At 32.7% G+C, this 72,089-nt stretch overlaps 3 protein-coding genes across 4 annotated transcripts in view; 1 reads left to right on the top strand and 2 right to left on the bottom strand.

Annotated features, from left to right (window-relative positions):
• LOC132299848 (cysteine synthase-like) overlaps nt 1-4,796 on the top strand; it is an 18,287-nt gene extending 13,491 nt beyond the window's left edge. Inside the window, exons 7-10 of one of the 2 annotated variants that reach the window (XM_059796712.1) lie at nt 2,239-2,318; nt 3,425-3,484; nt 3,651-3,731; nt 4,542-4,796. In XM_059796712.1, the coding sequence (XP_059652695.1) occupies nt 2,239-2,318; nt 3,425-3,484; nt 3,651-3,731; nt 4,542-4,631 (311 nt within the window). In that variant the 3' untranslated portion in view covers nt 4,632-4,796. Of the gene's footprint in view, nt 1-2,238; nt 2,319-3,424; nt 3,485-3,650; nt 3,732-4,541 lie in introns of those variants that run through there. The other variant, XR_009480205.1, reaches the window with a different exon arrangement.
• Nucleotides 4,797-48,090: 43,294 nt separating this feature from the next.
• Nucleotides 48,091-48,801, bottom strand: LOC132301233 (uncharacterized). The gene is made up of 2 exons (XM_059798505.1): nt 48,696-48,801; nt 48,091-48,632 (listed from the first exon to the last, which is right to left on the bottom strand). Exons 1-2 carry the CDS (start codon nt 48,799-48,801, stop codon nt 48,091-48,093), a joined length of 648 nt encoding a protein of 215 aa, XP_059654488.1.
• A 6-nt stretch (nt 48,802-48,807) lies between these two features.
• LOC132301232 (uncharacterized) lies at nt 48,808-50,484 on the bottom strand. The gene has a single exon (XM_059798504.1). It carries the CDS (start codon nt 50,482-50,484, stop codon nt 48,808-48,810), a length of 1,677 nt encoding a protein of 558 aa, XP_059654487.1.
• Between the last annotated feature and the right edge of the window lie 21,605 nt (nt 50,485-72,089).

Raw genomic sequence — 72,089 nt, 5'->3', positions numbered from 1 at the left:
ATGAGTCTTATATGTGAATTAAGTCATTTGTAATGACTTTGGTACAGGTGGGTCCCACTGTCATATAAAAATATCTCATTTGCTCCCCACTATGTTGGCTGCCATCTCCTCATGATCAGATAAGAGATATATATATATATATATCATATGTATTTATAAAATTTAACTAAACCAAATCCCATTAATATTTTTTTTGTGGGTCCCGCGGCAACACATTACCAATCTCTCTTATTCATCTTCACTCAATTCCCACGGCTGGCACTTGGTAGCAAGCTTCTCAGCTCCATTTGATATCATATATATATATATATATATATAACAAAACTAAATTATCCCATTAAACATCACAAGTGGGTAAAATCTGCAACCACAATTAGATAATTAATTATGGTAACCAAAAATATAATGAAATGAATTAAAATCTTAGAAAATTGGGTTGTCACAGAGTCAGCTGGGAATTCATAGTGAACTAAAATTATGTTTTCATCCTTGTATAACATAGCTGCTGGCCATTTTATTTAGTGTTCGGCATGTTAAACATTTTCTTTTCTGACATTGGTATTTTAAGCATTTTATAATGTCCATTGATTGTAGACATTCATTATTAAGTTTATGAATAGGTCATGCTCAGGTTCATGAACAGGCTAGAGCTTTGGTTGACCAAGCTTAGACAAGTTTAAATGGCTCTAGTTGAGCTTTGGTTGACCAAGCTTAGACAAGTTTAAATGGTGTTAGTTGAGCTTGGGACAAGTCTGAGCAGTTCAACCAAGCCAAATTTGAACACATCCTCTACCACCCTTGCTAGTGAACTAGAAATACAATATTCAACTTACTTTGTATTATTTTAGGCAGTTTTCCATTATTATTCTATATGTTTCATGATGAATTGTATGTTCTCTCTTTTCAATCAATATAAATCACCGTCAGTCTCTTTTCTGTCATTGGATAGGCCATGGACTGGAATCTATATGAGACAGAAATGCCATAATTCTAGAACTCATACATGCTGCCTGGCACAGCAGCCTGAAACCATGAACTTATAATAACAAAGGCAGAGGGAAATGTTGGAGATTGACACTGGTACAAGGTTTTTGCAATTTGCAGTGATGTTATTTGTTCTAATGAGCAAAGAAGTTTTATACAAGGGTTCCCATGTTTTGCGGGTTTAGTTTGGCTCCAAACTTTCCTGTATTAATGATGATTCTTTTTTCTTGTTGTTAATGTCACTTGATCTCCAACCCACACAAGATTTTTGCAGATTCGTTTCCTTTGGTTGGTCGCTATATGTTGAAGGGTTGAATGTGTTAATGTTGTGGTGACCAGATGGACTCAAACCCATCGAACTTGAGAACTTTCAGAAGTCAAAATTTTTGTTGCAGTGAAACAATAAAATTCTGAGGGCAGATATGCAGTAAATTTCATGAAAGATATCTGAGCTCTTCAAGCTTGTGAAAAACACCCTTTATTAAAAATCCTAAAATGGACATATTCAATAGGATTCATAAAGAATAAGTTTGGTGGAGGTACGGTTTGTAATTTAGTCCTGGATTGTGGATAATTATCTATGAATGCATAAGCAGTATTGGAGAGTGGTTTCAGACCATTGTGGGAAGAAAGTTTTAATAGTAATTTTATATTCTTTTCTTATGTACTTTTTGTTTATGTTATTGATTTTGCTTCTTCGTTACGGTTAGAGTGCTCCTGTCATTAGGTAGCTTCGGCTGCTCTGAGATTCATGTTACTTCTGATAAGAAAATGCACTTTGGCTTTTCCTGTATGAAGTTAGTAAACCTAAAGATCATATTTTCACTTGTCGAAGGAAAGCGATTAACTGAATGGGCATCAAACTACCATCAATATGTCCCAGGCTTGCAAAGATCAAACACTTTTTTCCTGCTTAAGAAATCGGTGATAACTCTGTTTGGTTAAAATTTCTGTTATTGTCATGAAATTTCAGGTGGTTGCATGGAAATGCTTCTTCCAAATTGATCTTTCAATATTACCAGTTAGCTTTGTGGTCAACAAAAAAATATATTTGGAAGTTTCTACCAGTTTTTGTTTTGTTCATCTTTTTCTTCGTGTTTCCAATTTTTGTTTTCTTGGTGAGTATGATTCTTCTTCAATGTCAAGAGTCAAGGTTTTAAATGTGTTTTCTTCCATCAAGATCTTTTGAGAAGAGAAACATCTTCACATATTGATTCTTTCCTGATTGGATATTTGCATATGTTCATCTGATAGGCCCACATAAGATACAAGGAATTGGTGCTGGCTTCATCCCTGCTGTATTGGATGTCAACATTCTTGATGAAGTTGTTCAAGTAGGCCTCAAAATTTTATTATCATGAATTTAGTTTGAGGATTTTTTTAGACGATTCACATTGTCGCCTTCTGCTTCTCCTTGACTTTGTTGCATTTTCTAGTAGTACCATTGAACTGCTTCTTTATGAAAAAGTATTCTTATCATGGTTGTTGAGCAAAATTAACCTTTGTAGCATTTTGTTTATAGTTCTCATAAAAGCACACAGATAGTGGATGTTCCTTAAATTCATGCTGTTATATAGGCAATAAATGGATTAAATTTAGACCAGTTATTTGGTGTTTTAAATTGATCTTGTAAGAACTTCTGATTTGGTAATATGACTGGCAAACATAAATATTATTTCAATTAGTATGTTTAAAAAAAGAAATTTCCCACCAAATAATTGTCCACTCTAAGATAATTTACATAAAACAAAAGTTTGGTAATAATTGAATTTTATGAAATTATACTTGTCGTATCCAAATTTGACATCTATCATCAAACTAAAATTGATATAACCAAACAACCAAAAGAAGAACCAATGAATTTCAAAATATTTTCAGCCTTGAATATTGTGAATCTAGTGGCTAATGTTAAGTTAGTAACCATACACAGTATTTGTTTTTTTTTGTGTGTATTATATTAAATTAATTTTAGTCATGGGTTTTGTCCCTTTTTTGCAATATCTTCTTGTGTATCCTTTGCTTATTAAAATAACTAATCATATTAACTGGTATTACACTATTCTAGGATCCCCTTAAATCCGAGGTCACTCTTTTAATTAACATAGTTAAATGGACTTTGGTACTCATCAGATTTAGGGGATTATACCACTCTTACCAAATCCGAAGTATGGGAATTGGATTAAAATTGAATTTAAATCCAAACTGTTGATATGTGCCCGCCCACTTACTTCCTGATATGGCAATATCTATTATGTGAATTCCAGCAACTTTAAACTTGGATTTCCTAACCATCAAAAGGCTGCGGACTAGTGTTATTTCCTCTACCTTTCTAAATTAGAAAGTTGAGGGTTCAAGTGATGTGTGAGTTATTTGCCCAAACAAAAGAAACAAAGAACTGGATTTCCTTTTACTCAATTGCAATGTTTTTGTAAATATTCAGGTATCGAGGGAAGAAGCCTTGGACACTTCTAAGCTTCTCGCTTTGAAAGAAGGTTTACTGGTATGTTTTCAGTTAGTTAAGATCTCTTATAATGGTCTCACATGTATTTCTGACACTCCTTTCTCTTACTTATCAAAGACCCCAAATTCCTAGTTGTACATACTACGTTGTTTCTGTCATCAACATTTCCTATGTTTTGTCATGTTTGTGGTGAGATTATTTGCAGGTAGGGATTTCTTCTGGGGCTGCAGCTGCTGCTGCAATAAAGATTGCCAAGAGACCAGAAAATTCTGGGAAACTCATTGTTGTAAGTTAAATTTCTTTAATCCAACTTATATATATATATATATATATATATATATATATATATATATATATCTTAAATAGTCATTATGGGTTGATTTTGTTAAGTTACTCCCATCAGAAATCTTTTTGTGATGATTCAAATAATTCTTAATTTACATGCCATGTGTACTGCTTTTTCTAGGTTTCTTGTTTTCCTTATTGCATCATCTGTTGCCATTAAGAATTGTAGGCATGGAGGATTTTTTTTTTTATCTTTCAAATATTGACCACTGATGAAAAGAGTTGCTTTAAAGTGTATCCTCAAGTTTCCATACAGTAAAGAGTGTTCTAATTTGGTGAATCCTAACTAAATATGGTTTTAGTTAGTTGATGTTAGTGTTAGGCTTATACTTGTGGTTAGAAATTGGATAGACCGCACGTTAGTCTGATTAAAAGCAGCATGAGGACACTAAAGTTGGGTCCTTTTGTTATCAGTTGATGAATAGGGGAGGGAAGAGGAGATACCGGCTGTTAGAACTGTGAACTAAAATTGTTCAGAGTACTACATTTTCATTAAATGTTGCCAAATATATGTACACACACACACACACACATATACACAAATATTTGTAATCTAAATTAGATCAGGTTTTCATGCTCCAAAAACTTGTCAACCCTTTGTGCGTTATCAACGTGATTTTTTGCTAACCTATGGTGTTTGGTACTACCTTTAGTATAAACTGTATGAACTTGATTTGTTTTTTAGGTTTTTTTTCTTCTAGAACAAGTGAACAACCCAATGGAATATGGAACTCATATTTGTTATGTACAGGTTATTTTCCCAAGCTTTGGAGAGCGTTATTTATCCACTGTGTTGTTTGATTCCTTGAGGCATGAGGCTGAAAACATGAGTTTTGAGTAAGTTGTTAGTGTTACCCAGCCGCCTAAAGAAGCATGACTCATCCTGTCTGCTACTTTTTGTATTGCAGTTTGTGTTGGACCTTTAACCAATTGATTGCTTTGAACAATGTTTGATTTGTAAAGATTCAAAATAATAGTTAATGTGATCTCTTTTTTCTTGAAATAACTCAACTGGAACTGACAACATTTACAGTCTATTATTGACAAAATACATTTTATTGTTCCTAACTTTATTATTTAATGGCATAAGAATTAGGGATATTTTTGTTATTTGCTTACAAAAATTAAAGACAAAAAAGTGAAGTACGTCTTCCTAATAAAAAAACAAAAACATATGTGAAAAGTCAGACTGGTAGCTGCATTGTCGCTTTTGATGGGCAGAGGTGCTTTTGATGGGCAGAGGTGCTGACATGCCCATGTGAATGTGAATGCATCCTCCAATTTTCTCACATTGTCCGTCTCTTTCCCACATTAGATAAATTGAGAGAAAAATTTTGGTACGCTGCGTAACCGGTGTATTCGGATCATTTGTGTAACGCACGTGCTCGTACATATATTACACGCGCAGTAATGAATAGTCAGATGCGCCTATTGCACGGTGCCATAAGCACATGCGGACCATCCGTGTAGTATAATTGCGGTAATAAACAATCGGATATGCCGGTTGCATCTTGCTTTAGTTTGACTCTTATCAATAAGAATTCTAAAAATGTATTGTTATACAATTTTGTTCATTTATTTACCTTCCTCGTCTTATATAAATAGTACATCTTTTTATTTTTGGTTGACCCATAATATTTGTCCCATTTAAAAAAACAATGCATTATTTTTTATAACATTCTCAATTTATGCTAAAAGAAAAAATAAATTAAAGTTTCAATTCTCAAAATGGGTAGACCTCATCAAAGGGTAAATTTGAAAATAAATCTACTGTCAATGTAATAAAATATAATAAAATCTAATGTCTTAAAAAGTGTGAATTTTAAAACTAGACATGTATAATGATACAAAGGTACTATTTTTAACTTTTTTTTCAATATCTCAATAGTGGCATATATATATTTTAGGAGTTGTCTCCACTTTTTCTTCCATCCACTCTTCATTGAGCGCGAATCCCCTGCTGTTTCTAACCCTGCAGTCCCCAGCAATTCAGTGCCTAATGCCGTGAAATGACCCAAATCCATTGGATCCGGATCATTAGATGGGTCCTTACCCGACCTAAAATTATCCAAGGGTAAAATGGTCCTTTCACGTTAAATTTGTATATTAAAGTCCAATAAGGACAAGATGGTCATTTATCACAATCCTAATGGTCTGATACTCAAAGGGCAAAATAGTCATTTATTTGTATCACATAATAAATAAGATAAAGTCTGGGGCAATATAGTCATTCCCATGACTAAAATATAATTATTGTATTTTACTGGATCTTATAATGTGTAACAAAACACTTGAGTGAGTGGTCAAGGGTAAAATAGAAAAATAAGTCACAAATGTTTACTATATAGAAACCGATCGATGTATGGGGAGTCACACGTCAACTGGTTTGGGACGTGTACAGTGGAAAAGCCCACTCCCAGGATACCAGTCGACATATGGAAGGCTACCTGTCAACTTGGTTCAAGACTTGTACAGTGAATATGCTCACTACCACGATACCGGTCGACGTGTGGGAAATTCATGTCGACCGGTTCAGGTCATCTAGTCAACGTATGGGATTTTACGTTGGGTTATCCTCACCCAAAGTGCCACTGTCTACACCAACTTTGATGCCCAACCACCCACACCACTACACTCACGTACATGTTTAAATACATTTCAACACCTAATACAATAACAACAATACATTGTTACCATAATTTACCATACGTTACTTAAAATACACTAAAGGATTTAGTGTGATTAAAACCTAATTACATTTCCCCAATGGCCATACACCAAAATGAATCTAAATACATCTCATGTTGCAAAATAATACATTTTGAGTCAACATTATACAAAATTAAGCCTAGATACAAAAAAAATAGCAATAAGAGACATTTTCCTACTCCAAGCTAAGGCCAGGGTGGATTGTCGTCCGCTATTTCTTTTCCATATCCTGAAAAATGTTAAATAATAAAGGGGTGAGCATAAGCTCAGTAGGATATGTCTAAGACACACTTCTTATGACCCCGTGAGTCCACATATAGAATAGGAAATAAGAGAACGGGATCATATTACACCGGGAATGTATACTATAACCACAACATCCGATATAAACACATATACCACCCAAGTCACAATTATGCCATGCATGCCAATGAAGTGCAATGCCATGCTCATGTCGCTCCTAATTTTTTCGAAACATTTCCATTTCAACTTCCAAACCGTTAGTGTAATCCGACCCAAGGCACCTCCAAGGCGTCGCATCCGGCTTAGTCAGCTCAACCTTACTCCCTTCTAGACTACACTAACAACACGGACCACTAGGCGCCTCCTAGGCGTCCGATTTTCGCAACACTTTTTAAAAACAATTTCCCCAAAATCCTTTCTCTTGCTTTTAAAACATTTCCCCCTTTTTCCTTTCCCAATGGATGCATGAATGCCTCATGCTTCTAATTGTTAATCCCACTATAGAACATCACACATGCTTGCAAGTTAAATTTCTAAAAGAAGTAACTCATACTTTCATTCAACATTAATTTAGCATATTAATCTTATAAAGAGAATTTCCATTTCACAAATGCATGCTATTACACCAATTGATAACTAGCATATAACCCCATATCTCCTATGTACAACACATAAGTAACTTGTAAGAATTCAAGCTAGTTAGGTATACAAGATACAATTTTCATTACACATAGGCATGCTCATACACATTATATCAACTTTCACATACACTCACCTTCCAAACATAATATTTAAACAATTTGCAAGAATCTAAATTAATTAAGCATGCAATTAAAGAATTAACTCACAATAAGCATGCAATTAAAGAATTAACTCACAAGAAGCATAAGAAATCATGTATTAGAACACCCCTACCTCAAATGAGAGAAAAGCCTCAATTTTTGCCCAATTCCTAGCCCTAATTCGAAATCCAAAGGTGCACCAAAACCTCTTTTGCTCCGATCAAATCGAATGTCTCGACGCGCTCTTCAATTTGCCGAAACGGCATCAAAAATCTCTCAAAGATGAGAGGGAAATCAAGCTTCAATTGTGTGGAATAAAAAAAGAAAAAGAAGAAGTTAAGAGAAGAGAGATATTTCGTGAGGGAGGGAGAGAGTGAGAGAAATGGATGCTTGGTATGGCCTTTAGGCCATTAAAATGAAAAAAAGTGGGCCCCGTTTAAAAAAAATCCTTTTAAATCTTTAATTTCCCACCACACATCTATATAACTACACATATACACACAAACCATATAACAACTACATAAAACACAATAAATAAAAATGGGTGAGATGTAAATGGACCCAAATGAAACCCCCATATGCAACAATTCTGACAGCGAGTCCCACACGGGACTATACGGCTCGAAAAATGAAAGAATGTCAAAATAGCAACCCTTGCATTCCCAAGAGTTCTAAACTCAAAGAAATACCCCATCAACTCTCGGACACACCCGACACACTCCAATGTGTCCAGCACGCAAAACGAGGAAAGACGAAAATACCCTAAAAAAAATCAGAAAATACCGAAAAATGGAAAATGACAAAAATTGGAAACATTACATGGCACAAGAAAAAAAAAGTCAACAAACGGCAAAGTAAACTTAACGTGCCAACTGTAAAGCAAAAAAAAAAAATACGAAAAAGGAAAGTTGAAATAAGTTGAAAAATTTGGCGCACCTGCCCCCGCTTCTGTACTTTCACTTTCCTTTTCTTCCCTTTTGGTTTTGTTATTTCCCTCCTTCCCTTTTCGTTTTATTCATTATTTCTTTTTAATTTTTTTAATCCAAACCCTAATTCGTCTCTCCTTGTTCCATAAAAAAACATGTTGCTTTTGAATTCCTTTTTTATTTAAAACCTTAATTCCTCCCTCCTTTATTTTTACTTTTTTCATTTCCTTTTTTGAATCAAAACTAAGTGATTTCATTCCAGAAATTGGTGATTTCTTCAATAAGATTCTCCTCTTCATCTACAGGAAAGAAATCTACAATGAACCTGAGCTGGTATCTACAACTGACCTAATTAACGATGGTTGGTAAGTCTTAATACATGTTATTAATATTGTGCATTTAATAGTATTGTTCATTATTTGTTCGAAATACAGTGAAATTTTTGTTTTGAACTGAACATTGTAAATTTAGAACTTAATTTATGATTATTTCATTTCTCATCTGTCATTGTAGTGAATCTAAAATCTTTCATAATTGATTTTTTGAACTGACTTGGCTTCATTAGGTACCAATGTGTTATCCAAAAATTTTGATATTAAATGTATGCAGCAATTACACATTTCACAGGTTATTATTTGATATTTATGAGAAAATAAACATTGCGAAGTTTCATAAATTAGAACACAGATGACCTTCACCATTAAAACAAGGTATTGACACAGTGCTAACTAACTTATGTCACACATAAATGTAAGAATTTATGATTATTTCATTTGTCATCTATTAGTGTAAATATTTTTTTAGTTGAAACTGACATTGGTTAAACATTTTAGTGAATCTTAAATCTTAGATAATTGTAGGGTTTTCTTCTATAATCTTCAATAAGCATTGTAGTGAATCTAAAATATTCCATAATTGATTTTTTAAATTGAGTTGGCTTCATTAGGTACCAATGTGGTATCCAAAAATTTTGGTATTAAATGTATGCGGCAATTACACATTTCACAGGTTATTATTTGATATTTATGAGAAAATAAACATTGTGAAGTTTAATAAATTGGCACACGGATCACCTCCACCATTAAAACAAGGTATTCACACAGTGCTAACTAACTTATGTCACACATAAATAAAAGAATTTATAATTATTTCATTTGTCATTTGTCAGTGTAAATTATGATAGTTTTTAGTTAAAATTGACATTGGTTAAGCATTCTAATATATCTGAAATCTTAAATAATTGTAGGTTTTCTTCTATAATCTTCAATAAATATTATAGTGAATCTAAAATCTTCGATAATTGATTTTTTGAACTAAGTTGCCTTCATTAGGTACCAATGTGTTATCCAAAAATTTTGGTATTAAATGTATGCGGCAATTACACATTTCATAGGTTATTATTTGATATTTATGAGAAAATAAGCATTGCGAAGTTTAATAAATAGGCACACTTATCACCTTCACTATAAAAAAAAAAAAAAAAAAAAAAAAAAAAGGTATCAATACAGTGCTGAATAACTAATTTCACACATAAATTTAAGAATTTTTAATTCTTTCATTTGTCATCTGTTAATGTAAATTATGATATTTTTTAGTTGAAATTGACATTGGTTAAGCATTCTAGTGTATCTGAAATCTTGGATAATTGAAGGGTTATCTTTTGTAATCTTCAATAAGCATTCTAGTGAATGTAAAATCTTGCATAATTGATTTTTTGAACTAAGTTGGCTTCATTAGGTACCAATGTGTTATCCAAAATTTTAGGTTATAAATGTATGCGCTAATTACACATTTCACAGGTTATTATTTGATATTTATGAGGAAAAAAATGTTGTGAAGTTTAATAAATAGGCACACTGATCACTTTCACCATCAAAATAAAGTATTCACACAGTGCTGAATAACTAATGTCATATATAAATTTAAGAATTTTTAATTCTTTCATTTCTCATTTATTAGTGTAAATTATGATATTTTTTTAGTGAAAATTGACATTGGTTAAGCATTCTAGTGTATCTGAAATCTTGGATAATTGTCGAGTTTTCTTCTATAATCTTCAATAAGCATTCTAGTGAATGTAAAATCTTCCATAATTGATTTTTTGAACTGAGTTGGCTTCATTAGGTACCAATGTGTTCTCCAAAATTTTAGGTTTTAAATGTATGCGCCAATTACACATTTCACAGGTTATTATTTGATATTTATGAGGAAAAAAACATTGTGAAGTTTAATAAATAAGCACATTGATTACCTTCACCATCAAAATAAGGTATTAATACAGTGCTGAATAACTAATGTGACATATAAATTTAAAAATTTTTAATTCTTTCATTTGTCATCGGTTAGTGTAAATTATGATATTTTTTAGTTGAAATTGACATTGGTTAAGCATTCTAGTATATCTGAAATCTTGCATAATTGTGGGGTTTTCTTCTATAATCTTCAATAAGCATTCTAGTGAATGTAAAATCTTCCATAATTGATTTTTTGAACTGAGTTGGCTAAATTAGGTACCAATGTGTTATCCAAAAATTTTGGTTTTAAATGTATGTGCCAATTACACATTTCACAGGTTATTATTTGATATTTATGAGGAAAAAAAAAAAATTGTGAAGTTTAATAAATAGGTACACTGATCACCTTCACCATCCAAATATGGTATTCACACAATATTGAATAACTAATGTCACACATAAATTTAAGAATTTTTAATTCATTCATTTGTTATCTGTTAGTGTAAATTATGATATTTTTTTAGTTGAAATTGACATTGGTTAAGCATTCTAGTGTATCTGAAATCTTGGATAATTGTAGGGTTTTCTTCTATAATCTTCAATAAGCATTCTAGTGAATGTAAAATCTTCCATAATTGATTTTTTAAATTGAGTTGGATTCATTAAGTACCAATGTGTTATTCAAAATTTTAGGTTTTAAATGTATGCGCCAATTACACATTTCACATGTTATTATTTGATATTTATGAGGAAAAAAACATTGTGAAGTTTAATAAATAGGCACACTGATCACCTTCATCATCAAAATAAGGTATTCATACAGTGCAGACTAACTTATTTCACACTTGAATTTAAGAATTTTTAATTCTTTCATTTGTCATCTGTTAGTGTAAATTATGATATTTTTTTAGTTGAAATTGACATTGGTTAAGCATTCTAGTGTATCTAAAATCTTGGATAATTGTAGGGTTTTCTTCTATAATCTTCAATAAGCATTCTAGTGAATGTAAAATCTTCTATAATTGATTTTTTGAACTGAGTTGGCTTCATTAGGTACCAATGTGTTATCCAAAATTTTAGGTTTTAAATGTATGCGTCAATTACACATTTCACAGGTTATTATTTGATATTTATGAGGAAAAAAACATTGTGAAATTTAATAAATAGGCACACTGATTACCTTTACCATCAAAATAAGGTATTAACACAGTGCTAAATAACTAATATCACACATAAATTTAAGAATTTTTAATTCTTTCATTTGTCATTTGTTAATGTAAATTATGATATTTTTTAGTTGAAATTGACATTGGTTAAGCATTCTAGTATATTTGAATCTTTGGATAATTTTAGGATTTTCTTCTATAATCTTCAATAAGCATTCTAGTGAATGTAAAATCTTCCATAATTGATTTTTTGAACTAAATTGGCTTTATTAGGTACCAATGTCCTATCCAAAATTTTAGGCTTTAAATGTATGCACCAATTACACATTTCACAGGCAATAATTTGATATTATGAGGAAAAAAAACACTGTGAAGTTTAATAAATAGGCACACTGATCACCTTCACCATCCAAATAAGGTATTCACACAGTGCTGAATAATTAATGTCACACATAAATTTAAAAATTTTTAATTCTTTCATTTGTCATCTATTAGTGTAAATTATGATATTTTTTAGTTGAAATTGACATTGGTTAAACATTCTAGTGTATCTGAAATCTTGGATAATTGTAGGATTTTTTAGCCCTTTTCATTAGTTCTGTAAATATTTAGTATTTTTTTATTGTCACAAGTTATAGAATCCGACTATAACCTTCTGATGGACCTTTTGTTTTCCTTGTAGCATTCATACTGAAGTTATCCCAATGGACGACGACTTAAGTACTAATGATGTGAGAACAAGCGTTCCAATCATTACCGAAATCAATATTTCCGAAAGTTTAGCAGCAGAAGTTATCAATCCCATTGAGATAGAATTCACACCAAAATTGAACATGTTGTTTGACACTAAGGATGAAGCATACGACTTTTACAATGCTTATGGGGTAAAGTTGGATTCAGTATTCATAAGAATTATGCAAATAAAAGTAGTAAGACGGGAAATATTAGAACAAGCAAGTTTGTGTGTTCCAAACAAGGTTTTAGGGTGAAGGACAAGAGGGATATCCATACAAGAAAGCCTAGGGCTGAAACTCGAACCGGTTGTGGTACACTGATGCAAATTAGATATGACTGTAAGAAGGGAAAGTATGTTGTATATAATTTTGTCGAATCTCATAATCATCCTATGATAATTGAAAAATGCACACATATGATGCCATCACAACGAAGAATAAGTGTTGCCCAAGCAATTGACGTGGAATTGGCTTGCCAATTTGGAGCTCCACACGGTAATGTGTTTGAGTTAATTAGCAGGCAGGCTGTGGGAGGCAATCAATTGGCTACACCAAAGTTGATTAACAAAATTTTCTAAGGACCAGAAAACAGAGTGAGTTAGAATACGGAGAGAAGACGTGGCTAATGAAATATTTAAAAATTCAATCTTGTGAGAATCTTTCATTTTTCCACACCATACAGTTGGATAGCGATGAAATGATAACTAATATCTTCTGGGCAGATTCGAGAATGATAATCGACTATGGGCATTTTGGAGACATCATCACATTCGACACGACATACAAGCTCGTCCAAGCAACCATCCTTTTGCGGCTTTTCCTGGTTTGAATCATCATCGGGAGACTGCTGTCTTTCGACTAGCATTGATGTATGACTTGACTACCAATTCATTTGCATGGCTGTTTGATTCATTCTTGAATGCAATGTCAGGTAAATGTTATACAGGTTATTATTATTTTTTTTCTTCTTGCAATCATTTTGGTCATCCTATATATACATATGTTTTAAGCCATTAATAATTGAACATAGCCATTTTTTTTTCCTTTTTTATGTGAATTACTTTTTGAAATGAAGATATTTTACTGGGGCATAATTTTTAATGAAAGTTTTATATAATATATGTATTATATTATTTTGTTATTGCCTTTAAATTTTCAATACTACTAAAATTTTTAGTAATGATTTATGATAAGATTGCCTATTCATTTATATGCCTTTTTGATATATTCTTGAATGTGATGTTAGGTAAAGCTCCACAAACAATTCTTACTGACCAAGATGGTGCAATGGCAAAGGCATTGACACAAGTTATGCCAAGGACAAGACATCTACTTTGCATGTGGCACATTATGGCAAATGCACAGAAGCATGTTGGCACCATTTTTAGGAATGATGAAGGGATAAAAGGTGTGCTGAGTCAATTCATGTACTGTTATAATGAAAAAGATGATTTGTGTATACAATGGGATATAATGTTAAGGGAGTATGATGTTGTTAGTAACACATGGTTGAACAATTTGTTTGGTTTGAGAGAAAACTAGGGTTATTCATTTGTTAAACATTGGTTTATCGTTGGAATGTGGACAACGCAGCTGAGTGAAAGTTTAAATAGCTGCTTGAAAGAGTACTTAACCAAGAAAATGAGTATTCCGGATTTCTTCATGCACCTTGACAGGCTATTGTTGGACAAACGCTACAAGGAATATCAAGCTGAGTATGGTTTACTTAGTAAGCTACCTAGACTTAAACAAAATTGTTCAATTATAAAGCAAGTGGGCAATATATATACGTCGAAGATTTTAGAGCTTTTCCAGGACCAATTCATAGAAGCTTGTGTGGTTGCTACCGTGGAATGAACAACTTTAGATAAAAATGGCTTACGTGTTTCTATAGTATCTGTTCATAATAGCAGTATCGATCGGACTGTGACAAGGTGGGATGATGGCTTTCTAAGTTGTTCGTGCGGGAATTATGCAATAGAGGGTATTTTGTGCAGCCATATACTTAAAGTACTGAAGGACGACACTCATTATTTCAAAGAATTACCTTCTATGTATATACTAAAAAGGTGGACCAGAAAAGCTAGGGATAATAACGTACAAGATATCCGTGGATGTGAAGTTATTGCTGATCCTAAACTTGAAGTACGCAAAAGGTATAGGATGTTATGTCATTTTTTTTTTATAGAAATCAGCTCATTTGCATCCGAGAAAGAAGAGGTATTCAATAATTTGATGCTAAAGGGAATGAAATGGAAAAAGAAACACATTAATGTTGAAGGACAATGTTCTGATGTTGAACAAGAGGCAACCAATTCAGCTTTTTCAACTGAAAGAAGTAATAATCATGAACATAATGAAAGTATCATTGGGCAAGCCACGACCGGAAGTAATGCCAAGGGTATAAAGAATAAAGAAATAGGTGGTGAGGGATTAAGGCGCAGGAAAAAGAATAAGTTTGAACAGTCCATGCAGAGAAAAAAAAAACTATGCGAAACGAAAGGTTAATTTAATTTATTTATTCTTATTTGATAATTTAATTTTCCAATATATGTCATTAACATTTTGATATTAGCAATGTCCTAATTTTATTTTTACAATGAATAAATCTATTGTTTTATAGAAATCAAATGGCAACAACAGTGTTGGTGCAGGGGTAGGTGGTAGTGGTACCATGCCACCTATTACATATGTACATCTGAATGTGAGTTTTCTCCTTTTGTTAAATCAAAACATTGATTTTTTAATTTTTTTTATATATTATTATAATTTTCAGTACGATAATCTCTTAACAAAGAATGTTTATATTGAAATAAGGGTTGTGACATTCCTAGCGACGCCACTTGGATTTACGAAGATCGCAACCCATATGCACGTTTACATTCGGAAACAAATATCGACCAAATGGCATACTGTCCTACCACTAACTTCAGTCATCCCAGGACTCTATCAACTGAACAGGTATAAACAAACTTTTATTCTAAACTAGGTATATAAAAATTAAGTTCAACATTATATCATACTTTTGGAATCCACCGGCTAACGAACATTGACAATATATTGGCAGGGGACTCCATTTGTTTCGTATCATAAATGCCGATTCTCAGATTATCTTATAAGTTTATCTCCTATAAAATTTATGCTTGCGCGATATATTCTAAACATGTATGTTTTAACTTTGCATTAATTAACGTATATACAAACATTGTGATAGTATGATCCATTCTAAAGATGTTGATCACACCAATGGTCACCGTAATTCGATGCCAATGTCCGAGGAGACAACATCCGTGATCAATCCTCGAGCTCGGCAAAAGTTGTTCTGAGTTAAGAAATTCTTGATAATAATTAATTTTGTATTTATTTTGTTTGTCATATATGTCGAAGTTGATCACACTATTGTTAGTTGTATGTTAATGAGAAATTGATGGCTTCACTTTATTTGTGATGGTGTATAGGTAGGCTAGGGTGGATAGATGAATGAAAAGATGTTGGTATAAAAAATATATCCCCTTTTGTGTAAATGTATGGATAACCTGTTCACTTTTGTTTTTTGGGTTTTGTATATATGGAATATGAAATGGATGATAATGGTCACTCTGTTGATGGCTTGATTGTATTTATGATGATGTATAGGTATGGTATGGTGGATGGATGAACTCTGTTGTTAGTCACTCTATTGTGTATATGTAATTTGGATTCTGTAATGGCGAAACTAGTTAAGAAAAGTTGTGTATTTGCCTAAAAATAATGGACACACTATTTACGAAAGAATTTCTAATCACTATAAATTTGGATTCTGTAAGGATAATATGTAGGTTTTTCCAATCTACCAATGAAAGCATTATACTGGCTTTATGATTTTAATTAAGGGCCGTTTATGTCATTTGAAATATGTATGTGTATATATGTTGTTTAGTCCATTTTGTTATTGATTTGGGATAGGTTGAAACCATCAATTTCAATGTGACCTGGTTCTGTGAATGTCATCTGGCTATTTTCTCCAATGAGGCGATACTTAGTTGCTTTTTGCATATGGCGATTTTATGTTAGATAGTGCTAATTAAACTGTCTATCCCAAAAGTTCTATTATGTTACTTCAAAAGTTAAATATGACATCACACTACATATATCATATTACATACATTGTATTACGTATATCACATTACATACAGAAAACAACGTCAACAGTTACCATTAGTTGACTAAGACTTTTTCTCCAATGATGCCAGACACCATCAATATATGGAGATCGCAGTGGCAAAAATTACATTTTATTTTCTCCTCATTTATTCGCTCGATCATCCACCATTTGACGTGAACCATGTCACCTTCATAGTTCGGTGGTCCATAATCTTCCTCACAACAAGCGGGAATGTTAAGAAATAACCCATTTGACCACCCTCTCTTCACTATTGAAATCATTTGTTCCTTTCGATGTTTTATGATGATTTTATTTGTTATGTCTGTGTTCATGTTCGAAAGTTGTTAATTACCATTTACTTTATCAGCATCATTGCCATATATTAATACAATGGCCAAAGCAAACTTACAACTAGTATGCTGAAGATATGTACCTTTGGTTAGAATACTTACCCAATCTGCCCAATTTTGATGCAAGAAAAATAGCTCCTACATCCAACATAATGTTATTAAAAATAAAACCAAATTAAATTACTTTCACAATTTAGTAAAGTGAGTGCAAGCAACGTACCACTCCAAAGACAAACATAGCCTCCAGATTGCCATCATCAACACATTTTTGCATGAACACGCATCGCAAATAGTAAGTATCACTGGTACCCCCCGTCTGTATTTCGTACAAAGATTTAAAACTGAGATGTCATAACATATATGGCTCCAAACACACCATAGCTAGCTTATGAGAACTGCACATATTGAAACACTTTTAACTTTTTTTTCCTGAATGAAGAAAATATTATGAACATTGGATAATAATGTACAAAGAATGAAAGTGAGGTAACACCCCTCACTGAAACCACCCAAGGCAGCAAAGGAATTGTAGACATACCTGCAACTACACTAAGCTCCTAAGAACATAAAAAATCCTGAAGAGAAATCGCAGCTATATGTAAAACATCCCAAACAATGCATTTCAAAATAATGGAAGGAGATCTAGTTACATCATTATGAATTCTAACATTCCTATCACTTATCATATAACCTGTTGTATTAAAAATAATAAAAATAAAAATAAAATAAAAACTACCACTTATCACAATTACATCGTTACCATTGTTGAACTTGTAGTAGGTCTTGAAAATTATTTGCCGCTACTCTACTAACCACCTCAGTGAGCAACAGTGGTGGGAGTTCTTCCATTTTCATTTTTAGACTATTTGTTCTGTGTATGCTGGTTACCTTTTGGGGGAAGGTTAACCAGTATATCCAGAAAGGGAAGAACTTATGTTGGATATATAGTCAATATGCATAGCCAATTAATGTGGTAGGTTAGGATTAGTTGAACGCGAAATTGTGTAATAAGTTACAAGTGTTGGCTGTAAATGTATAATTAAATGCACTGCTTGTTTGATATGACTAAGTTTACGTACAACTCTATTATATATACATATTTGGTTGAACATGCAAAACTAGTTATGAAAAGTTGTGTATTTGCCTAAAAATAATGGTCACATGACGCCACTTAGATTTTCTAATGATTACAAATCTAGATTCTGTAAGGAGTACAAACCAATCATGTATATATATGACTGTCTTCATATCCAAAATATCATATATGTAGTACTTGGATGAAATGGCGAAACTAGTTAGGAAAAGTTGTGTAATTGCCTAAAAATAATGGCCACACTATTTACGAAGGATTTTCTAATCAATACAAATCTGGATTTTGTAAATAGTACAAATCAATCATGTATATATATATATATATATATATATATATATATATATATGACTGTCTTAGTATCCAAAATATCATGTATATATATATATGGATGGAATGGCAAAACTTGTTATGAAAAGTTGTGTATTTGCCTAAAAATAATGGCCACACTATTTACGAAGGATTTTCTAATCACTACAAATATGGATTTTGTAAGGAGTACAAATCAATCACCCCGGGCCATAGTATATTTAAATTTTTATATATTTTTTCTTTCTTTATATATTTCTTTGACATCTTTAACCTTCTCTCTCAATACCTCTGATAGTGCATCTCTCTTTCTCTGTTTAGGCAAGAGGTGTACAATAATCTCACATGGGATCATCTTCAAACTCAAGAAATCATTCTTACCCCTATAGAGTTGGTTTGAAAGAATATTACTGCCATTGTGGAGTTAGAAGTCCTTTGAAAATTTTAAATACAGCTAAAAATCCAAGTAGAAGGTTTTATGGTTGTGTAAACTATAGAACTGCTTCATGTGGTTTTCTAAGGTGGGAAGATGAGGAGTTGCCTGAGTACTACCGCAAATTAATTTGGGATCTTATGACAGAGGTGAGAGAGTTGCAATGAGCTAAAGCATCAACAACAATTTCAGAAGCACCCATAAATATGAATGGTCAAAGGTTACTGGAGCTAGAAAATATGGTAGCGGACTTAGGAAGAGAAGTGAAAAAAAGTGTTGAAGTTCATCCTTGTGCCAGAATGATATGTTCCATTGCCTTTTTTTCTCTTCGGGTTCTTTATCTGTATTGTAATTTTTAAAATAATGATGTGAATATGTGTAAATTGGGATTTTAGTTAATGAATGAATATAAGATCTTCCTGTTATATATCATTCATCATCCTGCTAAGTATTCTTAATTTCTTCGTCATCTTCCTGTTATAATTTCTTCACTCACAACCTTCACACTTAAACGAAGTACATTCACCCTCTCAACTAAGTATTCACATCCTGCTATTTAAGCAATAGCACATATAAAACTATCTAAATTCACCATACTATTATGTTCTTATTTGAAGTGAAAATAAAGAAAAATAATATCTGTGTATATATATATCAAAGAGATGAGTCATTGATCTCGGCAATTCTAAATAAACAATAACAAATGCTTTTCCAGAATTTCACCCAAATTTTAACATTTTTGCACAAGTTTCATTATGTTTCTTCACAAATCTTAATTGCAAAGTATATGAATACAGATTCACCATATGAATACAGCGCCCAAAGCATATTGGAGTAAAAAAATCTAGGCTCTCATAAGCTTAGATTTCATAAAAGAATCAACCAAATAAACCTGTTGAGATAAGAAAACTAGTTTAAAAGATTCACCAGATTCACCATATGAATACAGCGCCCAAATTTCTACAAAACTAACCTGTACAATCCAAACAAAGCCCAAATTTATACAAAACTAACCTGGACAAAACATTCACATAACAACCCCATACAAGTCTGCATCGTTACAAGGTAGGATAAAAATAAAACAGAGTAACTTTCATGACAAAAGGCATTCCATCAACAGCTCATTAAACCTTAACATACCACCAGCTTCATCACCACCTAAAATTAAAGCTTGCAACCTAGTGCAAATTTAACTTTTCTCCCATGCTTGGCGCTGTTGTTCAAAATCTCTTGCCTACATTCGTTCAAAGGATCGGTCAAAAGTTGCAATGCCATTTCTATACGGATCATATTAGAGTCCGTCTGTACCATTACATAGAAGTAAAATACTGTTAGGAAAAAATATATGTTATGTTTAAACAACTATAAAATAGAAAAATATTTCACAATGACACTATACTAACATTGAAGCTTCCCAACAATCTTCTGCCATCCCATAACTCCATGAACCTCATAAGAAAAAATCCACATGAATGTTTGAACAATAATTAAAAATTATATAAGATAGCTACTTAGGAAGTTCGTGACAAACATATAGGTAATAAGGTAAATAACAAAAAGAATTCAAAAGTATAAAGTCAGACATATGGGTCAGGCTGCACAGGTAAATCTTGATGCTTTATGATACCATAGCAATCCAATTTCTCTCCTAGTGCAATGTCAAGAAAATCTTTTTGTAGTACGAAAACAAATTACTAACACTATGATCATATCAAAGTAACAAAAAGGAAATGAATTATAATAGAAGAGTTATATACCACCAATAAACCATAATTTGTGTGCCTAAAACCAACTCCACTGCTACGTATGTAATGAATAAGCTTATTCGAACGGTGAATGACAAACAAGAACCAATGATTACTGACGCATGCAGGGAAATAGAACTGTTAAACATTAATAACATATTAGCAGTGGAAGATTGTCACAACAGGAAACTATAGGCAGAAGACAAGGATTGTTAAAGAAAATAACATACCAACTTAGATTTATGAAAGTCGTTAGTCTTTGTTTTTAATTTTCTGCAGTGTTTGTCCCAAGCACTCACCAAGCGTTTCCTGCGCTCCTCCTTATTACTTACAAACTCTACATTCTCATCTTTAATGCAACTTACCGCAAAGGTGGAAAAATAGTACTTCATTTTCTTCTCATCCTGTTTTTTGTTTAGAAGCGTCAAAAAACAATCAATTACTTATAAGAAAGTAAAATCATATGTTAAGGAGAAAAAAAAAAAACCAAATTGAACATGGACTAAAAATATGAATGGGGGTTAATATTCATGTAATCCACTCATAACATTTGTCACCGATTCATCACCGAACATCATAAGAACATCAGCCCGATTTAGTTGTGCAACATCTATACTTACCAAAGTTTCAGTAACATAACAGGAAAAAAATAAGTATTTATGATACATTGAACAGAAGATTAAGCATAAAAATGGGCATGCCTAGAAGCTGTCATAGCCCATTTTATCCATTACTTACGTTTTGTCTCGGTCAGGGGCTTTGACATATTTCAACAACGTTTTGTCATCAGTACTGAGTCTAATTTTTTTCTTAAACTCTGTTTAGTCCCAGGGAGAGCGTGCATATTGTGACCTACCTCGTTGACGACCACTAACAGTTTCTTTGGGGACATAATCATCAACTTCTGTTATGTATAATCAATATCAATTATTAATTTAAGGTAATCATAATAGGATAAATGAAAAGATGGTTGAGCATTTAAAGAATTATACCTGTAGGGATGTTTGAGAAATTGATATCCTTTGTGCCTCTTGCACAATAGTTAAGCCATCTTCAACACCCTCCCTTGTTGCATTATTACCCGTCCCAGTATGAGCCATGTATTGGTCATTATTTGAGATTCTGGCTTCGATATTTGATTCTTCTACATTATTAAAGGACCTTTGAACTTGGTCAGAATTGTTTAATCTATCATCAACTCCACATTCATCATTAGATTCAACAATGTTATTTTCATCAATGTTTACTCCTTCACCGCTTATTCCATGAACCATCGTATGGGGATCGGACGAGTTGCTTTGCGGATGCATATTCAAATGCTCACCACTTTCTTCTCCAATACTTGTGTGACCTGAACTGGTGTTACCCTCCGCACTACCTTTCATTCATTTCTCCCATCGTCTTTCCCTAATGGATTGAAGTCTCCTGAAAATTTGGTCAATTTTTTGAAGTTGCATCTTCAATTCTTGAAAGCAGAGCTGCAGACATCAAATAATAGGTTAAGAAGTTGCAATCTTATGACAATAAAAATAAATATACAAAATAAACATAATGTAATGTAAACTTGATAAAAATAATCCATTTATTAATGGAATGTATATTTACCTCGTATTCTGAGTCCGAACTTGTATCGGCAGTTGGATTGGTCATACGAGATGTAGAATGTGAGGGTGACAAATAATAATCAGTGATAGGGACTTCATGACCACTGGTACAATTGGTTGTGGGACGAGCCTATCACAAGTGTTTTACACTCAGTTATATAAATGAATACAACTATGGGGGTGTATGCTTTAATTAATTAAAAATTAAAAACTCAGATGAGATATAGTAAAAACTACAAGTACGGAAAAAATTTAAATTACCTGACCATGTCCAAAGCCTCCCAATTTTTCCTCCCATTGAAGACATTTCTTTACATTCTCATCTGTCCAAAAACTCACAGATTGGACATCCCCTTTGCCTGGCCATTTCACATCAACTCGGATGAGATATAGTAACTGAATTCAATGACATCAAATAATTAACATATATACACATCTCCTGAGATATAGAGGTTTGAGGAAAGGCTTTTCTTTATCCAATATACTATGTATTTTAAAAAATAACATTCAGTAAAAAAAATATTATATCTGTAGAAAAATTAAACAGCCTGTCCAAGTATGTCTTTCTTTACCTGGCTTTTTTATGGGTTCAACCAAATGTTTATAAATATAACCACACCAGTTGTAAGTCTTAATTGAATCGACTTTGTTCACATAGTGCTGAAAAACTAATAGTCGCACATAAATCTATCTTAATTCAACATGGTGATGTTATATATATATATTTATATACTAATATATATTCAGTACCTTAGTCTCAAAGCATTCTTGTATATATGTACACATATACATATATATATATATATATATATATATATATATGCATATATTGAGTTGTTATATTTCTTTCTAATCAATATATATTCAGTACCTTAGTCTCAATATTTTCTTATTCTATTTCTTTCCAATCAATTTTTGTATTAATAAAATTAATAACTTCAATAAAAATATATATATATCAATAACATAATTTATCATTACAAAAAGAAAAAAATTAAAATCATAACAGAATACATGAAATTTATAATAATTTGATCTCATTGTCATTCAAGGTTTTGAAAATATACCTAAATTTGAAAAAAGCAAGGTCCATGATGGCTTGCAGTTCCTCCCTTCCTCTTCAGTTTTGAACTTCCTACATTGTTTTTCAAACTCTCACTCTGTCCCGATCGACAAATAACCTTTCTACGCTTTAATTGAGCTCCCATCTTCAATCTCATCCGTACTACTTGATGATTGAGACAGAGACCTGGCAGATGGAGAGTATGAAGCATCATCAGAATTACTTTCACTATCTAAAGCAATTCTTTTTCCATCGTGTTTGGACACATTAGTCTGCCTTTTTAGACCGCATTTGGCCACATCTTTTTTTTTTTTGTTCATCTCCTTTGGCTTTTGCTGCATTTTTTCCCTTTTTTTCAACGCGCTTGGCCACATGCTTAATCCTTCCCAGTCAATGTTCCAAATTTATTAGTTCATAATGAGATGTTGCACTTATAAAAACAAAGATCATAATAAGACTTTAAATAAATTTAGAAGCTTAAAAGTTAAAAGTTACAAGTTTAAAAGATCATATTATTTATATTTTATTTGAAGATAAAAATTAAATTTTATCATATCAAAAAAACATCCAAAAAAACACAGTCACATGTTAATTTAAAGAGGATTTTGAAAGGGATTATGAGGTATTTGGTTGTCAACAATTTTCACTTTTATGTAATTGCTTTTTTAATATTTCGAAGAAAGACAAAAAAAAAAAAAAAAAAAAAAAAAAAAAAAAAAGAAAAGAAACAGATGTGGTTCTTTTCTTAATTTTTTTAAACATCAAGTATTTTGTTTGGTACGAAAGTGATTGGAATACTATAAAAGAATTCCATGATTCACTTTTAGAGAATAACTAAATTTATTATTTCTTTGATACATGGGAATAATAAAAAATAAAAATAAAAAGGCTATGACTATTTTCATTATGTTTCCAAAAATAATGAAAAGAGCCACATCTTTTATTTTTTCTTCCAAATATTAAAAAAAATACACTTAGGTATAAATTATTTAACATATCTTTGAATTATTTTTAGCAACTTTTAATATTAATTGTCACATTCACCACCTTCACCATCAAAAGAATAAATTTGGCAAAGTTTAATATTAATTGCCACACTCACCACCTTCACCATCAAAAAAAGGTATTCACATAGTGTTGAAAAATTAATAGTCACACATAAATCTAACTCAATTAAACATGGTAATGTTATATATATTTAGTACCTTAGTCTCAAAGTGTTCTTGTATATATACATATATACATATATATACATATATACATATATATATATATATATATATATATATATATATATATTACCTAAGTGGTGATATTATTTTTTTACAAATGGTGATGTTACTTTTAGACTCCTATGATGTTATTTATAAATGGTGGTGAAATGTTACTTATAAATGGTGGTGTAATTGTCAAACACAGTTCTTTACTTTTTCAAAGCAAAACTTTTTTTATTTTTTATTTTTTACTTTTTATAAAGATTTTGCTTCCCAAAAGCTAAGAGAAGTACTTTCAACATCTGTACAAATGAAGACATTGCATAGACTTGGAAGAATCTTTACTGTAATCCCAGTGATTTGGCTTTTGAATAATTGTAAAGTTATATGCTTTCAGATTAGCCTTAACTATATTTATGTATTTTGTGCATTTATGATTTTTCAGAATATTCCTAATTATGTCCATGCTTTTATCTGTGTTTATGTGTGTGTGTGTGTGTGTGTGATGTAAAAGAAAATTAGCATTTTCTTACTTCCTTTTGCTTCCTATGATGAACATTGTGATTTTCTTTTAAATTTTTGAAGAAATATCATGGCAGGGGTTATCTATTTATGGACTAGAAAAAAGAAGATGACTGCGGAAAATGGCGAATCATTGAATCCACTACATGCTATGCTTATTTGTTAGTTATACAATTGAAGAGTTAAACAGTTTGTTGTACATAATATTTGAGATTCAAGAAGTTTTTGAAGATGAAGAAGTGGCCAGAAGGTGTGTTGATTATAGCTCTTGCTATGATCTTGTTTATTCGATACAGCTACATGGGGCGAAACTAGCCACCAAAGCAGTCGGCATATGATTTCTTCAATGGCCATCCAACCAATGATTCTAAGTTAAATACTACTGATAGTGATAATTCCGCTCAAGCCATCCAGCCAATGATTCTAAGTTAAATACTACATTAAGGGTTTTTTTCCCACAAGATTCACAATTCATAATGAGAGAAAATATATTTATTATAATTAATGTTAATGCATCCAAATCCAAATGGAAATAGATGAACACTGATAAATCGCAATTTCAGGAAATGTGGATGAATTTATTTAAGGTATGCCATACGAAGGGAAATATCTTTATAGGAGACGGCTTTTTAGTAGGATATAGGAAAAGATCATAGAGGGTATGACATGGTGCATGGTAGACAGAGATAGTAATGACAATGGGGACACTATCCTAGACTTCAGTGGATTATGATCTTGTGATAGTGATACATATTGTTGGCTAAAAAAGATTTATGTTTTATATCCTTTAAAATTGTATCAAATGGGTCAATTAGAATTTTGTTTTAAATAGAAGAACTGATAAACTAATGTGACAAGATTTTAAGGTTACACCAGATTAGAGTATATATACATACGAACACACCTTTGTATGCTTATGATATCCATAAAAAATCTGATTAAATTTAATTAAATGAAATTAAACATAGCCAATGCTACAAGTGACTCACCTATAATCTTGTTGCAAATTTGGACCTTTTTTTCCCTAAAATCTTGCTTTATGATTTTGTTGCTCTCTGCTCTCTGGATCAAATGGGTCAGTTAGAATTTTATTTTAAATAGAAGAACTGATAAACTAATGTGACAAGATTTTAAGGTTACACCAGATTAGAGTATATATACATACGAACACACCTTTGTATGCTTATGATATCCATAAAAAATCTGATTAAATTTGATTAAATGAAATTAAATATAGACAATGCTACAAAGGAGAATCTAATTTGGTTGGTAATAGTATAACCACAAACTTAAACACAATCTTCATCTTTCATGTCCTCCCCATAGTTGAAAGAGACATAAAAAAAAATGGCACTGTTTCAACTTTAACATGCCTTGATCTTAGTTGAAACAAACCTACAAAGGACATTGTTTTAATTTTGACAAAAGGAGAGGGCTGGGGTGGCAATTTAAAAGGAAAAATAAAATAAAAATTATGTTTTATGCACAACCATACTCTCACCCAAATCCATTTCTATTGAAGCTCCATCATCTGCCATACCTTTGTAAATACAACTATTTGGATTATGCTCACACACACACACACAGAAGACTGTAACTCTATGAATGATTTTAATCATCACAACCACCTTAGTATTCTTGATTAATCTAAGTATTTAAAAATTAACAACAATGTGAGAGTTCTATTATTGCTGATAGAATTCCTCTCAAGAATAAATAATGAATTATGTTTAAAATATTGTCAAGCAGAACTAAATAATCTAACCAAAATAATTATATTCAATATCATTGACATTCTCATCTAGATAACACAACTCACTAGTTTAACAACCCAATTCATAACATTCTCAGGAGATCAAATCTGATTAAATTTGATTAAATGAAATTAAATATAGACAATGCTACTAGAGACTCACCTGTAATCTTGTTGCAAATTTGGACCTTTTTTCCTGAAATCTTGCTTTATGGTTTTGTTGCTCTCTGTTCGAAACCCTTGCTTGAATTTAGGGTTTGTGGGTTGCTGAAGTTGATACAGTAAACAAATATTTGAACAACACTTGTTGCGAAATTGGACATTTTTCTTCCCTAAAGTTTCCAATTTCAAGGTTCTGTCGCCCCTTGAGTTTAGGATTCTTTGGACGGCAGAAAAGGGCTTTTTGTGAGTTTAGGATTCTTTGGACGGCAAAAGAGGGATTTTTGTTTTGTTTGATGAGTTTAGCTTTTTGTTTTGTTTAAGGATTGTGTTGATGACTCATCAATTGTTATTTCTTTTTTCTTTTTTCCTTTTTTTTTTAATAAAAAGTTCTCTCCATTAAGGATAACGGAAAAAGTCATTTCTATTGTTAAAATGGACCCCACCTCTTATATTATAACTACAAAATACGTGACCAAGTAACGCCTCAAGAATGTGGATTGCAGGGGACCACATGGTTATAAACAGCAGAGGATTTGTGCCCCTCTTCATTTCTCCTCCACTTCTTGCTCTTCCTCCTCTACTTCTTCTCACTTTCTCTCTCATTGATTTGGCTTACATTATAATATAATATGAGAGGAAAGTTTTATGCAAAAGATATGAATGAATAACATTATAATGTTGTTGGACTTTTAAGTTCAGTTTTTATTTTTACCTATTAGATTTTAAAATTTGAGTTGAGCCCCATGATTTAATTTTTTTTTTTTTAAATATTCACAAATTGACCCATGTGTTTCAAAATTGCCAAAACATGTTCAGTCATGACTTTGCGTATCCAATCATGTTCTTAACGTATTCAGGCTGTGTCCGTTTAAAATATAATAATCATTTAAAAAAGTGAAATCTTTTAGCTGTGTTGAACATGTCTTCGACCATATCTCTTGCATGTATCCGGTATCATCTTGTGTTCGTGCTTCTTAGGATCTCATAGTTCGTATAAACATGTGAATTAAAACAAAATAAAAATGTTATTTTGATAATATTCCAATCTTGTCACAAGGTTTTAGTAGTAGCTTGATTGACATCTTGACATCTTGCTTTAATGTTATAAAACTGAATTGAACTTTTTTTTCTATTTATATAAATTTCTTCTAATTTATTTATTTTATTTTTTTACGATTTTATTGAGATACTATCAAAAATGAAAATTTCACTAGCTTAGTACCAAATTATGAAAACGAACACTTTTTTTTAGCTTTTGCTCGACGGTATATGTTGATCTCCACGGGGCTTGACTTGCAATTAAACAATTATGATGTGAATGGACCAAACTACTTCATACCTTCTTTAAAGTATATGACTTATTATTATTTTTATGTTACATCAAATTTAGTGAAGAATCTGATTTCATAAACATGTGAGACAACATTTGGCTTGTGTGGTCCATAAATCAGTGTGAATAATTATCTTCGCAAATAAAAAAAGATATGTGAAGAGTCAATGGCCTCCAACGCATTATTGACTTCGTGTGGTCCATAAAATTATTCCAACATAAAAGATGAAAATAATATAGTAGGTGTATTGTCGTTTTTTATGTGCTAATGTGAATGTGAACGTGAATGCCAAATCTCTTTCAGTAGCTAGATTGACATCATGCTTTAATGTTAAACTTGAATAATCGTGTTGCAGATGCCATATTGGACTTTTCTCTTTAAGGTGTGTGTGCATATATATATATATTGAATATTAATTTTATTAAGACGGTATATTAACAGTTTTGAATATGTTTAATCTCTTTTTTGAGTCATTTTTATTAGAGTTCAAGATTGTTCGAATTCGACTTATGCGTACTCAGCTTGGATTTCGATTCAAACTCTTTACAAGTTCAGAAAACATTAGTTGTTAATATTGTTCCTATATTTAATGGTCATATTCTAATTTTTCATTTTTTATTATTTTTATTTGTTCTATTAGAATGAGAATTCAACATTTTATTTTCCCCAAAACCTTATTGAGTGCGACCAATATATCAAAAGTACATTATTTTTCAAAATTTTCTTAATCATTTTTCAAAATTATTACAATATATTTTCAATTTTTTTTTTTTTTTTTGGTAATTCCGATTCATGTTCAGGACAAAGAACAAAACTTACCCAAATATTATTATTATTATTATGTTACATAAAATTTAGTGAAGAATCTGATTTCATAAAAATGTGAGATAGCATTTGGCTTGCGTGGTCCATAAATTAGTGTGACTAATTATCTTCTTAATAAAAAATAAAAATAAAAAATTATGTGAAGGGTCAATGGCCTCCAATGCATAATTGGCGTTTGTGTGGTGCAAAAATTATTTCAACCTAAAAGATGAAATGAATCTAGTAGGTGCACTATTGCTTTTGATGTGCATCTACTCGATTTTTTTGTGATGTGCAAAAGAATATCTCATAAGTCATAATCATGCACAAGGGTTTTTAACTAAAAATGATAATTTGGAATTTTAATGGAGTAGTTTTATTCTTTTTCTGTTTTTTTGGATGGATGGAATGTTACTTTTTTATAAATAAATAAATAAAAACAACTTTCAAATTGAAGAATTCTTTTATTGAGGTTTTTGACTTATAATTAAACCTTTATGATGAGAATGGACCAAACTACTTCAGACCTTATTTAGATTTCGTTTGGATAAATATGAAATAAAAGAAAAGAAATGATAACATTAATTATGAGATAAAAGAAAATAAATAAAAGAATAGCAAATTAGCAAGGACCTTTATTCATGTTTGGATAAATTCGGAAAGAAAAGAAAAGAAATGATAGTATTCTTGTTTGAAAAATGTAGATAAGAGAAAAGAAAAGAAAAGATAACAATCCAATTATTTTATGATACTCTTTTTTTAAGATTGGACTTAGGTGTCGTAATATGTTTATTATTTTAATTGTTGAGGGTAGTTTTGAAATTATAAAAATATTATATATTCATATATGATTATTTCTCTCTAAATCTTCTCATTTTTTGAAGAATGGTATGTTCTTTCTTTTCTCTCCACTTAAAACAACCCAAGCACACATTTACAAACCGGCCTTTAATAAAAGAAAGACAACATTTACACTTTATTATTTGACAAATACACTTTATTTTTAAACACAATGACATAATTTATAATTTGAGAAATAAGAATTAGGGATATTTTTGTCATTTGCTTCCAATGTCAAGGTGAAATGAATATGGAGTGTGGTAGCTGCACAGTCGCTTTTGATGAGCAAGAGGTGCCCATGTGAATGTGAGAATGCATCTTGCTTTAGTGTGACAATAAGGGCCCCTTTTCTCTTGCAATCAAGATCGCACTTGAGAATTCGTCAGAGCCCAAAAAAAATAAAAAAAAATAAAAATTATTGGCGTAGTTTAGGCCATGTCTTTGCAGCCGTGTTATTGGCATATTCAGGCCATGTCCATCTCAAAAAATATAATTATTTAAAAAAAGTGACGTATTTAGGCTATGTCTTTGCAGTCGTGTTATTGACGTATTCAGGCCATGTCCATCTCAAAAAATATAATTATTTTAAAAAAGTGGACTTTTTTAGCCGTGTCAAATACGTGTTCGGCCGCGTGGATCCAATACCACCTTGTGTCCTTACTTCTTAGAATCTCACAATTTGTAAAGCTGTGAATTTAAATAGAAAAAATTAAAACAAAAAAAGTTATTACAACTTCTTTTATCATCTTTGCTCTCTCCACAAGGAGTATATATTGTACACTTTCGAAAATGATAGGAGTATTTCCTGAGGTGTTTCCAGGAATAGTATAACTTGGTTGATGTTAGCCTTGTGGAGTCCTGTAGCACAAGTCATATTGGAATTTTCTTTTTAAAACATATCTTTTAATCATGCAAATGGTAGTTTGGAATTTAAATGTGAGAAATTAAATTATTTTGTTTTTTTACTTTTATTATTGTTATTTTTCCTTCTCTTTCTGGATGGAATGTCTTTAGAGTTTCAGATTGAAGAATTCTCTTGGTCTTTTATGTATTTTCTAATATATATCACATTGCGGACTTGTCTCTTCACAAGTTGATAATTTTATTGAGATGGTATCTTAAGGATCTTAAATCCAACAAATAAAATATGATGGTAGTTTTCAAACGTCCACCTCAATTTTGGATTAGATTCGTAGAGAAGTAAAATATTTATTTAACTTCTGATTGAAAATCTAAAAATGTCATTTTATTTTCTTATTATTCAATGCTGGAAATCCAGAAATGTCATCATATTTTCTAGATATAAGGGTCAAAAGTTCCAAAAATGAAAGAATTATGAACAACTAATTATATGTATCAAATAAATAGACCAAATTTTTTTTTTTTTTTTTTGGGTAAATTTCATCAACCATCGATGAGGTTTCAGTTATAATTAAACAATTATGATGTGAATGGACCAAACTATTTCAGTCCTTCTTTAAAGTATATAACTTATTATTATTATTATTATGATGTTGCATCAAATTTAGACTTTAGTGAAGAATCTGATTTCATAACAGTGCGAGATTGCATTTGGCTTGTGTGGTCCATAAATTAGGGTGAATTACCTTACTAATAAAAAAAATAAAAAAATAAAAAACATATGTGAAGAGTCAAAGGCTCCCAATGCATTATTAGCTTTAGATAAAATGAATATAGTAGGTGCACTGAGACTTTTGATGTGCCAAATGTAAATGTGAATTTCAAATCTTAGCTAAATTGGCATCTTGTTTTAATGTTAGACTTGTGGAGTCATGTTGCAAATACTCTATTGGACTTTTTTCCTTTAAAATTGTGTGTGTGTGTGTATATATATATATATATATTGAATATATACACGGGTTTGTATCTTCATAAGTTGGTCATTTTATTGAGATGTCGTTAAAAAAAATAATAATAATTTATTGAGATGGTATAGTGTGTATTTCATCTCTTTTTTGAATCATTTTCATCTGAGTTCAAAATTGTTTGAATTCTATTAATGCGTATTGTACTGATATTTTGACTCATATACTCTTTACAAATTTAAAAAATTAAACTTGAATTTCAATTTCAGAAAATAGCTTGCCTCTTGAATTTTAAAAACATTTTTTAAAAAAATTTTATCATATTTTATATTTTTATATTTTTATATTTCATATATGTAACAAAGTTTTCAAATTTAATTTTTGAAGAAAAGGAAAAAAGCACTGTACGTACTAAGGATTCAGTGGACTTTATGCAATTCACTGTACTAAGGATCCGATGTAACAAAAGCAGAAAATTGAAGATTGAAGAGACTTTTCACTGCCACTTCTATGTTGGTCACACTATCAAGAAATTTACAAAATTTAATTTAAAGTTACAATCAAATCCCCATTTTATGACCACCAAACAATAAATTCACAGTCTTGCTCGCTAGTTGTCGGCCCTTTCATTCCGCGATACGGTCACCAAGCTCAGACCGTCGCCGTTATTCCTTGCTAGCCGGTAAATTACTCCGGCCTTGCTTCTTCCTTGTTCGTCGCCGGTGTGTTAACTCCTTGCTCTCTGAATTGTCGTGAGTTTGTAATTTATTAGGGACATCACTTCAATTTTATATTTTAATATTTTTTTAGTCCCTATTTTTTTTAAGTTAAAATGGAAATATGAAATAATTGTTCTTAAATAATAATAAGAATGCTGATTCCAACTTTAAAACTTTCAAATTGCACACCAAACCAGCCGCAAGTGATATACCCAATCACATGATGCATAAATTACTTTTAATGAAGTCATGGCCCTTTGCGTAAGCTTCTGTCTTCCCTCTAAGAAAATTCCCTGTGTGAAACCTGCTTTAACACAAACACTATATGTTGGGCCCATGGACTCCATTGTTGGCGTGTGGGCTCCATTAATTGTTCCATTTTTCTGTCCATATGTCGGATTGCACCCCAATTCAGTCAAAAAGCTACCCCCTCCAACATCATAGCATTTCACTGCTACTTCCTGGGTGCTTCTTGTAAGATGCCAGTAATCAATCTAAAGTAGCTTTAGTTGGTCCATTTTAGCTTTACTCTACTAGAAATCAAATTGAAGATTGAGTAGTCTCTTCAAAGTTACTCATTGTTTCCGTCTCTCTCTGTGTTTCTCACTCTCCATAACTTCCTTCTCTTCTACTCCTAAAAATAATTTTCTCTGCTGAAGAAAATAAACATGGCTGAAGCACTGGTGGGTGGAGCATTTCTTTCAGCTTCCCTTCAGGTGCTGTTTGATCGGATATGTTCTCGCGACTTCATAAACTTCTTTTCGCGACGAAAAGATGGTGAAAGACTCCAAAAGAGGCTGAAGATGACCTTGATGTCCCTTAAAGCAGTGCTCAATGACGCGGAGGAGAAGCAGATTAGCAACCAAGCAGTGAATGATTGGCTCGACGAGCTCAAAGACGCTATCTACCATGCTGATGACTTGCCGGATGATATCAATACCAAGGCCCTTGAAAGCAAGTTGGAGGCTGAGTCCCAATGCAACAGAAATTAGGTATGGAGCACCATCTCCACTTTTAGGTATTCATCTAATGAAGGGATAGAGTCGAGGATAGTGGAGATCATTGATACATTAGAATATTTTGTAAAACAAAAAGATATCCTTGGTTTGAAAGAGGATAAGGGAAGAAAACAGTTGCAGAGCCGTGAATCAACTAGTCTGGTAAATGAATCTGGTGTCTATGGTCGGGATAAGGACCAAGAGAAGATAATTGAATTAGTGTTGTGTAGTGATGCTTTCAGTGTGATACCCATTGTTGGAATGGGCGGGGTGCAGGGACGGAACCAATGAAGGCCTAGAGGGGGACGTGCCCCCGAGTTGGTCAGCAACCTATAATATATGTGGTGATTTTTAAAAAAAATTCCATATGTATGAAAAAATTTATATAGTGCCCCCTCAAATTTGTAGTTCCTAAAATTATATTCTTATTTTTTCTTTAGTTTTTTTTTTTACTCTTCACATTCCTTAAATTTCCTTAGTAGAAAAAGTCAAATTTTTCTTCCTCAATTGAAACTTTTTAACTATTTCCTATTAAAGTTCTTTCATTTTTCTTTCCTTTTATATTTTAATAATTTTTTTCTTCTTTGTCTTTTTGAATTTTATAGTTGTTATATGTGTGTGTGTACTCCGTTTTGTTTTTTTTTTTTTTTTTTTGTTTGGCAGTATGCCCCCCTCACTTGAAATCCTGGCTTCGTCACTGGTGGGGTGGGCAAGACAACCCTTGCTCAACTCGTATACAATGATGTCAGAGTGAATCAGAATTTTGATATGAAAGCATGGGTTTGTGTTTCTGATGAATTTGATGTTTCTATGATAACAAAGAAAATTGTTGAGGCTATATCCACAGCAACTACTGGCATGGAAGACCTAAATCAACTTCAAATCAAGTTGAAAAATTGCTTACGAGATAAGAAATTTTTAGTTGTTCTTGATGATGTATGGAATCACAGTTTCCTTAACTGGGACCTCTTAAGTAAGCCTTTTAGAGGTGGGGCGCGGGAAATTAAGATTATTGTGACAGACATGCACTAATGATGTGGCTAAAACTATGGGCATTGTTCCAAGTCATCAATTGAAGCATTTGTCACCTTAAGATTGTTGGTCCTTGTTTGCAAAGCATACATTTGAGAATGGAGATAATAGTAAGCATCCAAACCTAGAGATGACTGGAAAAGAAATTGTGAGAAAATGTAAAGTGATATTTGGGATTTGCAGAGTGACATTCTTCCAAGTTTAAGATTAAGTTATCATTATCTCCCTTCTCATTTAAAGCAATGCTTTGCATATTGTTCGATATTTAATAAAGATCACAAATTTGAAAAGGAAAAAATAGTTCAATTGTGAATAGCTGAAGACTTGGTGCAAGAACCCAAAGGCAATGCATCATTGGAAGATGAAGGTAACAACTACTTTCGTCAACTATTATCAAGATCCTTTTTTCAGCAGTTTAATGACACTAGTTCGAACTATTATCAAAATCATTGGAATTCCAATTTTGTAATGCATGACCGAATTCATGATTTAGCTCAACTTGTATCTAGAGAGTTTTGTTTTAGGTTAGAGGATCACAAGTCACGTGGTATCTCTAAAAAGGCCTGGCATTTCTCATATGTCACTAGCGAATACGATGCCTTTAAGAAATTTGAGGCTGTCAGTGAAGTCAAGTGCTTACGGACTTTCATATCATTTAGAGGTCATAAAAATCGGCTCATCTTAAGCATTAGGGTACTCAATGATACATTACCAAGCTTGAGATGCTTAAGGGTGTTATATTTGTCTCATTACTATATATTTGAATTGCCTGAATCGATTGGCAATTTGATACATTTACGCTATTTGGATCTCTCCTCGATACATATCAAAAGGTTACCTGATTCAATAACAATGTTGTCCAATTTACAGACATTGTACTTGTCACACTGTCGAGTACTCTTTGAGTTGCCTGAAGATATGAAGAAACTAATTAACTTGCGTCATCTTTATATCAAAGGAACTCAGTTATCTAAAATGCCAACACAAATGAGCAGATTGAAAAGTATCTAACATTTAACAACTTTTGTAGTTGGCAAGGATATTGGATCAAAAATTACTGAGTTGAGAGAACTTTGTCATCTTTGTGGGGAACTGTCCATTCTAGGGTTGGAAAATGTAATCAATGGCGAGGATGCATTAGAGGCCAATATAAAAGGTAAGCGGCAACTTGAAAAGTTAGTGTTGAAATGGGATGGCAATGCTAATGATTCACAAAAGGAAAGAGAAATACTTGACAATTTACGACCTCAAGCATGGTTAAAGGATCTCAGCATTATAAACTACATGGGAACAAGATTTCCAGATTGGTTGGGCGATCATTCTTTTTGTGGTATAGTGTCCCTAAGACTTGAAGGGTGTGCATATTGTTTTTCCTTGCCGCCACTTGGGCAGCTACCCTCTCTGAAACACCTCATCATAGGAAGGATGACTGGACTAGTGTAGGTGGGTTGGGAGTTCTATGGGGATGTTTCTTCTTCGACCAAACCATTTTTGTTAACCTAAAATTGGCTTTATGGAGCCGATCTCAAATCGATGTAAGCCGGGCGTGCCAGAACCACTTGTGTGGTTCAATTGTAAATAGTCAATGTTAGTCCCTTTGAGAAAGTTAACTATCAGACGATGCGAGGAAAAAAAGAACAATAAAATTCCTCTTTTGGGTTCAAAAATGCCTTAGTTAAAAGGACTTTCCATAAATAATTTATAGTAACGTAACAAGAAGATAGAAAGGGGAAGAAAATAGATATAGCAAGAAGAGAAAGAAAAGAATGAGAATAGAGGGAGAGAGAGATCGAGAGATTAAGATAGATAGATAGAGATGAAAAGAAATAGCAAGGATGCTATTCTTAGAAAAGGCTTGAGAAAGCAAACAAATAATAATAAAGATTCTGAGGGTGCTGGACCTCTAGTACAGCGTACACTTTTATTTGTTTATAGAAAACGTTGTAAACAAATTCCAACCAATAAGTATTCTAATTACAATAAAACTCTAACTCACTACTAAATTTAAATTCAAATCAACTAATCCTATCGAGAAACATCCTTTTACAACCAACCCAATGCTTCTTATCTCCTTGTTACTTCAATTATCTAAACCAACCATATCTGTTGCATTTTCAAAATACTCGATTAACAGCGCCCTTGTGTGTAGCTTCTATCTGGTACAAAATCTGCCATATCCATTGCACCTTCTCCTACAGCCCATTTGAATCCAAATCGTGATCCAACTGCACATCTTTAGCCCAACATCTCAACAGCCCAAGCATTTACTACATCACTGTCAATCAAGCCCAATTATAATCCATGTGAAGCCCCACCTTCTTCTAATTATAACATTATTCATCGAGCCCAATTGGAGTTCAAACCCAATTACCAAAATGGGTGTCAACAATGCCCTCCAATTTTGGTAACCGTTTTAACTCTTCGGCTTCCAAAATTCAAATACACCCATTGCATCGTAACTTTGTATATATCTTATAATCCTATCAGTTTTATCTTGATTCACTTCCCAAAACATATTGATTATAGCAACCCATCTTATCACTTATTAATTATTGTCGTAATCCCAACCTTTCAACCACACATGACTTTCCATAACCCACCTCCATCTGTAGACTCTCCTTTCCATCACACCTCTTTTGTAATACCCCCACATTTCCACGTGTAGGCTGGCCAGGCCCACACCCGAAAATGCGAGAATATCAAAATAATATAGTACTTAAACGAACACAGAATACAAGAGGAATAAAAAAAAAATGATTAAATCGCTGAATAGAATTCTATTAATAAAATAAAATCTCTTTTACAAAAATATTTCCATGAGTTTCAAATTCTGAAAATATTATACAACTCGGGAATCCCATAAGTTAAGGACCCCTAAACCAAACCAGTTTATACAAAACATTTAACAATAATTAACTATACTAATTAAAGGTAAACAAGATGAGTAGATGAATGACAGTCTCCCAGCTGCGGATCCTCAACCTTGAGACTGGAACTTCTAATAACCTGAAAAATAAATCGTGGGTTAGACCCACGAGCAAGTTCCCTCTACCAAGCCTCTGAAAACCAATAAATAAAGCATCTCTAACCAAAATCATCCTAATTAAAGTTTTAACCTTTAATATAAGTATATAAAAACTTTTATATAAAACGGTAATCCTATCAATTAATAGGTTCACTAATTTGATTAAACCATTCACCAACGATTAATTCTTAATCATCCCTAGACCAAAACCATCATTTATAAGTATTTAAATCACATAACTAGGCTTTGACAAATCAACCATGTCACCATCAGTAATATTTTGTTAACATGTATAAAATAATATACTATCCTGAAAATATTAGACTATTCTAATTTAAGAATATCTAATTAATCATAATCCAACCTATACATGCAGTAACCATAGATGATATATTTTAATCATCTAACACATAGCAATAATTGAATTTTGGCAAATCAACCATGCCATTAAAAATATATTTATTTATATATTGACAATTCAACCATGCCTTCTTTAAGTATATTTATTTATACCTTTGGCAAATCACCCATGCCTCCTTTAAGTATATTTATTTATACCTTTGGCAATTTAACCATGCCTCTTTTAAATATATTTATTTATACATGTGGCAATTCAACCATGCCTCCTCTAAGTATATATATTTATACTAATAACCTAGCAACTCATCCATGCTTCCGATGTATATATTTTTATTCATACAAATTCCTAGGCAATATAATTACGCCTATGGCAACTCATCCATGTACAAATTGTAAGTTTAACAATAACTAATTTATACATAGATATCCCCTACTGATTATAAGCACATACTTAACTTAATAACCAGTCTATCCAAATATATCAAATAAGAAAGAATAATACTAATAATCTTAATTCACATACATATATATACACATATTTAATATAATATATATGTGTATAATCTTTCCCTAATAACCCTTGGTTATTTAATATATATATATATATATATATATATATATATACATCCTTCCTTCCTTACTAATCATAACTTAATAAACCCTTTTATACACACATATAGGTAAATATATATGTACTTATATATACATATATACACATCCTTCCATAACAATATAATAAATTATTATATTTACTCAAAAGAAATGCTACTAATCCTCGTAGTAACACTCTACGGTTTCCAGAATACCAAGAACACCTCCTCTAGTGGTTGTTTTCAACCCCAATAAGCTTAAAACATATTCTGAAAATTCACCGGACCCCACAGGAACTTTACGGAACCTCAAACTCCCTTGCACGCGCCTCCACGCGCCGTCACACACTCCTCCAACTTATGCACGCGCCTCCACGCGCTTCTATTAGTTGGCAGGCGCGTTCAGGAGCTTCCACGCGCCCTCACGCGCCTGATCCACTCTCGGCGCGTGTGTGGCTGCCTCTGATTGGTTGCCCTTTACGCTCTGGTGTACTCGCCCACACTAGATCAATCTTCTATTGGTCAAACCTCATCCACGACCTTAATGCATAAGCGCATCAAATCTCTATGCTCCGCAAAGCACTGGATCATCCTTCACTCATCCACTCCACCCAACGGTCCAGATCAGCGGGTGCACCATATTATCATGCGCCGCACCGCATCCAATTATCTGCCACTTCCTCAAATCATCTCAGCCCTTCATGGTCCGCGCGCACAGTAATACAATGAGCCGCGCCGCACCAGATTAAGACCCTATGTTAATGCGTCGATTTGAAGCCTCCAGTGTATACAATGTATATATATATATATAATACACATAAATAATTATATATATAATTTCCAAAATATCAGAAAAATATAAATAAAATCCAGAAAAATATAGAAAAATTTCCAGAAATCCTAGAAAAATTCCAGAAATTATAATTAACCCTCTTGGTTCACAAATCAAACCTATACTTAATTTTAAACAATATGCACACCTATATACATAATTAAAATCCAACGAATCCACAAATTAAATATAATAATTTATGTTTGTTTTTTTTTTTTCCGATCTAACATGATTTAATTAATGACTTTAAACTAAATTCTAGCACCCAAGGTGATAAATTTATGGGTCCTAAGAGGAGAGTTAGAGAGAACTTGCCTGAAGATTTCGAAACGAAATCAAAGCTTTAACCTTTGATTGTCTCTTCCAATTTCGGTATCCGCTTTCTCAGATCCGGCCTACTCCTTGTCCGTTCTCTCTTCTTCTTCCCTCTTTGTCTCTTTTATTTTTCTAACATGAAAACTTCTTAACCCTAAACCTTATGTGTATATTTATACACATTAAACCCTAAATCCTATTCCTAGTAGGATTACAAAATAAAATAATAAACTAATATTATTTAAATAATATAATATATATATATAAACATATATTATATTACTTATGCATATATATATCTCCCATAATTAACCATCGGTTAATTAAATCCTAAATCCTATATATATATATCCATAAACCTATATCCTTCTGTAACACTTATCAATTAATTATATTTATATATAATTAAATTAATAAAAATGATTATTTAAATAATCAAATACCCATTGGCCTTTATTAATTAACCCATCAAGGCTTGATCCAAGCCCAAGACCATATCATTTGGTCCAACATTCCTTAAGCCCAAACCAATTAATCTAAATAAATAAAATAATTAAATAAATACTTAAATTAAAATACTAATTACATAAAACACATAAACAAATAAGAATTTACAACTAAGTCACACCATATCAATACGCCACAATTCAATCAATAATTAAATACACACACATCAATCATCATATCAATTCAATAAATATATAATCACAAAATAAAATCTAACTAAAATGAGACAATTAATCTAAACACTCAATTAAATAAAATAAATCATTTAAAAATAAAATAAAATTCATTAACCCCAATTAATAAATCTTTTAAATTATCGAGGTATTACATTCTTCCCCCCTAACAAAAGGAATTCCGTCCTCGAAATTCACGAACCCATGACATGAAACTCTAGTTATTTAATCCAAATTTTCATTCTACCTTTTTTTCTTCTTCTTTTTTTTTTTTTTTTTTTTTTTTTTTTTTTTTTTTTTTTTTTTTGCTGCATGTACTTGCTACAACGAATAGACCACCTTGTCATCTAACTAGTGACGACCCCAATGGAAATAAACTTCGCTCACAACATGGATATTCCCACAATATTATTTGCAGAAATATCTCCCCTCTGCCACATTAATATGGAAAGTGACTGCACAACACTAATGATCTCTATTGATCACACCTAATAACGAACATACCAGATACTTTAAAAGTAATGATGGCTATTGCCACTATCATTCTTGTCTTCGATCTGAACATTCTATATTATGATACTCCTTACCGTGTGGTCTACATACCTTAATATTTGTATATCTCTAATTAGTTAATTCCATATATATTTATATAATTGATAAATATAAGTACACACTAGAGACTCTCACTGGACCAAAACAGTCTCATCCGAATAGTGGGTATCTCATTCAAAACGCACCCAAAGGTGGTCACGAGTCCTCCTCCTACCAGGGCCCACACATCCATAAATCCAACTACCTGTCTCAATCGGCAATATATGCCTCCATCCTATCCACTGATCCTGAGACTCAAGCTCATATCGTGGGACATATCTATACATATATAAAATCTATTATATATATAAACGATTGTCTCCCCACATACTAATTTAGCATACAATCCGGGCACCTACGCTCTTGCCTCCTCAAAAACCTTCCAAATCGATGTCCTACCATTTATTGACAAGACTAAACGATTTATCTTTAGGATTCACTAACAGACCGAATATAGAATACCATGAATCCTAAACTTAAGCTCTACGTAAAAGAGTACACAACGCGGAAGTCACACAACGAAAGACACCCTAGGGACACTTGAACCTGGAGTGCTCTGATACCAACTGTAATACCCCCACATTTCCACGTGTAGGCTGGCCAGGCCCACACCCGAAAATGCGAGAATATCAAAATAATATAGTACTTAAACGAACACAGAATACAAGAGGAATAAAAAAAAAATGATTAAATCGCTGAATAGAATTCTATTAATAAAATAAAATCTCTTTTACAAAAATATTTCCATGAGTTTCAAATTCTGAAAATATTATACAACTCGGGAATCCCATAAGTTAAGGACCCCTAAACCAAAATCTTATAAACCACCAGTTTATACAAAACATTTAACAATAATTAACTATACTAATTAAAGGTAAACAAGATGAGTAGATGAATGACAGTCTCCCAGCTGCGGATCCTCAACCTTGAGACTGGAACTTCTAATAACCTGAAAAATAAATCGTGGGTTAGACCCACGAGCAAGTTCCCTCTACCAAGCCTCTGAAAACCAATAAATAAAGCATCTCTAACCAAAATCATCCTAATTAAAGTTTTAACCTTTAATATAAGTATATAAAAACTTTTATATAAAACGGTAATCCTATCAATTAATAGGTTCACTAATTTGATTAAACCATTCACCAACGATTAATTCTTAATCATCCCTAGACCAAAACCATCATTTATAAGTATTTAAATCACATAACTAGGCTTTGACAAATCATCCATGTCACCATCAGTAATATTTTGTTAACATGTATAAAATAATATACTATCCTGAAAATATTAGACTATTCTAATTTAAGAATATCTAATTAATCATAATCCAACCTATACATGCAGTAACCATAGATGATATATTTTAATCATCTAACACATAGCAATAATTGAATTTTGGCAAATCAACCATGCCATTAAAAATATATTTATTTATATATTGACAATTCAACCATGCCTTCTTTAAGTATATTTATTTATACCTTTGGCAAATCACCCATGCCTCCTTTAAGTATATTTATTTATACCTTTGGCAATTTAACCATGCCTCTTTTAAATATATTTATTTATACATGTGGCAATTCAACCATGCCTCCTCTAAGTATATATATTTATACTAATAACCTAGCAACTCATCCATGCTTCCGATGTATATATTTTTATTCATACAAATTCCTAGGCAATATAATTACGCCTATGGCAACTCATCCATGTACAAATTGTAAGTTTAACAATAACTAATTTATACATAGATATCCCTTACTGATTATAAGCACATACTTAACTTAATAACCAGTCTATCCAAATATATCAAATAAGAAAGAATAATACTAATAATCTTAATTCACACACATATATATACACATATTTAATATAATATATATGTGTATAATCTTTCCCTAATAACCCTTGGTTATTTAATATATATATATATATATATATATATATATATATATATATATATATACATCCTTCCTTCCTTACTAATCATAACTTAATAAACCCTTTTATACACACATATAGGTAAATATATATGTACTTATATATACATATATACACATCCTTCCATAACAATATAATAAATTATTATATTTACTTAAAAGAAATGCTACTAATCCTCGTAGTAACACTCTACGGTTTCCAGAATACCAAGAACACCTCCTCTAGTGGTTGTTTTCAACCCCAATAAGCTTAAAACATATTCTGAAAATTCACCGGACCCCACAGGAACTTTACGGAACCTCAAACTCCCTTGCACGCGCCTCCACGCGCCGTCACACGCTCCTCCAACTTATGCACGCGCCTCCACGCGCTTCTATTAGTTGGCAGGCGCGTTCAGGAGCTTCCACGCGCCCTCACGCGCCTGATCCACTCTCGGCGCGTGTGTGGCTGCCTCTGATTGGTTGCCCTTTACGCTCTGGTGTACTCGCCCACACTAGATCAATCTTCTATTGGTCAAACCTCATCCACGACCTTAATGCATAAGCGCATCAAATCTCTATGCTCCGCAAAGCACTGGATCATCCTTCACTCATCCACTCCACCCAACGGTCCAGATCAGCGGGTGCACCATATTATCATGCGCCGCATCGCATCCAATTATCTGCCACTTCCTCAAATCATCTCAGCCCTTCATGGTCCGCGCGCACAGTAATACAATGAGCCGCGCCGCACCAGATTAAGACCCTATGTTAATGCGCCGATTTGAAGCCTCCAGTGTATACAATGTATATATATATATATATAACACACATAAATAATTATATATATAATTTCCAAAATATCAGAAAAATATAAATAAAATCCAGAAAAATATAGAAAAATTTCCAGAAATCCTAGAAAAATTCCAGAAATTATAATTAACCCTCTTGGTTCACAAATCAAACCTATACTTAATTTTAAACAATATGCACACCTATATACATAATTAAAATCCAACGAATCCACAAATTAAATATAATAATTTATGTTTGTTTTTTTTTTTCCGATCTAACATGATTTAATTAATGACTTTAAACTAAATTCTAGCACCCAAGGTGATAAATTTATGGGTCCTAAGAGGAGAGTTAGAGAGAACTTGCCTGAAGATTTCGAAACGAAATCGAAGCTTTAACCTTTGATTGTCTCTTCCAATTTCGGTATCCGCTTTCTCAGATCCGGCCTACTCCTTGTCCGTTCTCTCTTCTTCTTCCCTCTTTGTCTCTTTTATTTTTCTAACATGAAAACTTCTTAACCCTAAACCTTATGTGTATATTTATACACATTAAACCCTAAATCCTATTCCTAGTAGGATTACAAAATAAAATAATAAACTAATATTATTTAAATAATATAATATATATATATAAACATATATTATATTACTTATGCATATATATATCTCCCATAATTAACCATCGGTTAATTAAATCCTAAATCCTATATATATATATCCATAAACCTATATCCTTCTGTAACACTTATCAATTAATTATATTTATATATAATTAAATTAATAAAAATGATTATTTAAATAATCAAATACCCATTGGCCTTTATTAATTAACCCATCAAGGCTTGATCCAAGCCCAAGACCATATCATTTGGTCCAACATTCCTTAAGCCCAAACCAATTAATCTAAATAAATAAAATAATTAAATAAATACTTAAATTAAAATACTAATTACATAAAACACATAAACAAATAAGAATTTACAACTAAGTCACACCATATCAATACGCCACAATTCAATCAACAATTAAATACACACACATCAATCATCATATCAATTCAATAAATATATAATCACAAAATAAAATCTAACTAAAATGAGACAATTAATCTAAACACTCAATTAAATAAAATAAATCATTTAAAAATAAAATAAAATTCATTAACCCCAATTAATAAATCTTTTAAATTATCGAGGTATTACATCTTTCTTCTCCAAATTCTCTCCGTCTAAAATCTCTTCTACAACATGACTTCAAAACAAGTGAAACAAAATGATCTGAACTTGGAAAACCCTTTTCCAGAAGTGACATTGCATACACAACTAACAAAATCAATGATCAAAACCCTAGATCAAAGCGAACTAGATTCCAATACGTTGATCAACATCTCTGAAAACGCTAAGGGACTTGGCCCAGCGTTTCCGAATCGATTTCCCCCTTCCTTATCTCCAATTTATCCACAAGCCGAGCCGTACCTTCTTTATTCCAAAACTCTCTATCTCACAGCGGAAGGGGACCGACCAACTCTCTCCGTCAAAAATTGGCACCCACCAATGTCCCAGTGGAACGATTGGGTAGATCATGTATCAGCAGCAAAAGGAGAGCAGTGGAAAATGATGGGTATCTTTGACCTCATTCAGCTCAGTAAGATTCCCTTTTCCTTTGACCGACCATTATTTTTTGCCTCTTTACACTTTTGGTCCCCCACAACCAATTCATTTCACTTGCACTTTGGCATGATGGCCCCTACATTGAGGGACGTTTGTTTTCTAACGGGTTTAAAGCCTGGAAGAGATGAAATTAACTATCTCCTCCAGGATGAGGAAACCTCTTTTTACTTTCCAGGATAAAAAGGAGCTAAACCCTATGTGCAATCACATGAACCATTCTTGAAAGAAATGTTAGGAGAAGAAGGGACTGACATAGATGAACAAGAACATATGGGATTTTTACTATTATGGTTGTGTAGATATTTGTTGTGTGCTCCTGCTATCCAGATTACCAAGGACCTTACCCAATTGGCTATCACACTATCCAAAGGGAAACCCATGGCCTTAGCTCCATTCCTGTTAGCGTCCTTCTATAGAGGCTTATCTGACCTTATTACTTCCAACTTTGCAAGATCTGGAGGCCCATTCTGGTTATACCAGTTCTGGCTGCATGCATATTTCCCCGAGTTATCCTCCCCCATTCGGCCTACTCTAAACTATCCTTTGCTGTCATTTGGGTATGCTAGAGTCAAACCCAAAGACCACTCCTTTAATGACTGTTTTAAGTTTTTCTATCATCAGTGCAAGATCAGGACTCAATCCCAATTCCTTTCTTTTTTCAAATGTCAACTAGTTCCATCCTGGTTATTTCCACCTACTACCGATTCTTCAACTGAACAGATTGACCTCTACACCAATTCATGGGGCCATTTCTTGATTGCAAGAGATATACCTTGCAACACCGTTGCTCCCCATCTACCCAAGAGCCGAACTGGGGTTGAATTTTACAACCCAGCCTAGTTAGCCCAGCAATTTAGACTAACCCAAATGATTCCAATACCTCCCTATTTTTCTTATAACAAGAACTATCACCGGCGAGTGAAGCTTTCAAACAGTGAACAAGTTCAAGATGTGTTTAATCGATTCACTCAACTCCTTCAAGGATTTCAGTATAAACCTTTCCTTGAAAAACCACGTACTGACCCAAACTTTGAGAATTGGTGGGCATCTTATATCACTTTTACCAAGACGGTGGATTCCAGTCAACTTGTGTGCAATCTTTTCGGCTCCTACAAGTTCATTTCCTTTAATTTTCAAAGTTTGGATTCCATTGAACCCATTGCCCTTTCTACTGCTCCTGAAACCAGAGAATACAACAAATGTGGCACCAACTCGTCCTCCTCCTACAACCCCTGCAGATAGGACCAAATCTCGCTCTCGGCAGAGTAAGTTTCACATCTTCTTCCTTTCCATATAAACTTCTGTTTTGTTTATACACTTACTAATCATAAATTCAGGCACACATTCCAATGTACCAGACAAATCCATACCCACCAAGTCTGAGGAGACCCATGTTGATTTCTATGTCCCTTTCCAAAGTATACCTCCATCTTCAGCTACTAAGGTAATACCCACAACTGAACCACATATTTACTTTAATGCATACTGTTTTTCTTACTAATCATTCATTTTCAGGAAACAACAAGAAAAAAGACTGTAGGAAGGAAACCTACTCAAAAGGCAAAAGCCAAAAGAAACTTTCAATTGATCGATGATGATGAGGTCATATCCAAGAAAAATAAACCTGTTGCTGAATCTCCCAATGTACTTCCCTTCTTTGCCTGATTTTACATATTACCTTTTTTTCTATAATAAATCGGCACTATTTTCAAAAAACTCAACTCTTTTCAGACCAACAACCAATTCAAGAAATTTCTACAGACCATGTTGATGAAGAAGAAAAAATTGAGTTATTAGTAGGGCAAAAGCAAAAGTCCCTATTGTCTTCTCCACATTTGGCTGCGACTTCAATTAATGAACAAATTAGAGTTTCTGATGAAGTAAGTTAAGACCTTTATCACCTGTTCTTGTAGACTTGTAACAACTGTAATTAACCCAACATATCTCAGGTACAAAAAGACTCGGCTATTCCAACCATTCCTGTTAGTATCAACCCGAGTTCTCCTTTTGCAGCCCTTGATTCGCTATTCGATTCTGTGTTCGACTCACCAGATCCTGAGTCTCTTGAAATCCCACCTGAAAAAACTTCTGAAACTCTCTTAGAAGTAATTAAAGCTGAACTGATACTACTCCACATGCTCCAACAAGATTTGTCCTATGTCCCCTCCTTCAAAGAAGACTTTACCGAGACCTTGTCTTTTCTGAGTAGCTACCCTAGCTTCTCCCTAGAGGACCAGACCTTCTTCAAAAACTTCCAACTCCAAGTCCTTTCCATGATTACTGCTTATGTTGAGTCTACTCAAGCTCTCAACCATTGTGCAGCTCAAACCCAAGAGAAAGAACTGCTTTCTCAATCTTTGAAGAATGGAAAAGAATTGCATTTGTCTTAGAAGAAAAAAGCTGCTGAACTGGATACAAGGGAGAAAAAACTTCAGGCATAACTAGCTCAGCTTTAACAAGACAAATCCCAACTCAGCAACAAAGTGGCAAAACTAAAGAAAGAAGCAGAAGTTGTTGCCCCCAAGTTCAAAGCACTCCAGGCTCAAATGCTAAAGTTAGAGGAGTCCAAGAAGCAGGCAGAATCGAAGCTCGATCAAACCAAAGTATTATGGGCAAGTTTCAAAGCCCAATTTGAAGAATTTCATCAGAACTTTAAACAACCTTGAACTTTTATTATCTCATGACAACTATTATGGATCTGTAATGTAGTTTTCGAACAGTTTGCATCTTTTGGGAAGTAATGTGGTTTTCTTTGAACAATCTTGCTTTCACAATACATTGATGCTACTACTTATTTATCGCAGGAGCAAATTTTATCTTTACACAACTTGCATAAAATACAATCCACACTATCTTGACTTACTGGAATTTTCTTTTCTTCCATGAGCTCAAAAATAATTGGCTTATATTTTTTAAGGTATCTTCCATTTATTGGCCTATCATGGATTTCACCATTTAGATCTTTTAACCTATAAGCGCCTCCATGCAATACTTGATTAACCAAATAGGGACCCTTCCAAGTAGGTGACCACTTGCCATAATCTCTATCCACCTTCCCAGGTGGAAGAATTGTTTGCCAAACCATATCACTATCTGCAAATAACTTGAACTCCACTATTTTGTTGTAAGCCCTCATTACTTTTGCTTTATGAACCATAAGGTGATCTAAAGCAAGTTTTTGGACTTCATCTAAATCTTCTAACTCGGCCAGCATAGCTTCGTTGTAATCGGCAGGTATAACATTGTGTTGTAAAGCTACTCTTTCCGATTTTACATTTAACTCAATCGGCAACACAGCGTCGTGGCCAAATGTAAGCCGATAAGGAATTGTTCCTGTACTTGTTCACTTCGAATTTCTATAAGCCCACAAAGCTTCTGAAAGGGCTTTATGCCAACGCCTCGGCTTGTCTTTTATCATCTTCTCAATAATTTCAATCACAACTTTATTTGAAGCTTCTGCTTGGCCATTCCCTTGAGCATAATAGGGTGTTGAGGTAACCATTTTCACTTACATATCAATGCCGAGTTGTAATACTTTATTTGCTCGAAACACAGGTCCATTATCGGCAACGATTGTTTCTGGTAAACCAAATCGATGAAAGATATGTCGCTCTAGAAATTGTATCACAGTGTTATGAGTTACTGAGACATATTCCTCGGCTTCAACCCACATAGTAAAATAATCGATAGCTAAAATAATCCAATGATGACCTTTTGATGAAGGCGGATTAATCTTGTTGATTAGATCCATGGCCCAACCTCTGAAAGGCCATGGTTTAACTAATAATTGTAATTCTATTGCTGGAACCCACTGTATTGGGCCATGCTTTTGACAGTCTATACAACCTTTTGCATAAGTCATACAATCTTTTCTCATTCCAGGCCAATAATATCCATATCGGCGTATCAACCATCTCATCTTTATGCCGGCTTGGTAAGCTCCACATATCCCTTCATGTACCTTGGCCATAATCTTCAAACCCTCAAACTTACTAATGCACTGAAATAACAAACCATCATCAGCCGATCTTTTATAAAGATCTCCATCCATAAGCACATAGTCAACTATACTTCTCTTTATTCTTCGGTCAGTTTCTTGAGTTGGATGTTGCAAGAACAAGATGTAAAGGATTCGCCAATCATCATCATCCAACTCAGCAACATCAGTGGCAAAGACTTCTTCCATAACTTGATTTCTTATTTCAGCCGATGGAAGAGATCGGCGTGTAATCTTCATTATCTTTTCCTTCATACCACTCGAAACCCTAACTCCTGAAGCAATCTGTGCTAAATCATTAGCTATTTTATTCATGGCCTTTGGTCTATATTCCAAAGTCACATTATGAAATTGGTTAACCAATTGGGTTACCAATGAATGGAATGGTCTTAATTGCCAATTCAAGCATCTAAAGTCTTCTGAGATTTGATTAATCACTAAACTCGAATCTCCCACAATGTGGACGTCTTTGACTGCCATTTCTAGCAGAATTTCCAAGCCCATAATCAATGCTTCATACTCGGCTTGATTATTTGAGCACCTGAAATCCAAAAAGAAAGAAAACGAAATTTGATTCCCTGTTGGGGATATTAGCACAATGCCAGCTCCTGACCCTTCACTGGTACTCGACCCATCAAACATTAAAGTCCAAGGGGTCATGAATATAGCTACCGAGTCAAGCTCATCAAACACTTGTGATTCAATTTCAGGTGATGGATGATCGGCAAGAAAGTCTGCCAATGCTCTTCCCTTAATTGCCTTTTGTGGAACATATGCAAACTTGAATTCCATTAGTGCCAAAGCCCATTTGCCAATCCGGCCTGTGATTAATGGCCTTGATAACATATACTTTATAAGATAGGTTTGACAAACAATATAAACCAAAACAGGCAACATATAGACTCTTAATTTCATTGCTACAAAATACAAAGCCAAACATAATTTCTCAATTGGTGTATATCTACACTCGACTAGAGTTAAAACTCGGCTAAGATAATATATTGCTTGCTCACTTCCTACTTCATTTTCTTGTGCTAACATAGCTCTAATGGATTCTTCAGTAGCCGATAAATATAACTTCATCGGCCATTTCTTCCTTGGTGGCATCATGACAGGAGGAGTCGACAAGTATTTCTTAATCTGGTCAAATGCCCTTTGATATGTGTCATCCCATTTGAATTCTTCCATCGGCTTCAACTTGAGTAGCGGGCAAAACACATATAATTCCCCTTGACAATAAATCTCCTAAGATAGTTTACTTGCCCAAATAACTTCTGTAACTGTTTCTTGCTTCTCGGCGCACTTGTATCAATAATTGCCTTATCTTTGTTTCTATCGACCTTTATACCCCTTTGATGAACCAGGAAACCCAAAAAGTTTCCTACCGATACTTCAAAGGCACACTTTATTGGATTCATTTTTAGCTTATGAGCCCTCATCCTCTCAAATGATGTTTTGAGATGAGCCAAGTGTTCCTTTTTTGTTGCTGATTTCACTACTACATCATCAATATACACCTCCATATACTTGCCAAGCATATCATGAAAAATATAATTCATGGCTCGCTAACATGTGGCACCAACATTCTTCAACCCAAAAGGCATTACCACCCATTCAAAAGTTCCAATCGATCCAGGACACCTAAAAGCTGTCTTTGGAATATCCTCTTCAGTTATATAAATCTGATTATAACTTGAGTGTCCATCCATAAAAGACATAATTTGGTGCTTTGCAGCCGCATGAATCAGCTGATCGGCTATCGGCATTGGATACTCATCTTTTGGAGTTGCCAAGTTTATGTTTCGGAAATCAACACATATACGAAATTTTCCATTCTTCTTGATAACAGGAACTACATTTAATGTAATACCCCTAATTTAAAATGATAGGTTTGGAATTTATTTTATTGTTTACATTATATTTTTATTTATTTAACTATGAATTGATTTGTTTTAATTGAAAATTTGTTTATATTTCAATGTGAGTTTATTTTGTTTTATGTGTATGTCTTATTTTAATTTAATTGTTTATTGCTGTGGTTTAATTGCATTTAGTTATTTAATAGATTTAATTGTAGTTTTCCTTTAAGTGGGTTGAATTAGTTATTTTAATTAGGATTAAATGCTTTAATTGTTATAATTTAACTATTTAGGTGATTTAATCTAATTTAATATAATGGTTAATTATTTGAATTTAAGTGTTAATTATTTTCATTTAATTGTTGTTTTAATTAGGGTTGTGTTTTAAAAAAAAAAAAGTCATGTTATAGCCGTCGTAGGAATCTAAGTAAGTTGGATGGGCCGGTTAGGATTATAGTTGGGTCTTGCATTAAGCTAGGGTTTAGTAAAATCCTATAAATATATGTGAGATGTTTGGTTAGGGTTTTAGGAAAAAATAACAAAACCAAGTATACGTCTGTGGAGGCAGAGGAGGAACAGAGGAACTTTTGCAGTAGGAATCGCCGGAAAGCTTAGAAGAAGACGTAGAGATTTTTAAACAAAGGTCTCAAAGGCAAGTTCTGTCTTAACTCTCTCCCTTAGGCTTCGTGTTCTTTGCATACTTAAATAGTTTCAGGTTGAGTTACATGTTTAAAACAAAAAGAAAATATATGTTTTCATGTTTAGAAATTGGAAGCGTATCAGTATGTGTTTATACTTGTTAAACTGAGTACACTTGAAACTTTCTTGTAAATTTCTTTGTTTAAATCCATGCTAGTAGTATACTAAGGACATAAATAAGGGTGGAAATTTACTGGAAGTAAGGCAAAAATTCTGGAAACCAAAATACAGATGTGCCGAAGGTGTAAACGAAGCTAGAATGCGAGAACAGAGAGAAAATGAGGGAGAGAGCCTGCTTTCCCTTGGAGGGAGCCGGCTCTCCTTGTAAAGGAGGCGGCTCCAAGGAATTAGGAGCCGGCTCCAAGGCCAATGGAGGCGGCTCCATGGTTTTTGGAGCCTGCTCCATTTTGGTTTTTCCCAGCTTTTACGTTCTATTGATTTTTCTTTTGATTTTCAGTGAGACAGAGGCTTGGTTATGAAGTTTCTAAGTTTTTCCTAAGAGATTTCAATACTTTAATGAATGGTTTAACAGTGGACTGGTGTGGGGATAAAGATTTAAGGGTGGTGAGTCTGCTCCATGGGTGTTCTCTTTGGTGTTTTATTTTCTGTTTTGCTTTTTCTTCAATTGCAGTGATAAGGCTTCATGAGGGGTTGATTTCCTATGTTTTAAATGGAAATTAAATACTGTGAGAAATGGTTTAGAGTAAATTTAAATTGCCAAGAACAGAATATTATAAAGCTGCACTCAGAGCATCTAATGGTAAAATTGTATGGAATCAGTTTAGGTGTTCTGCAGAGAGGTATGGTTTTGGTTAATTAAATTTCTTAATGTTATTAGAAGTTTCTGTGAGAGCTTATTTCACTGTTAATGGAATGTGTCTGTGCAAGTATAAAGACATATACATGTTTTAAGTCTATGTTGTGCTAAGATTTTATTGTAAAATTGAGTGCATAAACTTGTTGGACAGAAAACTACAAGTATGATAAATTACTTATAGTTATTTTTGCATGTCATGGAATTGAGTTAAACAATATCTATTTATGCTCTGTTGGTTATATGGAAACTGGAAATGGAGTTATAATACAGTTACAGTCCGGTGTGATCAGGTTATGGTTTCTGTGTTGATTTAATTAAAGCATGTCCGTTAAACTACTTTATCCTGCTTAGTTTAGAATTCTTGGGATTGACATTCATATGGTTAGTATGTTTATCAACTGGTTTAATTAAAGCATGTTTGATAATTACTTTACTATACCTAGTAGGGACTTGTTGATATTGTTATTTAATTGTCAATACCTTATCAACTGTTGGATGGATGGAATTGTATGCACCGGTATGGGACGGTGTCATACTAGGTTTGGATTAGCTCAAATTGCTAAGTCCTACCTATTTTGGAATAAGGGCACGAGTTATTAAATACAATCATTCTTATATATATAAGTCGGTACGGTTGAATCTGCCGAATGACTTATTGGATTCCTTGTGGATGGTTAGGAACGGAGTTTAGATATATTTTTATGATACCGTGTCATGAGCTTGAGTTTCAGTGTCTACGGTTAGGGTGCGTATATGCAATTGGATGTGTAGCTGACTGTGAGGTTGAGGTATACCCTGTTTAGGCCTAGGTACTCATACCCACTCAGGTGCGATTTGTGTGATGCCTTCTATTCAGGTTGAAACCCTCTTCATAGTCTAGCGAAGGTCCAGTAGTGTGGATATATATTTATGTACGGACTATTAGCTATTGTTGAACTATTTAGTATGTACATGCGTATCGGGTCTCTGCTTGGATTGCAGTAGGATAGAACTTGTTCGTGGGCCTGACCCACTCCTATTTTACAGGTGTACGTCAGTTCCAGGCTTGAGCTTGTTCATGTGGAGCAGAGACGGTCACTCACTCTTCTGACGATGTAGGATGTCCTTCCATATTTTAGTATTTGGTTTTATGTCAGTTGTTTACGTTTCAGTTGAGATTTTTATTTAGGGGCCCACTAGATGGATTCCCGAGTTGTAATTCATGGAAGTTTTGGAAGTTGGATTTTATTAAGTTTTATCAGGCTATTGAGGATTTTATATTAGTATTCTGTTCAGCTTTTAATAGTTATTCTTATTTCATTTTTTCATCTGTGTTCGTTTTAAAATACTTTAATTGTTTGATTTCTCTTGGGTTTGGGTATGGGCTTAATCAACCCATGTCTCGGATCCGAGGGGTATCACATTTAATAACCATTCAACATACCTTGTAGTTCGAATGAAGCCAGCATCCAACAATCATTCGATTTCTACTTTGACTTTGTCTACCACCTCTTGAGACATTCGACGAGGTGGCTGTTTATATGACTTATAACCATCTTTAATAGGCAGCCGATGTTCTACCAGATCTCTGGATAAACCTAGCATTTCCTCATAATTCCAAGCAAAACAGTCACTGTATTGTTTCAACATGCCGATAACCTCGGCTTGTAATTCTGGTTCTAACAATGCACTGATATAAGTTGGTCTAGGCTCTGCGTCAGTGCCTAAATTCACCTCCTTTAAAGGATCCTGAGTTTCTGCTTTAAGATTATCAAGCTTAGTTGGTGCCAATTCCAAGTCTTCCAACTGAATTGCATCCAATTTTTCATTATTGAACCGATCGATCTCAGTAAGATTAACCGATGGTCCTGGCTCTATTATTGCTTCTTTTTCTAGCCGTTTCTCGGCTATGTATACTTGTAGCCTAATGCAAGCGGCCCTAAAGGCCTGCTGCCGAGCAACTTCCCTTTCAAGTTTCGCTTCCATCAACAACTTCTTCAATTATAGCAAGCGGATGGAGTTCTACCTTCGACCTATAATTCTCCTGCTGCAACTCGCCGATTTCACGATCGGCAAGACTTCTTCTCATGGTTTCCGAGGTTGGTCTTCCATCGGCTCCTGTTCCCACAAATCGAATAGGAACACACTCTTCATCATACAAAACTGCATCTGCAGAGTATACTTTTGCCACAAATGGCTTGTCATAGGCATTTATTATCTTTACCTTATCTCCATCCCAAAAAATCAGCATCTGGTGTAATGATGATGGGATGCACATATTTGGATAAATCTAGTCACGGCCTAATAACAAATTATACGAAACCGTGGATTCAATAATAAAGAATGCCGCAAAAGATGTTCTACTTCCAACTTCTACTTCTAAAGGAAGGATTCCTTTAGTGCTAGTAGAACCTCCATTGAAACCGCAAATTGCTACATTGGTAGGACTAACATCTTCTATACTCTTGCCGAGTTTCTTCAATGTGTTTGCTGGAATAACATTCAAAACCAAGCCATTGTCTACCAAGACTTGATTAATAGATTGACCTTCTACCCATACCTTAACATACAAAGGCCTGAGTTGTTGAGTCATTGCTAACAAAGGTTTTTCAAAAACCACTTTCTCTGCCGTTTCTGAAGAAAGAATTGATAAATTCTGAATCGGCTGAGTTTCCTTCTCATTCTTCTCAGTATATGCATTTGATGCCGATGGAGCCTGGAACATTGCTGGTAATACAAATGTCATGTTACATGACATCTCATCTGGGAAACTGCCAAACTGAATTCTGAAATCATTGCTGCGTCTGGGCCACGTCGGCTGATGCTCCTCATCCGGTTCATCTTTTTCTGGAATACCGATTTCTTCGGCTTGAACTACTTTGCTTCCTCCCTCAGCCTTCCTTTTTTCTTCAGCCCTCTTTTGTTCCCTACGTTTCTGAGAGTCTGATATTGTTGAGCTTTAGGGAATTTTGGATGATTAACTTGAGTCCATCTATCTTCAATTGAGTCTGTCCTTGGTTTCACAATTCGTACTCTATATGAATCGGCTCCTTTCTGTACCCAAATTTTTTACTGAACTGACGACTGTCTCTTAAAACTGGGATGTTGGGGATTAAATCGGCTAGATTTATCTACTTGTCGAGTTGGTCTTCCCGCTTTCAAATGGCTGTTGCTAGTACCACCTTGCCGAGGCTCTTCCCCAGGCTTAATTGGGAATGTAAGCCTCTCAAGAATTCCTTTCTTCTTTGGTTGAACTTCCATAGACTCTTTCTCTTTAAGCTTCTGCCTTCCCTTGTAATTTAGGCAACAACCTTGGTCTATCAGGGCCAATTGTGACTCCCTCAACTGTTTCTGTAACTCTGCCATCTTTTCAGGCGTCGCAGTTGATGAAAGGAATTCACCAGATGCCTTTTCAACCTCCTACCGATCTTCTCGCTTGGCTAAGCTTATCACATTAGTATACGCGATCGTGGGGAATGGGTTGGTATCTACTTTCATGGTCTCTGAAGTTTTCTCTAGGAACTTCAAAGTACCTTCATCGATAACCTTCTGCAATACACTTCGTAGAACAGTACAATCATTAGTAGCATGGTTCCAAGAATTATGATACTTACAATACTCTTTTCCTTTCAAGTCACTTGCCGATGGAATCCTATGCCCTTTAGGTAAAGATATCATCTTATCGGCCATCAAGTGATCAAATATTTGATCTGTTTTCGACAAGTCGAATGAATAATTCTTCCCGGTATCGGCAGGCCCTTTCCTTGTTGTCGATGTTGATGTTGATGATGCATTGCCCCCCGTGATCGGTTTAGATTTAACCAACGCCTCACAAACGTATAGCTTTTTGATATTGACTTCTGCAACATCAACCTCTAATTCATCTCCAACGTCTGCTTAGAATACCTCATAATTAGGATCCTTGTACCAAGTACCTTTAGAAGAATTCTTCCTTTCTTTCTCTTCTTTTAGTATTTCCTCATATTGAGAGGCCATGTCTGCTAAGTCAAAAAGATCTTGAAACTCAACCCCATCAAACCTCTTGCGATGTTCAATGTCTAGACTATTCAATGCCAACTTAATGTATTCTGGTTCTGGCAAACTCACTAACCTTTCTGAATCTGGCAACAAAAGTCTCAACCGATTCACTCGGCAACTGAGACAACCGAGATATGTCTGCCAGCGTAGCTTCTGTCTCTGTTCGGTAGAATTGGGTATGGAACTCCTCTTCCATCTCATCCCAAGTCTGAATATAATTAGCCGGTAAATTATTGTACCATTCAAATGCCGCTCCGGCTAAAGAACTAAAAAATAACCTCATCCTTAACCAAGGGCTAGGACCTGTTTCGCCACATTGTGCAGTGAACCTTGCAATATGCTACACCGTAGAGAAATTCTCTTCGCTATGGTATATAGAAAAATCAGGATACCGATAATTTCTAGGCAGCTCATGAGCATCGACATGGTCAGGATATGGCTTTCTGTATACTGGCCGAGCACGTCTGCGACCCTGTGCTACTTTGGCCTGTATTAAAGCCAAAATCTGAGCCCTATCAATCCCTACATTTCTTTATGGAAGGTCATTTAAGTGTCGCGGAATGAATGGATTAACCCATTCCCTTTGATAATCGGCATTTACTTGCCCCCAGCAGCTGCTGGAGGTATCAATGGATTAACCCTACCTTGGTTTAGATTACCGACCCCTTGCTGATCTCTCACTGGCAGAATCGGCTGCACATTAGGACGCTGCACATGCTGATCATTCATCGGTGGAATAGGCTGCACATTGGGACGTTGCACATGCTGATCATTCATCGATGGCTGGTACACCGACACTGTATTCACTGTTGGCGGAACTGATAAGATTGGTGGATTTCCCATCGGCATGCCAAGTGTATGATTCGGCACACTGCTGATTGTAATACCAAGTCCTGCACTTAGCGGTACGGTGTTTGTTCGTGGTCCTTGGGATATATGTACCAATGGCGCCGCCATACGCTGAATAATGGACTCATTGACATGAGATGCTTCGGCTTGATCATGTCGGCTTTGATTAGCTGATATATTGGTTTCAAGTTTTTGATTCATCTTCTCCAACTGAGCGTACATCATTTGGTTTAACTCCCCCGTCATCGATCTCATCTCATGAATTTGAGAAACCAAAAGCTGATTTGATTCTCCCATTTGAGATCTCACCTCACCGATCTGTGCTTGCTGGGCATCGAATTTTTGCATAATCGATTCCAGTATCCGACCCAAAGGAAAATCGAATGGAATAGAAGAGTCGGTATCATCGCTTACGCCGATCTGTTGATTTTCTTCGTCAGTATTATCACCTGTAGCCATGCCTTTCGAATTTCTTAGCTTTGGAGGCATCTTTACTATAATTTGCTCACCTTATGGGGTCCCACCGGGCGTGCCAAGAATGTTGACCCTAAAATCGGCTTTATGGAGCCGATCTCAAATCGATGTAAGTCGGGCGTGCCAGAACCACTTGTGTAGTTCGATTGTAAATAGTCAACGTTAGTTCATTTGAGAAAGTTGATTATCAGACGATGCGAGGAAAAAAAGAACAATAAAATTCCTCTTTTGGGTTCAAAAATGCCTTAGTTAAAAGGACTTTCCGTAAACAATTTATAGTAACGTAACAAGAGAATAGAAAGGGGAAGAAAATAGATATAGCAAGAAGAGAAAGAGAAAGAATGAGAATAGAGGAAGAGAGATCGAGAGATTAAGATAGATAGATAGAGATGAAGAAGAAATAGCAAGGATGTTATTCTTAGAAAGTGCTTGAGAAAGCAAACAAATAATAATAAAGATTCTGAGGGTGCTGGAACTCTAGTACAGCGTACCCTTTTGTTTATTTATAGAAAACGTTGTAAACAAATTCCTACCAATAAATATTCTAATTACAACAAAACTCTAACTCACTACTAAATTTAAATTCAAATCAACTAATCCTATCGAGAAACATCCTTTTACAACCAACCCAATGCTTCCTATCTCCTTGTTGCTTCAGTTATCAAAACCAACCCTATCTGTTGCATTTTCAAAATACTCGATTAACAGCGCCCTTGTGTGTAGCTTCAATCTGGTACAAAATCTGCCATATCCATTGCACCTTCTCCTGCAGACCATTTGAATCCAAATCATGACCCAACTGCACATCTTTAGCCCAACATCTCAACAGCCCAAGCCTTTGCTACATCACTGTCCATCAAGCCCAATTATAATCAGTGTGAAGCCCAACCTTCTTCTAACTATAACATTATTCATCGAGCCCAATTGGAGTTCAAACCCAATTACCAAAATGGGTGTCAACAAATTCAATCTCTGGAGAAACTAAGCTTTTATGGAATGCCAGAGTAGGAGAAATGGCATGTATTAGGGGTTGGAGAGTTCTCTCGCCTTTCAAAGCTTTCCATACTGAATTGTCCCAAGCTGATCGGGGAGTTACCCAGCCAACTCCCATCTTTAAGGGAACTCGATACTGCTGGATGTCAAAGGCTTGATTCCAATCAAGCTGGGTTGCTGGCTTCCCTTAGAAATCAGACCTGGCATTACTGGAAACTTCAGACGGCTTGCTCCCCCAAGGAGTAATTGCATTCAGGTACTTATTCTACTACACTATGTGCAAAATAAACCAAACTGTTAGATTTCGTGTAAAGAATGAAAGAAAAATGCATATTTTTACTGTCTTACTTGATTTTTTTTTTTCCCTTGCTTTCTCTGCGTAATCAACATACGTCATAGGAGACGGCTTCGACCTATTCGACTAAAGCTTGATTCTTGATCAGGTGTGTGCCACATTTTAAAGATTAAATTTTGATGTCAATTCTCAAAGAATATGATGCGGACTATGAAGCATGGATATTTCTGTAAGGGAAACATAGATCATGTTGAATACCTATACTCCACTTTTACTTGTGAATACATGTTTAATACTTTATAAATATATACATAATTTAAAAATAATGTTTTAATATATATTTTGGACACATGTATTATACTTCTTAGATACTCCAACAATATTTACTATACTTTTCAGATACTCCGACCATGTATCTATACTCCTCAAATCACTACTTTCTAAATGTGTACATGATTTAAAGATAATGTTTTAATATATATTTCGGACACATATACCATACTTCTTAGATACTCCTTTAAATACTCTGACCGTATATCTATACTTCTCAAATACTTTGAAAATATGTCTATCATGTGTTGAATATTATAATGTAATTTGTCTAAGTATAAAGTCATAATATAATTATTTGGAAAACTTTAAAAGCTATCTTTGGCAGCATGAAATTAAAGTTTTAGAATTGGAATTGAAAAAAATTTTGGTCCAATTTTTCTAATTCCATGCCGTCAAACATAACCAAAGGGATTCAAATACTTGGAGTTTCTCAAGAGAAATTACGAGAGTATACCATGTCCAGCTTAATCAATAGTTTATGTTCATTCAATATGATTCTTAGATTGTTTGTCACAATTTTTTAATAAAGAAATGATAGGAAGAAAATTATATATATATAATTATAAATTATTATTATGCTATGATCGAATAGGTGTTTCCAAACGTAACATTATAGTATTTTAAATTTATATATAGGCCATATATGTTTAAATTATTTATGTAACTACAATAATACAATAAATATGCATATAAAATGGTTTTTTCTAAACCATCTTTTCCTTTCTTTTTTATTTTTTTTGCATTCATATATATATTTTTTCACATCATATTAATTGTTGCCTAAGGAATGAAAGAGATACTGGTCTCAGGCAAGTCCTGTTCTCACTAGTTGATCCTACTCATAAATGTATCCTTAATTTGAGCAATTCCATAATATAAACAGCCATTTTGGCATTTCTGAGAACTGTTTCATTGTCCAAGTGAATATAATAGCAGGATGGCGTACTTAGGGCCCGTTTGGCATGCAATGTGTTTTAGGGCTTATGATTTTGGTCAATATAAAAATAATCATTTTATTGTAAGAGTGTTTTGGGAAGAAATCGGAATCATATTTGGTAACAAAAAATTGTTTTAGAAAATTCGAAAAGTTGTTTTAGTTCTCTACTACAGTACCAAAACACATAATATCAATAATTTAGTGACATGAGTGTGGGCAAAAAAATCTAATATATTATGAACTATTTCAAACCAATATCAACAATCCCAAACATTATATAGGTCCAAATTTAAAAACCAATATTAAAAAAATAATATCATAATATATTCCAAATATGCCCTTATTGTTCCTGTAGATGCAAATTTTTGCTCCAATCTGGGGCTACACCTTACCCTGATAAAAAACAATCAAGAAAAGACTCTTCCGGAAGTAATGTCTCTTTCCCCAATGGTTTAACCGATCCTTCTTTTATAGAGGGATTTTGGAAGTAGTAGTGTCCTCCTAGCTAGAAAACTAGTCCCTAGACTTTTTGGTCACGTTTGAGAGTCATCGGGAAGTGTAGTCATTGCTAGCCTTTTCACTTGTAATTTATGGAACCTCTTGGATTTACATGCCATTCGAACTTAGATTTAAAGTCCCATATCAATTTATTTAACACAATTCTCCATATGTCTGTAAAACTTGGTATTTTCGGCTAATGCTATGGTTGTAGATAATATCGATATACCGAGGTAAGAATTCATTTCGCTTCGGGTCTTAAAAGTCAAGCAATTCGCTTAATTTTTCACTAACTGTAGTGTATATATGCATGCTGGTCACATGAACCTAGGCATGACTTGAAATTTGACCCATATAATATTAATGAGGTAGGCAAATTGACTAGCATACGTTCAAAACACATGCAGACTTCTATGTGAATCATTTTTGGTGAAATATAAAATTATGCCAAAGCAACTGCAATATGGTAACAGACATCTATGGGGTGATTTGAGTTTAATTCTGATTATTAATTGTTTTAATGTTAATTTGGAATTATAATTTTCAAATTCTTGACTTACCAAACCTATTGATGCGAATGCATGCTGGTGTTGGAAAAATTGTGCTGAATCACAAAATCATGGAACTTTTTTTTATATTTGATGGACTGTTCAGTAATTTTTCATTTGCTTATTGAGTATTGTGAAACTATATATCAAGTTGTGTAGATGTACTGTAAATGATGTCCACTCCTTTGGCATGGGAAGCATTGGAAGTTGGACTGTTTTGGATTGGCTGAATTGACTTTGTATTTCTTAATTTGGTTTCCTCTTAGAAATTTATTTATTTATTTTTGCGTGACTTTGGGCGTCCTTCTTTATTTTCTTAAAACAGTTCTTTAGAATTCAGTAAAGAAAAATGTAACAAGTTATTTGAAAACAAACATTTTTATAGGCGAGTTTTTATAAAAATGCAACCAAATAAATTTTTATACAATTTTCTGATTATTTTTTTCTTTTTCCTTTCTGGATGGAACAGTTTTATGTATCTTTACAAGTTGCGAAATTTTATTGAGATGGTATATTTTGACATATAAATTGATATATTAATTTTACAATTGATAGTACTCATACAAACCAAAACTCCTTGATTTAGAATGAACAGAAAAGCATTGAAGAAGTGATTTACCTAAATCATTCAAGGTTTGAAAAAATGGGACTTGTTTGGATTATTGAAGAAGAAGGACCATCTAAAGCTCCTATGATTAGGGTAATTTTTCTCTTCCTCTAAACCTTATTATGGGCTTTGTGTTTATATTATTGGCTTTTTATCTTTCTGTTTTTGACATTCACCAAATTTTACCTTTCTTCATGAAGGTATTGGCTTTGATTTATATTTAATCATAACATGTATCTCACGGGCATAAATTTGAATCACTAACAGGATATGATCACTAAAAAAAAAAATTAGTGTTTTAATTTGTTCTCCAGAATAAGCTTTTACTGTTTTAAATTATTGTCTGAGCATTAAACCCTAATTACGCTAGGTCCAGGGTACATGAATCACTAACAGGAGATAGATCATTTTTTAGCCTCTTTTATTTTTAATTGGGTAAAATACCAAAATGGCCACAATAAGATTTTCAAACTAACAAGAAAGTTCTTTTATGAACCAAAAGAAAAAACAAAGTTTTGAAACAAAAACCTATACTCATTATTTCTCCATCAAATTTGGTCAAGTGGTATCTCATTTCCTTTCAAAACAAAGGTGAAATGTTTATGTGTCCCTAATTGCATTGTGAGAGTTATTTGCAAAATAAATAAATAAATAAATAACTCTTTCATAGGTCCAAAGCAATCTATTTTTAAACCTTAACTAATCAATGTCATTAAATTTGGATATTAGTCCATAATTCAGTGGGATAGTGCCTCCAATGAAATTTGGAGTGACAGGTTTCTACTTTAATCTTTAGTATATATCAAACCATTTATTCATTTTGAACTGGGTCAAGCCAAATTCAAGATTTGTTCATAGTTGGCTCATTTGTTTGTGTAGTCCACTTGAATTTCAACTCATACTCAAGTCATAATCTTTACGAGTTGATATAATTAAACTTGAAGCTCAATTTTCGATAGCAAACCGATTTGGCTCTTAAATTAGTAAAACATATTACTTTATAATTTCACTATCTGGATTTTTATAGTTGAGTATATTTTTATATGTGTAACAGTGTAAGAAAAAAATTTAACGTAGAAAAAATACTATCCATTTGGTTCCATTTTGAACTTTATGAAATTCACTGTACCAAGGATGATCCAATGTATCAAAACCGGAAAATTGAAGATCAAAGTCAACGAACTCCAAAAAAATATTATAGTCGAAAATTTTCCGTCAATTCCAAGAATGTTGTGGCCCATTATTGGAAAAAATTTCAGATTTGAAATGATTCCAACAAAAAGTTGCTAAATATTCCCATTTTATAACCACCAAACAACAAATCTTGGAAAACAATCTTTAAACAGTTCGGGTCTTGTGGCCAATTATTACAATTTTTTTCCAAATTTATTATGACCCAAATTCAGCACAGAGTGAACATTCAAATCTCAATTTAAACATATATACCCATATATTATTGGTCGTGGTTTTTAATGAATTTTGTTGAAATTTCCATGATTCCCATACAATTTAATCACAAAATAACATTTGAAACATTCATCATCATTCTGAAAAACTACACTTACATCAAATTAGGGGGTAAATTACAAATTGGTTGATTTTTAAAGTTTATTTTTCACTTTGATTAAATTAAGCAAAATATATATATATATATATATATATATCAAATCCAAAATACCCTTCAAACTCTTATTTCAAAGTACCAAATTATCATTCTTAAATCAAATAATTCTTTCAATCAAGAAATTTATTAGACGATTTATTAGGAAATTTGTTAAAATTTTCATGCTTCATAGATAATGTTATCACACAATCGGAACTACCATCTCAATTTAATCACAAAACAATATTTGAAACATTTATGATCATAAGCTATCTTTAATTTTTTTTTTTTTCTTCCAAGTGTGTCTAGGGCTACAAATGAGCCGAGCCAAGCTTGGGTTTGCTCGAGCTCAACTTGTTTGTTTATGGAGTTTGCTTTGGCTCGGCTCGCGATGAGCTCAAAAACTTGAGCTCGGGCTCGTTTTGATTTTAAAAGCTCGGGTTCGACTCAATTAATAAAAATAATTTTTTTTTAAAAAAAAAAACTTGTTTTCAAAATTAATTATTATTTCACAAAACAATAAAAATAAAAAATCCGAAAGGTAAACTTGTATTATAAATATAAGAATAATGTAAATCAAGCCCATAACATAGAAAAGCCCAAATTACATGATATAGTCCAAATAAGGCACCAAAGTGATGCTAGCTTCCATCCGCAAAACCCAACCTATAAACACAACAACAAAGCTCAAAGTCACATGTATTCTCAAAGTCACTATCGTGAATCATCGTTACTTTATATACTTATATAAATATGTATAGATATATAACTAGTCCGAGCCTTATTCACGAGCTTATACGAGCCAGGCATAACGTTGTTCGGGCTCAGTTCGTTTACTAAACGAGTCTGAAAATTAGGTTCAAGATCAACTCATTTATTAAATGAATGAACCCGAGCCGAATCTTTAGCGAGCTGAGTCCGAACTGTTTATGAACAATTCGGTTCATTTGTAACCCTAAGTATGTCAATAAGTTCAATACACTTATCCATTATTTAGTGCCTTTTTATATTCATGATGTCATTAATATCTTAATATATCACTCATATTAAATTAGTCAAAACTTTTCACATTGAACTCTTTATCATTACTCATGTTCTATTTTTCTAATTTACCTAATTGGTTGACTCAATGATAATTTAGAAATATTACAAATATCTTAAATTTTATTACTTAGTTTATATGTGATAGAGAAAAATAAATAAATTAATGCTTTAATTTGGGAAATTAGAAGTTTCCTTGTAGTTCATGTGTGTAACATTGTAGGTGCATATTTCTTGGTCCATGGCATATGCTTTTGTTGACATTGTTGTGTTGCGTCCATGAACTGCATTATTTCTTTTCATAATCGAAAGTTGCTTTACTTTGCCCATTTTTTTATTTTTTATTTTCTCTTTCCTCAAAGCTTCTTTGTTGAAGTTTGTCCCATCTTTAATTAGATGTGCAGACTTTTGTGCAATTTACCATTAACGGTCCTTACCTCCCATTACTATGTGAATTTTAGTTGAGAAAATTATGCTCGTCGCGTGTCGTCCGCTATAAATAATTTAGTAATTCATTTACTATTATTACAATAAAAAATAAAAATAAAACTAAAAAAACTACTAAAACTCGTACTTTTAAAATAGAGTTAGGGAATCTGCATGTTTTGTTAACGGACAAGTACAGAAAACACTCTTAAAGTATACTTGACGTAGCATTTTTATCCCTATTTTAAAAAGTGTGTAAAAAATACCCTTAATTTTTTCACATTGTGCAAAAATACCCCATCTGACATAAATTAATATTATAATACCCATTTTACCCTCTTACTCTTCCGAAAATATCCAAGGAGGTATATATATTACTAATCTCATAATATAGGAGTGTTATGTGCATATTACATTTTTTTTTTATTTAAAAAAAAAAAAAACTTTTTTCTCTATATATATATATATCTCTAAACAAATTTTTTTTTCTTTAATTTGAGAATTTGTAGAACAATGATTTGAATTTTTTAATACTTCAGTTTTCTCTTTTCTACTAAATTTTTTTTCGTACCAACAGTGTTAAAATAAAATAAAAAATTATTTATATTAGTGTGTACTGGTTTTTGGAGTTTAAAATTTTTTTTATTTTTTTATAGTTTGTACTTTATTCTTTCTTTTTATTTTCTATTTTTATCTTTACTTTTTTTTTATACTTTTATTTTTATTTTATATTTTTATTTTTACCTGTCTATTACCGGCGTCCTCTAATAGTATCATTTTCAGTCATTTTATAAAATTGTTTATTTTTATATATTTTATAAAATATTTCAGTAAGAGTAATTTAGTCAATTTAGGATTTAAATTTATCAGCGGGACTTATTTACACTAAATTAAAACTTTAGAAATGTTTTTTTTTATACGTAAGAAATATGATATGCACTGTAAATATATTTTAAAGGTGTGTTTTTTGCAATGGAACCGTTTTACTAAAGTCTGCCTCCAGGACAAACACAGTCTGTCACTATGTTGTGTTGGTTCCATGGACTGCATTATTGGTGTGGAACATCAAACGTGATGATATTTCATTTCAGGATGCTCTTTTTGAGAGGTCAGTACTCTCAAGTAGCTTTTCTTTGTCCTAGCTCTATTTTTTTTTTCTTCTTCAAATATCAAAAAACAGATGATTTCTCTGAACCAAATTAAAAAAATACAACTCTATTTTAGCATTCTTTTAATAAAACTATCATTTAAACTCTCAAAAAAGTTCACTTCAATCTCTATCTCTAGGGAATGTGTGTGTTTTACTTATACGGCCATACCAAATGGCATGTAGTTCAATAGTATAACATTTATATTTTTATGGGACATTTATATTTTTATGAGAAGTGTTCGAGCTCTTTTTTACTATTTTTATTTGTTTTTGTTTTCTGGTAAAGTTTAGTTTTTCTTTTTAATAAATTGTTTTTATTTGATTTATTCGAATGAGACAACCTTTTCAATCTCTGATTGTTAACAGAAGAACAGATTTACTTTTAACTTTTTTTATTGCCCCAAAACTTTAAATTTTCATTTATTTTTTCCATTTTTGAATAGCTTGTGTTAATTACGTACTAATAAATTGTGGACGGAGTACAGCCCTAGAAGTGCTAGCTAAATTGATCATTAAATAACGCCATTTTGTTTTTACAAAAAATAAACATATTATAAAAACCAAACAGTTGAGCCATTATTTATTCACAAATCTAGGGATGTAAAGGGGCGGGTTCGGGGACTGCACACTCCTATCGTCCCACTAATAAAAATGTTTTCCCTTATTCAATTCGGGTTGTCTTACATCGTTGGGGTGAGTTCATAGTGTCCCAATATACATTTTTTTATAAAAATCATTAAAAAAAAAATTTATAGTATAGTCAAATATTTAATAATCATAATAACAAAAATGTTATTAAAATTTAAAATTATCAAAAGAAATAAATGAAAAAATAAAATTATAACTAATAAAAGAATATTTAAATAAAGTTTTTTTTAACTCTTTTGACAATAAATTTAAAAAATTAAGGATTTTGTGAAAAGAAAAAATATTGTAAAGAAAGTAAATAAGGTGAGATATGGTATTAAAAAAAATGAGGAAGGATGGTTAATGAGCTTAAAGACCTTTTTTCTTTCTCTTTAAAAAAGAAAAATGGAGTATCAATATTCGCTCCCTAAAAATATTTTGAAGATACAAATCCATAATGTTAAATATATTAGGAAAAATGTAAAAAAATCACGAGAATTCCTCAATTTGAAACCTTAAAAAGTAACATTATATTTAAAAAAATATAAAAATAAAGCATGGACGGATTGTCCAAGTAATAAAATGTCAGACCTTAATGCCCCACCTATAATCCTAGATTTGAACCATCTTCTCCTAACCCTACTAACAATTAACGCTCTAACTATTGTCAACTCAAAAAAAATATACTCGGTATCTAAAAAGAAAAGAAAAAAAAATAACTCTCACATTAAAATTCCCAACTATTATACATATTTAGCTAGAGTCCCCTTGTTAAGGGGTGACAAATTATAACACGACACGAGTTAAAAAAGTTTGAATTTGATATAAATGGATTTAGGTTATAAAATGATCGACATAGTTAACCCATTTACTTAATTGTGTTGAATTAGAGTTGAAATGCTCAACCCATATAACTGGTTTATGACCCATTTAACATAAAATGATCGATCAATCACATCTCAATTTAACCATAAAGGATAAAAATAATAATAAAGTGATTAAAAACCTTTTCCAAACATTTATCTACCCAGTAATTTTTTAAACTACGGAAACATCTTTATAATTATGGCAAAATCTATAAAAGGACCGTGCAATTAACCAAAAAAAAAAAAAAAAAAAAAAAAAAAAAAAAAGGGGACATATGTGAAGAAGAGTCAATGGCCTTCCAACACGTTATAGACTTGTGTGATCCATAAATTATTCCAAAGCTCAAGGTGAAATGAATCTAGTAGCTGAAGTACTGCTGAACTGTCGCTATCGATGGGCTAGAGGCTGAATTTGCAATTGAATATGAATGAATCGTTCAAAGCTCAAAAAATAGAACATGCCAAGAATACGTCAAACAAATATTCTCATATATTTTTCTTTTAATTTTTTTTCAATTTCTCAGTAGTATGCACACATTTTAAGGAATGTCTCCACTTTTTTCTATCATTATTTATTTTTCTACTTTTCTTCCTCCTCTTACTCTCACTTTCTCTTCCATTGATTTAGCGAACATTTTAATACCACAATCGAGAACAAAGTTTTTATGCAAAAGAATAAATCAAAGAAATAAATGAAATTTTTTAATTTTGAGTTCAAGAATTTCCTATTGCATAGCATTCCAATTTTACAAATAAGGTTTTAAAAACAATGCGAACATGACTTGCGTAATTCAACAAATTACAACATGTTTAATTATCTATAAATTTAAGTCCACCGATCTTAACAATAATAAATTAAATTTAAATTCACTTTATCATATTGTATTATTATTCCTAATTTTCGGTGTGGGTGGATATTTCTGTGTCCTTGACTAAAGCCTGCCTCGTGTACAAACACAGTCTGTCACTGTTGTGTTGGGTCCATAGACTGCATTGCATAATTGTTGTGTGCTGTTTGAAATGTGAAAATGATCTGTCTAATAAAAGTTAAATAAAAATATGTAATGAATTATTTTGTTCTTCCAACTGTTCCACATACCACATTAGTGATGCAATTTATTTATATGTTGGGTCCACGGACTGCATTATTGGCTTGTGGGTTCCACCAATCGTTCAAATTTTATGTCCATGATATAATTTCAGTGCTACTTCTTGGCTGCTTCTTGCAAGATGCCAATAATCCAAAGTAGCTTTACTTTGTCAATTTTAACTTTACTCAATCCTTGTTCACTAGAAATCAAATTGAGGATTGAAAACGCTCTTTGGTAAAAATTAAATATGCGAAAAAGCTCATAACCTCCAATCGATTATTGCCACGTGCACGTGGTTTCATAAATGTTTGTTGAATTGTCGATATCGGTGTATGTGCATATTAATATCTTGGTGTCTATATATATATATATATATATATATATATGCTTTTGTCCTCGCTCCAAGAAAGTTCCCTCTTCTTATCTTTTGACTAAACCCATTCTTGGCTTGTGTGGTGTGGGGAATTCACTAATATGTCGTCGTTTAGCCTTTTAACTATTCAAACTGATTATATTGGCTTAAGAAACAGACTGAAGTACATTAATTAATGTGAAAACTCTCTCCAGTAAAAATAAAATAAAATGTGAAAAAGCTCATAGCCTCCAATCCATTATTGCCACGTGTGGTTCCATAAATTATTCCAACCTCAAAGTGAAATAAATGTATTTTGGACTGTGGATTTTGTCTCTTTTCAACAGTAGATAATTTTTTTTTTTCTTGACAGCTTTTCTTTTGCAATTAAAATCTCACGGTTTGGGTATAAATTAAAATAAATAAAAGTTATTCCAACTTCTTTTTTCACGTTAGGTCCCTTCACAAAGTCTAGTAAAAAAAGTTACACCCTTCACGTTGGATCCCTAAATTTTTAATTGTTTTGTTTATTTCCGATGTAAAAGATTTTTTTTTTAAGAATTTTTTTTTATATTTTTTATTTTCTAAGTTTGATAAGAAATTAGTTTAAGGTTGAAGCTGAGTCAGTTGGACAGAATGTATTTGGATGTGTTGATCGCATCATGTCATCAGTGTACTCATTTACTAATAATGAATTATTTCATAAAAAGTTAACTCATTTATTTATAAAATTATAAATAATGAGATAATATATTATATTTTATTGAGACAAACAAACCAATGACATGCTCACCGCAACCCAATATGTACTCTCAAACAAACATAGTGTCCAGTCTGTAGTGTTGGATCCATGGAGTGCATTATTATTAAGGTCAAGTTTAGGTTGAGATTGAGGTCGAATTCATCAGGTAGATGCATAAAATAACTTGTCAAAATTTGGTGCTATTTAAGTTATTTTTGTTATATTTTAATATTTTTTTCTTATAAATATTTTACTACAATCGAACACCATAAACTAAAAAAATATTTTACATCCAAACAAACATAACCTCCAATTCATTATTGCCACATGTACGTGGTTCTATAAATGTATGTTGGATTGTGGATTTCGGTGTATGTCTCTTTTCAACCGTAGATGGGTTTTTATCTTCTTTAGTATCTTTGCTATTTCAATCAAAATCTGATAATAGATAAATGCTGTAATTTGAAAAATTAAAATTGCCTTAGTTGTTCATATAAATTTCAGGTAATATACAACATTATAGATGCAAATTTACTTCTTGGTTGAGAAGAAGTGGTAAGGTTACAAGAAAAAGCTTATTTGTTGAGATTACTTTCCGTCAAAATAAATAAATAAATAAAAATATTACAACTATTAGGAAGGAATTATTCTATTTTCTTGTATAATAGTAATAATAGAAGAACTCTAACACTGAAGACCTATTTGTTTGATTTGTAATTTTAAAAATAATTTTTAATGATTCAAATAACAATCTTTTAAAATTCTTTAAAAAAAAAAATTCAATTTTCAAAGAATTGAAAATTATCTCTATCACAAATCAAACAATCTCTAAATAACATTATTATTATTTTTTATTTTTGTCTATATAATGGCTTAAAGTTTATACTTTCAAGCGTGATATATGAACTACTTTCGAAAAAGTAATGGGTCCATGGGATGGGACTTGATGCTTTTGTCCTATTTTATAAAAATATTTTGTTACGATATCAACCTTTAATAATGGGAAAGCAATATACCCATTTTATTTTTAAATAAAATGACATTATTGTCCCTAAATTTTGTAATGTGAATATAAGAATTAGGGGCATTTGACAATAGGGGAAGCTACGAATATACACTAAACAATTTTGAAATCACAAAGTTTAAAATAAATTCATAAAGAAATTAGTTGCATCAATAAATCTTATTACATGCATAAGCCCAATCTCAAAAGAAAATTAAAACTAAAAATAAAGTTTTTTTGATAAATCTAATTAATGAAGATTATTAAATATAAAAATTGAAAGCATTATTCATTTAAACAACGAACAAAAATTTTAAAATAATCAACAATCATTTCTCTAAAAAACAAAAAAAAAAAAATTATGTCATCATGCTAGTTTGGCCTTTTAACTATTCAAACCAATTATATAGGTTTAAGAAACAGACTGAAGTACATTTATCAATGTGAAATTTCTTTCCGGTAAAAATAAAATAAAATATGAACAAGCACACAGCTTCCAAACCATTATTGCCACGTGTTCAACGGTAGATATTCTTGTCATCTTTTCTTCTGCAATCAAAATCTCACGGTGGGTCCCTAAATTTCTAACTTCTTTTTCACGTTGGGTCGCTTCACAAGGTCTAGTCAAAAAAGTTACACGTTCAATTTCGTCGGTGAATGTCTCTTTTGCGGTGGATAGATTATTGGTGCAACCCACTATATACTCTAGAACAAACATAGTGTCCAGTCTGTAGTGTTGGGTCAATGGAGTGCATTATTGGTGTCTGTCATGTATATTTTAAACTTTGTGATTAATGTTTATTTTTGAGAGGTCCACTGGCAAATAATCCAAAGTAACTCTACTTTTTTTTTTTTATAAAATAAATTATAAAAAATACCACTCTATTTTAGCATTTTTTTTTTATAAAACTATCATTTAAATTTTCAAAAAAGTGCATGTCAATCTCTCTATTGTGTTTTACCTTC

This window comes from Cornus florida, unplaced genomic scaffold (genome assembly GCF_030987335.1).
Source record: "Cornus florida cultivar Cherokee Brave unplaced genomic scaffold, ASM3098733v1 CherokeeBrave_3.0.0_Hap2_Chr03, whole genome shotgun sequence".
Classification (NCBI taxonomy): Eukaryota; Viridiplantae; Streptophyta; class Magnoliopsida; order Cornales; family Cornaceae; genus Cornus; species Cornus florida.
The sequence above is the reverse complement of the archived record's forward strand: the minus strand, read 5'-3'. Positions and strand labels throughout refer to the sequence as shown.

Bases quoted from the DNA above. Each gene is read 5' to 3' on its own strand.
- LOC132301233 (XM_059798505.1), bottom strand. From the start codon at position 48,801: ATGGTTACCTCAACACCCTATTATGCTCAAGGGAATGGCCAAGCAGAA. The intron at 48,633-48,695 runs GTTGGCATAAAG...GAACAAGTACAG, and splicing joins GATAAAAGACAAGCCGAGGC to GAACAATTCCTTATCGGCTT.
- LOC132301232 (XM_059798504.1), bottom strand. From the start codon at position 50,484: ATGGAAGAATTCAAATGGGATGACACATATCAAAGGGCATTTGACCAG.